Source organism: Spinacia oleracea, chromosome 6, assembly GCF_020520425.1.
Source record: "Spinacia oleracea cultivar Varoflay chromosome 6, BTI_SOV_V1, whole genome shotgun sequence".
In the NCBI taxonomy this organism is placed as follows: domain Eukaryota; kingdom Viridiplantae; phylum Streptophyta; class Magnoliopsida; order Caryophyllales; family Amaranthaceae; genus Spinacia; species Spinacia oleracea.
Window position 1 is genome coordinate 53,343,356 of NC_079492.1, and position 72,089 is coordinate 53,415,444.

The 72,089-nt window shown below is 36.0% G+C and overlaps 2 protein-coding genes and 1 long non-coding RNA gene across 4 annotated transcripts; 2 read left to right on the plus strand and 1 right to left on the minus strand.

Moving 5' to 3' along the window:
* Positions 1-11,115: 11,115 nt before the first annotated feature.
* LOC110792314 (uncharacterized) lies at positions 11,116-15,675 on the minus strand. The gene is made up of 4 exons (XR_002534354.2): positions 15,391-15,675; positions 13,075-13,498; positions 12,551-12,905; positions 11,116-11,322 (listed from the first exon to the last, which is right to left on the minus strand). It is a non-coding gene; the product is annotated as an uncharacterized lncRNA (long non-coding RNA).
* Positions 15,676-17,169: 1,494 nt separating this feature from the next.
* On the plus strand, positions 17,170-35,142 carry LOC130462798 (uncharacterized). 2 transcript variants are annotated; one of them, XM_056831714.1, is made up of 15 exons: positions 17,170-17,401; positions 17,671-17,787; positions 20,673-20,718; positions 28,072-28,399; positions 28,503-28,721; positions 28,874-29,116; positions 29,235-29,678; positions 29,868-30,131; positions 30,214-30,324; positions 32,302-32,591; positions 32,699-32,884; positions 34,302-34,406; positions 34,500-34,569; positions 34,663-34,761; positions 34,844-35,142. In XM_056831714.1, the coding sequence occupies exons 4-15, from the start codon at positions 28,082-28,084 to the stop codon at positions 34,934-34,936; spliced, it is 2,442 nt and encodes an 813-aa protein (XP_056687692.1). In that variant the 5' UTR covers positions 17,170-17,401; positions 17,671-17,787; positions 20,673-20,718; positions 28,072-28,081; the 3' UTR covers positions 34,937-35,142. The 2 variants fall into 2 exon arrangements, with proteins under 2 accessions (XP_056687692.1, XP_056687693.1); XM_056831715.1 differs by having other exon boundaries at positions 30,214-30,318.
* On the plus strand, positions 21,593-24,868 carry LOC130463150 (uncharacterized). Its single transcript, XM_056832197.1, has one exon. The coding sequence runs from the start codon at positions 21,593-21,595 to the stop codon at positions 24,866-24,868; it is 3,276 nt and encodes a 1,091-aa protein (XP_056688175.1).
* Positions 35,143-72,089: the final 36,947 nt, after the last annotated feature.

Consider the following 72,089-nt stretch of genomic DNA (forward strand, 5'->3'; position numbering starts at 1 on the left):
ATCCCAACACCTGGAGGAATGTTCTAAGACACGCCGTTAGGCCACACAAGCCCACGTCGCACCATAAGTTCAACCATCCCACGGTACAAGTTTAAAAAAAAAGAGTAAGGCATATTGCACTAATACGGGTACGACCAAGAGCATGTGTAAAAGAGGCAAAGACTACTTATCGCCCAAATTCGAAATGCAAGCCACACGACTTCTACATTAAGGATTAAAGGTAGCAAAACATTACCTACCATGGAAGGGATAGCTCGCACCTACACGAGCAGAACCCCAAGGCATCTTTCTCGAAGGAACCTACAAAAATCGTACGCCAAAAGGAAGCATCCCAACATGCATACTTGGGGCTCCAAGCTACGAAACGACCGTAGCAAAATAAAAAAATCTCAAAGCAAATGTTTGGACGATCGAAAGGGCACGATGCTTGATCCCACTTCATGAATAGGCCTGAACCCTATCAAGCTTCTAAGCAAACTATTCAACATCAGTCGTTGCTCAAAAAGAATGATTCAAGCAAACTGATTAATAGACCGCACGCAACGGCCATTCTATGAGCGCTCGTTCGCACATACATTCTAAGTATCGAACATTCACGAACACATTCAAAAGAAAAAATATACGTTCAAAATAACAACAAGAGCGATCAAAGTCTTACGCCTCAAGGTATGTTCCTCGGGCCATATAGACTCGCCCGACTATTGCAATAACAGTACGACTTAAGAGCAACAGTTCCTTTAAATAATCGCCCCAAAGAGACAAACACCGTAGTCCACCAATCGGCTACGGCTTCTCGAGAAATCATCACGAGAAAGTCCTGCCTGGGACGCACTTTCAACGCCCAGGACCAGGCGCCAGATATTCCGACGCCCAGCCCTGGGCGCTGAAAATCAGCTCAACTCATTGTGATCTCTAAAATTCTACGTTCCAAAAAAAAAACAAAAAGAGAAGAGAATACGTAGAATTTCCAAGTGAAATAAACGAACGAACAAGAGGCCAACTGTGTCATCAAAAGACCAGCCCAAACAACATTTTAAACGCCCAACCTAGGGCGTGAATTATTTCAACGCCCAGGCCTGGGCGCCGAAAATGAACCCAGGCTCAAAAAAGGCCCTGACTTCTATACGGCCCTGCCGTATCCATTCGACTCGAAAATTACTGATTTCTTTACTGAAAGTCGCACCTCACGGCTTTGTTAAGAGTAGCACACCACTTCAAAGATCGCTCGCACTTACGAGCACGATCCCAAACACAATCAAGGACATTACAAAAAGGAACCTCTTTAACAAGAAATGACCGTCAAGCACGAGTTCCTGGGGGCTCGAAAGAAAGTATATATTTCAAAAGAGAGTATGCAAAGTTAAAACAATATTCCCAGACTATGCTGTACGAAGTCCCGTGTTTGGATAATCTCAAAAGATAAAACCGGATTACGACCTCAAGACAAAGGTCGCCGTTGATACTTATACATAGTCCCCTAATCAAGGACCCAGGTAGTGGCGAAATTGAGCTGTAAAGACTAGCTCAAAACCATGAAAGATGATGACGAGACAATGGTCCGTCTAAACACGTTGTCAACCCACATTCAGGTTGCAACTAAATCCGAGCATCCCTCGAAAGAAAATAAATTCTTCAAAAAACAAAAACAGGCTCGCCATCTTCAGCCGGCGGGGTCTGCGTCACTAATCGCGTCGGTCCTCAATTTTCGAAAATGAAATCTTCAAAAACACAAAACAGGCTCGCCATCTTCAGCCGGCGGGGTCTACGTCACAAACCGTGTATATCCTTATTTTCAAAACATCAAAACAGATTCGTCCACTTCTATTGGACGGGGCGTCCACCCTCAGCGAACAGGCTTGCCCACCTTCAGCGGGCGGGGTCTGCGTCACTAACCGCCCAGGTCCTTAGTCGCTGCAGCGATAACTTTTCCTGGTTTCCCTTTTCCAAAAATTAAAGGATGGTTTCCCTTTTCCAAAAATCAAAGGATGCTTTCCCTTTTCCAAAAATCAAATGATGGTTTTCCTTTTCCAAAAATCAAAGGACCGTTTCTCTTTTCAAGAATCAAAAAATTGGTTTTCCGCTTTTCCAAAAAAGAGTGATGTGCTGGATTTTCCTTCGTTTTACGTCCTATAAAAACAAGGGGGTTTTCTCGTTTAGCTAACCCTGAAAATGAGAATCTTTGAAAACATTTTTGCCTCGTGATTGGGCTTGGCCAGGCCTAGTTACACTTTATAGCTTTGATTTAAAAAACATGTGTAGATACTTTTAATGACAAAGTGAGGGAGTTTCTATACTTAACAAATTCCAATGTCACGTGAGGAATGTGTTAAACACTTCAGGTGATGACCCTTAAGTCAAATGTTATCACTCGGGGGCTCGTGAGACCCTCGCAAAACAGGTCACATACACCATGGCTTCACTACAAAGAAACGCGACACATTGTGACGCTTTTTGGGACAAATTGCGACGGTAAAGAGTGTCGCAATTTCACATAGTGACGCTTTGGGAGAGGGTCGCTATTTTCATTGCCTCTATTTACCGACGCTTTAGAGCGTCACAATTTGCAAAATATCGATGTATTTCGCCACCGCTATTTGGGATATAGGGACTCTATAGATAGTCGCAATATTTAGACTGTAAAAAGCGTCACTATTTGCGCCCTTATAGACACATTTCTCCGCCACTATAAACCATATAGAGACGCTTTAGACACCCGAAATATATAGACTCTTATTAGAGTCCCTATACGTTTACTTTCGTGCGAGTTCTCCTCATTCCCTCCAAAATAATTTAGACCCTTTGAAGCGTCACAATTTGCATCTTATAATTTTTCATATATACATAATACTTTAGACACTTTGGAGCGTCACAATTTGCATCATATTTTTTTCATATATATGTATATATATATATATATATATATATATATATATATATATATATATATATATATATATATATATATATATATATATATATATATATATATATATATATATATATACATCAATTAAACTAAAATCATAAATTATCTATAAAAATATATATCGACCATAGATAATCATAATCAAATACAAGTATTAACTTACTACGTACATTATCTTAAAGCAATATATATAAACGTAATGCTATGATTCATATACTACCTCCGTTCCTTAATGTTCTTTACGGTTACTATTTGCACGAACTCCAATGCAATATTTAACCGCTTATATATCTATTTTCGTATGTGAAAAAAATATAAAAATTTTATATTTTGAAAATACATAACAAGACCAATCTAATAAGATCTTACATGAAATATTTTGATGTATATAACAATGAGAATTCACGCTACAAGTTTTCATACTTTGGACACATATTTCAAAGCGTAAAGAACATTAAGGAACGGAGGTAGTATATCTTAGCGATAACGTAGTAAATTTAGAAAAAGTTATAAAAATCATCCATACATTAAATTAATTCGCAGAGTCTAGTCAAACTGAAATAAAAGCGATATTTTAAAATAAAAATAACATTCTAACTATCATTATCATTTTTTCTACGAGATAATCCAAAACTAAATAAAAACAAGCTACGAACAAACTAATTACCAAGTAAACCTATCTTTATGCTAGCTTAGCTTCAAGATAACTTGTTCATCTCTTGATCTACATTTTACTGTTACCACTTGAATCATCAATAATCTGCAAAGAAAATTTAATTTCAAATATATATGAAGTATGATGAACATTCCATAAATCAAGGGGAAAATGCATGACTATTAGAAATATAGACATGAACAACGAATATATATATATATATATATATATATATATATATATATATATATATATATATATATATATATATATATATATATATATATATATATAGATAATAAGGTAGAAACCCAAACAACAACCAACACAAAATAACAAGAGAAACAAAAGCTAAGGGAGCACAGCCCGCACCCAAGCAAAAAAAAAACACTAAAACATTCTACAAAGACACCAGCCAAACTGATGTCCATTAACTTGCTGTGTAAACGCTTAAACTGTGACTTTCTTTAATTAGCAGGCTTGCCCATTTGAAAACCAAAAAAAAAAAAAGACACCAGCCAAACAAGCTACACAGCAGAACCAAACTGAACAGCACAAGGCTTGCACAAAAGAACTGCACAACAACAAGCTGAAAAAGAAACTGCACAACATGCAGCAAGCCAGCCTGAGCAGAACAGTATGCTTGTTAAATTATCACTAGTTACTACAGCTCACTAGGCTATTCAATACTTAGTAGTCAACATATAACTGAACCATGGAGATAACAACAGAAGCAAATGGGAATTGACTATTTTAAACTTTAGATAAATTGAAATCAAATGAAGTGGAGGGCGAGTGAAATCTGCGACATGAATATGCAAAGGTGGCTATAGAAGTGACTGTAAACAGCACTAGCAATACGTCTTTTCTAATGTAAAAGTCCTGTTACAATTCTTTTCAGTGGTGTTCTTAATCAGCCATGTAACATATATGCCTGGATTTTGAATTGGTCTGTTAACATTTAACAACAATACTAACTTTTTTAAGAACGTTGAAAACTCTAGATATTCAATATATGGACTTTTAGCTACTCCGTTTTTCAGGTCTTTATATCATTATAATTTAGGGTCATTTCCTGAGTTTTCTTCATCTAAATTGGCATCTTACAGTTCGAAAAGGTATCTGCAGGCTGGCTCAATTGTTATATGTTTTCTTTATTAGTTCACGACATTGTTTTATTCTGAATATTCTGTTTTGCTGCATGCAATATGATTGTTTACAACTCTGTTCTCTTTCTTAATTATTATCCCTTCGACTAATCTTTTTAACTCATTTGTTTCTGTTTACTGAATTTAGTTGAAAATGGCGAAGAACTGAAACAAAAAGCTCAAATAAGCCCATATGAGAAAGTAAAGTCCATGCCCATAGAAAGGAATGCCTAAATATGAAGACCTCATGTCAAATGACATTGTTCAACTACTTTGGATAAGAATAAGATTCGTGGAAAAGGAAAAGAGAATTCCAATGCTAAACAAGATTATTAAGACTAAGTACCTAAAGAAGACCATGACTGGGATGATGATGATGATGATGAGTTAGAGATATCTCGAGTGAGAGAGGTGGAAACTGAAACTGTAGCTAATTACTCAGCATCAAAATCTTTACCAAAAAAGGTTTTACCTACCAATTATTAAGCTTCTTTTGACTGACTCCTCTAATTTCTGAGTTTTGTGTTCTAAATGCCAGGTTTACATTATCTTTTGGTTTATAGAATATGCTTAATGAGTACTCTATTATCTGTGCTATATTCTAGTATAGGATATGATTATTAATTTGATATTATTTATTTTTAAATGGTTGATGCCTAGATTAGTTTTCATTAGTTTAACAACTTTGGGATCTTTCAGTATGCATTGTCATCGTTGTGGAATTTTCAAATGTCAGCTGATTCAATAACCAAAGACGATATAACACAATAGTAAAAGTAGAATCGGTAGTAATGGCAATTTTACGGGAGAAGGCAAACCTCCGCAGGTGTCAGATCCCTTCCTGATGAACATGGCATGGAATCTGAAATATAAAAATAAAGAAGTAAAGATGACCGTTTGTGACACAAACATAAAGAAAATCATCTCAAATAGAACTCTCATCATGTGTCTGTCAGCTTTAGGTTGTTTACATGCTTAAGCTTCGCATTTGTCAAGTGATTAATAAAATGGAATAAAAATATAGCACAAAAATTTGCAGGCATATGCTGATAGTTTGATACTAAATTTATCAGACTCCATATGCATTGAGAATATCTCTCAGAATTCAGTTGATCACGAAATCTACAACATCAAGTCTTTATCTAAACCCCTGCGTTCGTGAAACTATAGCAGAAAGACTAAAGAAAATCTTGCTATTACTAAAATCACCATGTCCAACTGTAGATGCCAAAGACATGAGACCTCAAAAAGGTCGAAAGACCTTTAGCCTTATCTAAGTAACATAAGCAATGATATATAGAATATCGTGAAGTAACAAAAGGGTGGCCCAATTTATGACTCTCTGACTCCAATGTTCACACCCTTGCCTGAAAATCCTTAATAATCTTACAATAACGTTCCAATCTGGAATAGGGTGCCAATGCTGACACCAGCATGTATCTGGAGATCCAATTCAGTAAAGAATCGGCATACATTATGCCCTTGTTCGATAATCATGATAATTTGTGAAAAATGTATCTTCAGTCTGAGTTAGGCACCAGTGTCCAACACAGACATAGTGTATTAGAGGTCCAACTCCGCCAATTTCCTCATACTTAAACAGTTCTGCATGCCTAAGATAACACCACACATTACCATGTCTGATAAGTGATAATCCTAGCCAGCTGACAAAATGATTCTTCAATTTAGACAAGAGCACCAACGTCTAATACAGGGATCTAACCTCTGCCATTCTCCATAAATTTTACCTATATTCATGATGCTCATACACATGTCCTAATTACCCGACTAACTTAGCTACCAAGGCACAAGAGCACAACATAGGCATGTTTCTAGGAAAATAACACTGGCAATGTTCTCAAATTTGGTAACTTCAACACTTTGAGCAGTCATATCCATACCACCCATAATCATGTTCCAATACCCTGACTGTTAGTCAAATAAAGAAAAACTTGGATTCGACATGTTCTCACTTGACATCATAAAATTCGCCAAGCAAACATCTTTTTGAACATAAGAGTAACTTATTTAACTAGCTAAAAACAGATCCAATTACAAAACTATCACCCTTTAGAAGCACTACTGGAAGCCAGTTTCTGTATACAACATAAACTCGATTCTCCCAAAAAAGATCGAAACTTTGATCAAACATATCCCTTCAAAAAGAAATAAACAAACTCACAGGGAAAAACTACCCATCAAAATGATCAGATTAAGCTGAATAAAGGTACACAATCACACTGAATCATTCCCTTCTCCACTAAAATTCAAGAAATTGACAAAACTACCCATCACAACAGTAAACAAGACAGATAGAAAGATCCAAGAAACTTCTGTATTGAGCAACAAGAAATCAGATAGCCTGTTCATATAGCTAGTATGGAGTTGCTATATAAAGATAAGTGAACAGACCAAAAACGAAACAGACTATAGAAGTCAATCAAACAGAAAACAAGCTATTACTATGAGCAATTTCTATGCGCAACTAAAACTCTTTATAGTAGTTGATTTCAGACTTATCTCTCACTCATGGTCAGAGTTCGAATGAGCTTTTATCAGGAGAGTAAGTCGGAGTCGCTGCTGTCTTGGATTGGCATTTAACATTGTGTTTTCTTTACGAGTTACAGAAGGAGCATCATAAATTAACTGACAGAAGCAATAGTTTGTTAACAACCCAGACCTAACACCAAACTCGTGTTTCAACTAATATCAACATAATACCTTATTATGATAATACTAAATCTATTGTGATAATACTAAATCAGAATACTGAAAAGTTAGATAGAATACGTACGTTGTTGTATGCTAATATCAACATAATACCTTATTATGATAATACTAAACCAGAATACTGAAAAGTTAGATAGACTACGTACTGTAGTATGCTAAAACTTCAAAGTAAATGTACCCCTGCAGCTTTTGTCAAATTAAGATCCAGCTCCGTACTGCAAGAAATGGAAACTAATATCAATGCCTATCACTGTTATTATTAAACAAAGGGGGAAGGAAGATGGCCGAGACAAAAACCAACTCGACATTTAAACTGTCCCAGGTATCTATAAACATTTTACAGTTCTTTGAAGAATCTCCAAGATCATCCTCCAGTAAGGAGCGGCATATAAAACAGTAATTCTCCAAACCAGTCAAGATATCAGGTAAATCAAATTAGTGTTTAGTTTAGTTACTGTGAACTGGGGTTTCCCTATTAGGTTTGAGTAACTTTTCTTTGCATGTTGAATCTGTGATTTTTACTGGTTTTGATGATAATGTGGTGTTATGGGGATCCTCACTGTGTGTGAATGTATTGTTAGAATATGCCTGTTCAAAATAGTGGTAAGCGTAGGCGTGACAACAACCAAAGAGAAGCAGATGCAAGTCTGTACAAGAAGCAGAAGCAAGCTGAGGCAGTACTCTATGTGAAGAAGAAAGAGTCTAAGGGAATTGTGGCCCTTGCTCATGCACAATGATATCACCTTAGTACCCTTCTTAAGGGCCTAAACTATGCTGCATTAATGGACTACATGATGATTAACTCTGGAATGTCCCAAGAAATGGGGAGGGTTAATGCTCAAGCTGTACAAGGTTTGCAGCCAAAGATAAGTATTTGGTCATCAGCGTCTGCAGGTGGGGCCAACTTGGAAGGCGGAAGTGGGTCTGGTGGTTCCATGAAAACTATTGCAGTGGTCTATAGCATGCTGCCCCACTTGTGAAGACAGTCTGTTCTACCCTTCTGAAGGTCCTTGATCGAAACTATGTTGTACTAAGGGACTACATGATGAACAATTCTGGAATGTTCCAAAATGCTCAAGCTGAGACAGGAGCAAAGCTAAGGCAAGGACAAATAGCACAAAATGCAGCAACAATTGATGCAGAAACCAAGATCATATAAGGCAAAAAGGAAGAGGTCAAAATAAGGAGTGAGGTTAAGATATTTGAGAACCAAAAAGAGGTTGATGTTGCAAAAGCAAGTGCTGAATTGTCTGCTCAAAAGGCCGGGTGGTCCAGAGCGGCTCAACTGGTAGAGGTTGAGGCTAAGCAGGCTGTTTCCATTCTAGAGGGCAAGCTTCAGGTCGAGGTGGAGAAGAAGAATGCACTTACAACTTAGGGCTGACCTCCTTAGTAAATACACTATTGAATATGACATCAAGGTAACTAATCTCTAAAGTTTTTGCTAATTCAGTTGGTTTTGTATGATTGAACCTTAGTTCAACTTGATTCACTGTCAGATTATATGTTATTAACAATGTAAATTGTTCAAATTGGTATCCTTAAACTGATCTTGTTTATCAAGTTGATGTTTATGCTAAAGCTTTTTTGTAGTTATAAACTTATAATAAGTATTGATCTTGCTGTATCTCAAAGATGCTCACCATTATTTATCAATTGTTTCGAAATGCAGTATACGTAGGTCATAGAATCCTTCTTAGGAAGGTCGAAAGCTACCATTCCTTGTAACCATTCAGTTCCCTTCTTCAAATTATTATGTTCTTGGTTATGTTGTTTGGCCTTGTTATTTGGGTGTTGCTGCTGTGTTTATTGTATCTACAGGTGAGAGGAAAGCTAGGGCTTTACAGTAATACAACTCCTACTTCCGCTCAACTACTTCTAAGAACAATTCTCTACCTAATTATAAGTTTCAAGTAGGACAAAACAAACAATGAACCGAATCAAATAACAAATTTCCAATAAAAAACCTAAAACGGAGTTTATGGTATACATACCTCTAGTATCAAAGAGCAGATGCAACACACGAACCGATGCACGAACCTACAAACAACGCTAAAGACTCGCAGGAAACCTTTGAACCGGTGTAGCAATGCACGAACCGATGCACGAACCTACGAACAACGCTAAAGAATCACAGGAAACCTTGAACCGGTGTGGTCGGCGAAACCTGATAATGTTGATAAATTACGGTCAAAATATAAGGACAACAACATTATCAGGAATTTAAAATCTAAAAAATATAGTAGATGAAGTAATCAACTTAAATAGAAAACACTATAAACATATCAATTCATGACCATGAATGCGCCCATGAAAATGAACAAATGTAGGGAAGAAATGTGCTAAGCGCAGGTCAAAGAAGGGAGTTTTTTCTACATGGAAAGTTCAACATAACTGTAGCTAACCAAATATTATCTGCAATCTACTCCGCGATAAGGCGATCAAGCAATTGAATTTATGAAAGTCGTTATTGTGGGGCGACAAAAATACCAGAGGAGAGAGAAAGGAGATAGTGGTGAACGTTGAGGGACAGGAGAAGAAGTGAACTGATCAGAAGTGAACTGATCAGAAGTGAACTGATCAGGACTGTTCAGAACTGATCTGAGCTGATCAGGATTGAGCTGAGCAGGACTGATCTGGACTGATCTGAGCAGGATTGATCTGAGCAGGACTGATCAGAGCAGGACTGATCTGATCAGGACTGAGCTGATCAGGACTGAGCTGGTCAGGACTGATCTGGTATCCTTTTAACTTAAACTCAGGTGCCGTCTTTCTTGTTTGCTGCAATAAATTGGCCCTAGGACTCTTTGATTACTTCCAAGCATGTCTACTAACTTATTACTCCGTAATAAGTTAGTAGACATGCTTGGTTAATTTAAACTAACAGATCACATGTGCCACGACCACGAGATCACTTGTGCCTCCGTAATAAGTTAGTAGACATGCTTGGTTAATTTAAACTAACAGATCACATGTGCCACGACCACGAGATCACTTGTGCCACAATATTCGTGTTTTAATGTTCTTATCTACTTATCTACTTATCACCTGTAGCAACTGAAATGCAACAAACCAAATAAGGTTGAAAAACAATCAAAATCAGCTCTCTGATTAGCAAGCTTGTAGCACCACCGTTGTGAATATGACCTTGTACTTTTCTACGGGATAATTAAGGGGCAAGCAAGAAAATATAATTCACTAGAAGAAAAAAGCTCAAGTGCGGGCTCATTTTAAGGGGTTAAGTGCGGGCTTTTACATGTGCAGCACATGGCTTGCCCGCACTTGATGTTTCTCAAGTGCTGCCAAAATATTGGCAGCACTTGATATTTCAAGTGCTGCCAATTTACAAAATAAGCCCGCGCTTGACAAACTTGGTGCTGCCAATTTTGCAATATGAGCCCGCACTTGACAAAGTTTGTGCTACCAATTTTGAAAATAAGCCCGCACTTGACAAATTTTGTGCTGTCAATTTTGAAAATTAGCCCGCACTTGACATAAAAATGGGCAGCGCAAGCATATAAAAGAGCCGCACTTGATATATAAATGAGCCGCAATTGATCTAGATATTTGTTATATAACTGATATCCCTGCTACATATATTATACAATTAGACCACGCCCACTAGTTAACCTCCCTACATCACATAAAAAAGTATCCACTTATATAGGTAAATAAATTGAATAGTATATAATGATAAATATAAAAATTGATTACATTACATTCCTATGAAAAACTAGCATCCATAATCTAAGATTCACTACAAGAAAATATCAAAGACAATAAATGGTAATGAACTTTTCCAACTTTTTTCGAACTTCATTTATCTACTCAATGGTAAAAGGTTGCTCCCTCGGATTGTTGAATACCTAAAGAAGATCGATCATCGAGAAAAAAAAACATGTTAGTTATATTATAAATATTGTATGGTACATTAAAGTAAGACATAATTTGCTCACAACAATGAAATAATGAACCTTATAATAATAAAAATGGCTTATTTCTCTCCTAACTTTCAACCAATGAACCTAAATAAGTATTTTAAACCTTTTGGATGTTTAATATACCTATTTTTATGTTTCAAACACTCATTCTCACCTACATTGGTCATGTTATGCACATTTAAGGCTCGTTTGTTCATTATAGTTCAAATTTTGACTAAAATGGCTTATTTCGCTCCTAACTTTCAACTAATGAACTTAAATAAGTATTTTAAACCCTTTACATGTTGAATACACTTAGCTTTACCTTCATTAGACTCATTATCACCCACTTTGGTCAAATTATGCACATTTAAGGCTCGTTTGATAATTATAGTTCACATGTGGACTAAAATTGCTTATTTCGGTCCCAACTATCAACTAATGAACCTAAATAAGTATTTTAAACCCTTTTACATTTTTATTAGACATATTTTAATGTTTCTAAGACTCATACTCACCTACTTTTGTCAAGTTATGCACATTTAAGGCTCGTTTTATCATTATAGGTCACATTTTGAATAAAATGGCTTATTTTGATCCCAACTATTAACTAATGAACTTAAATAAGTATTTTGAACCCTTTACATGTTTAATATACTTAACTTTATGTTTAAAAGACTCATTCTCACCTACTTTGGTCAAGCTATGCTTATTTAAGGCTCTTTTGGTCATTAAGGTCACTATTGACTAAAATGGCTTATTTCGGTCCTAACTTTCAATTAATAAACTTAAATAAGTATTTTAAACCCTTTACATTTTTATTAGACTCATTTTAATTTTTTTATGACTCGTTCTCACCTACTTTGGTCAAGTTACGCACAGTTAAGGCTCCTTTGATCATTATAGGTCATATTTTGACTGAAATGACTTTGATTCACTCCCAACTTTCAACTAATGAACTTAAATAAGTATCAAAGATCAAAGAAAAAACATTAAAATTTAACAACAACCAAAACGTAAACTAACAAATTTCATGTAAAGGTTACTTATTCGGTCCTCAAGTACTTTGAACACTTTTTTGTACATTCTCACTGTTCACATCTAGTTATATATTCCTTAATAATTGTTTTCATTTGTTTAGAAGTTAGAAATATCATATGAAGTTCAAATATACCTGTTGTCAGGGTCAATTTCCAGTGTCTTCTTAATGTTAAACTCTACTAAGTCAAGATTTGTTGAGTTCATATACGCTTGTGCCCTTCTATAGAGCGCTTTGACATTCATGACATCCATTTCCAACACCTACAATTTCCACAATAAATTAATCAAAGGTGAAGAGCATATAAGATTTATAGTTAATTATGGTGTAGGAAATGTCTTTATTTTGGTGCAAAGTTTCCCTGCTTGTTTATATTCTTTCAACTTCAGCTTATAGGCTGCATTGTTCAAATTGCAAGATCAAGACCTTTGCCTACTTCTTCTCCTCATCATTGAATGATGTACGTGTCACACTCTACATATTTAACAGCCTGGTACAAAATAAAATGCAGAACATAATGCAAGTTAAGTTTGACGAAACTAATGTCATTAATTACTTGCATTAACCTTTGCATATGAGCACAATTAAACCAAAACACAATAAATATTGGCAGATCAAAGTAGGATAGTTGTAAATTAAGACAAACTTCTAAGACTTACATTTTAACCCCGTGGATGAGCCATTTTTCGCATGGCTAGTCTTAGGTTTTTGTTCGAGGATGCAGGCATGGTGGTGGGTTTACAGGCTGCTTGTTTCTGTTACGCTTGTTACAATGTTGCCTCAGTTCACACATTGGACATTGCTGGTTCTGTTGGATTGGGGTTTCAATTAGAACTCTAGGTTGGTTCCTGGTCAAACCAGGTCAACTTCATTTGGCGAAGTTGATTACTGCAGTCTCACTCAGGTCTGCCCCGGACTGATAGCGGTTGCCATGCAGTGGTGGTTCTGTTACTTCTATTTGGTTTAGCAGCTGTACAGATTGTTGGCGATTCTGTTGCCGGTTCTGAATACATAACATGTTCTTGCCTTGTCTCTCAAGTGAACGAATGCTCTCATAGTTTCCACACCGAAGCCTCCTGTGAACTGATCATACAAGGAGGAAAAAGTTCTTTAAAACATCATTACGTAACTTTGTAACAGATTTAAGAGCTTTATTTTTCTGTAAAAACAACCATAATAGCTAGTAAACCATAATGAGCTTTCTTTTTTGTAAAAACAACCATGCCAACCTACATGAAACTATAGTTACATTCGTCATTTCAACCTTGTATGATTTCAGGACAAAACCAGAAACAATACTCCAGAAATTTCATCTCAGGACATAAGAGGTAAGGTTGTGTATAAGTCTCTAGTCCAATCATAAAGCACTTTATAAATATTAAGGGCATAGAATGACATGGCATCAGAATATGAATTGAAGCAAGCAAAAGAGAGAACAGAAAAGTGAGAAAAATAACAATTGGATTTTTTTGGATCATTTTCTACTTTTAACCTCTCGATAGATGAATATTGTGTGATTTCAAAATGAAAAACCTAATCACCATATCATGCTTAATATTTTTCTTACAAAAATAAATAAAGGCCATAACATGGCTGTTCACCAATCAAAGGTTGGACATTTTTTATAGATCAGCGAAATGTCATTGAACGCTAGTATAGCGCTTACAAGTGGTGGATGTAAATAAAATAGCGCATATGAACACTAGTAGAATAATGGTGAATTACCGCACCTCATTTGCCTCACTATTACACTTATGCTGAAAATTACATTTTATTTGCCGCATTGTGGTTCAAAAATGCAGCAAACGTATCTGATTAACTCCCTAAAGTTCAGTTTATTTATCCGTATTATAGATCAACTATTAGAAAGGAAATTTGATGGATATGATTCTTATTGTTTCAGTAATCAATATACAATTAGGACTGAAATTTATTTAGTTTCACAAAACAATTATAATTAGGACTCGAGTCTTAAGTACAAGGCTAAAAGAGATCCTTCAATTCTATCATTCATACCGGCCTTATTATTAGGACTTAAGGACAAGGCTAAAGAGATCTAAAATGGATTAGCTTCCTTTTAATCTTTTCCTGTTTTCTAAGCTTTAGTAGAATTGGTTGCAGCCTTATTATTTACCTCACTTCATCGACATGCTAATGAGTGCACAGGAATGGACATAGCTTTCAATTTCTCTTTAAGACTGTACTATGTGATAATTTGTTTGCTTGTAGTTTTCTGAATTTTATTTTCCCTTAAATTTTGGTATAATTGTCTTATGATGTTTAGATGATCTAAAATACGATGATGCGGTCCTAAATCCTTGATTAGCATAGTTGATTAAGCATATAATGTTGGTATTTTATTTTGGCTCAACTGAGTTTATACTACTTTTTCCTGGGAAATTCTAATGAGAATTTAATATTGAATCAAGAAATTTATGATTCGGCAGTGTCCAAGCCTATGAATGTGTTAGACAGACTGATTTAGTAGTCTTATCTTTCACCCAAACAAAACTCATAGGTAGACTTATTTTCCAATGCTTTTAGTGATTTCAAAAACTTATCAAAGCTTACAGGTGGATTACCAATAACTATAAGGCATACCTTAACTTCTGATTATCCTTAACAAATTTCAAGTTCATCTCGTATAATCTGATTTTGACCTTTATTTTGACAGTCACTTTTTTGTGCATCACCTTAGGCCCCCAAAAATCATCCACAACAAGTAATTCAATCACATAGATAAACGAAGTTGTACCCAAATTGCCAACAAATCAAAGAAATTAATAATATTTTCCATTGATTCCCAACTACCCACCACAAAACAAATCAAAATTGATCAAAAGACAAAATTATCTAAAAACAATCAATCAATTGCTGAAATTACCAATTCAACAGGTAAGTATTATGATGTAATCGGTTGCATAGAAGTGGAATTCATCCAAAAATTTGACTTGAGTAAGAAGAGTTAACCATACCTGAAGAACAAAAAGGGGAAGCACGAAATCCTAATACGGCGCACAGAGGAGAGTGGCAGACGACGTGTAGCCACCCACCGGAATTGTGGGTCCTCGGTGGAGAGAGACGCGACAGACAGGTGGTCCTCGGTGGTATTTCGGTGAATTTTCTGAGTAATGTGAGTAAAATTGAAGAAGTGACCTAAAAACGAAAAGTAGAGAAGAAGGGAGGAAGGAGAGAGTGAAATAGAGGTTCAGACTTCTGAGCGCAATTTTTTTTTTCGAAAGAAATATTTTGTGCGGGTCGTTTGGGAAATGAGCCCGCACTTGAGTTTAAAGCCCACACTTGAACTCAAGTGCTGCCAATTTTTTATAATGGCCCGCACTTGTAAAAATGTATTTTTTTCTTTTTTTTAGTGCTCTCAAGTGCTGCCAATTTACTAAATGAGCCGCACTTGAAGAGAAGCACATGACGATTTTTCTACTAGTGATTTGTGATTTCTTATCTGTGATTCTATTCATCAGGTAAATGTAAGAACAGTCTGTTCCTGGTCACCTACTCTGATCTTGAATTTCTAATCACTAAGAAAATTACAAACTAAGCTCACTGAATTCTTTTCTTTAAATGAAACCAAACTAAGAACAATAACACCACATAACAGCAGCCACTGGATCAAATAGAGCGGGAAGGCAAACCAGATAGTCATTATAGTAAAAAAGTTCACTTAGTGCATGAGCAAAGTAGAATCACCACTGCTAAGCAAGTGCAAGTATAATCGCATGGCATAGCAACTAAGAAGTGAAATATAACAGAATAGTACCCCCATCCTGTTTAAATTAAGATATAAATGTAACCAGAAAACTGCAAAATCAAGACATAGAACTATCGAAAAAATAGACTCGATTTAAGAACATGAGACTGCACACTCATAGGGTGTTGGCTAAAGGGCGTACTGATCTAATTATAGTCATCTATCCAAAGACATTTCAATTCCTTATTTCTGCGTGAAAGAACAATTTGTAAGTGTAACCTTGCTGACAGACAATATACCATATAAATGCTCAGGAAAAACAAAAATTACTCGAGTTTGATCGAGGAACCTAACAGAAAGCAAACCAGCCAGGAAAGGCGCTAGAGAAAACAAAGCAGAAGAGCTAAAACTAAACCAAAGCACTTGAAATCTTTAGTATACACCCTGATCAATAGTCAAACAACAAAACAACCAAGCAAAAGTAGATGACATGCGAAGAACAACTCTTCATAGTTCAGCATATTCCCATCCTAGTCATGGCAGAAACATTAAAGTCACTAGTACAAAAAATGCATGTTGCTTCACCTTAAATGCATTGAACCTAAACATGCTCGAAGCATTAAGTTACATTTGCTTCGGTACTATTTTTGGGATTGAAGCATTTGATAGATTTTGAGATTCTGTCAAGTATATTGCATCGGACTTAATAGAGTTCGAAGCATTTAAGCATGAAATAAATCCGCCAAAATATTTAATATTTCCGCCAAAAAGAAAACGCTTCGGGCCTATTTATAAACGGTGCAATAAAATTCTTGGATGCATTGTTGCTGCGCAGGCCCAATTGAATCGGCCACGCGAAAGTTCAATTCATTTGATGGCCCATTCCAAGCTGTAATTACTAATTACTATACCAGTATACCTTAACCCACGACTGACCTCTACCCCTCCTTCCCCAAAAATAAAGAACCACGAGCAACCTCCATTACTAACTCCCACTTCTCTCCACTTCTCCGGTCTCCACGGCGCACTTCTCCGGTCTCTACGGCGCACTTCTCCGGTCTCTACGGCGCACTTCTCCGGTCACAGGGCGACGTGATTCACTATGGAACATCATACATATGCGCAAGAAAATTCAATCATAAAAAGTAAATTAGAAAAAACAACCAAAATATACCACCCACCATTGTTGCTGCTAGTAAGCTGTTACTTTCATCGATCGGTTCTGCACTCGAGTTCATTGGAATTGGAAGATTCATTCGAAGATTCATCGGAATTGAAAGGTTAGTTGCACTACCGGTTTAATTTCCTATTATTTATGATGTAATTAGTCGGAGTTGAGGGGGGGTTTTCGCGTTTCTTGCCCACCAAATGTCTGTTTCAATGGCGTTGGTGGTGTTGTGAGGTATTCATTGCAAATGACTACTGCTTTTCTTTACCATAACTGATTATACTTGTATAAAATAATTAGAATTTTAATTTGGTTTAATTGTTTTAGATTGATTGCTTAAAGAGGATGGAAACTAATAATTTGTTGAAACTCATATCGCAGATAAAGAAGGGCGCTCCTGCTATCCTTTGAAGTTGGTTCAGAAGTTGAAGTTTTAGCTGAGAAGTTCCTGTCCTGGACAAAGTGAACAAGTCAGACATAGCGAAGGAGATTCTAGAGGTTAGCACGCATAACAGTTTCCCCCTTTTGTCCATTGAAATTGGAACATTATTCTGTTCTCAAAGGACTTGGTGATTTGATGTACCTTGAATGCTCTAAGTAACTTCATGTCTCTCAATTCCTAACTAGAAATTATTGCGATTTAATTTGGAATTATTTGTTATACTCCGTTTTGAGTGTTTGGTTGTTGGTGGTTTCTGGTTGCTGGATTCTTTCTGATGGTGTGTTGGTTCTGTTTGGTTGTCGCTGGTATGGTCTGTTGGAGTAGTAGGGTAGTTGATAAATGTAGTTTAATATCCTTCTTGTAGTTCATGGTGAAGAGTATGAATGATTGCTTGTATTAAATCAAGCTTAGCCTTAGAAAGTTAGAATAGATGTGTGAAAGCAACAACATATATTTGTTAGTTGGATTATCAAAGGAGCATGTTGTTATAGGTTAAAGAGAATTGTGGCACTCAACTATAGTTATATTTTTTGTCAAAAAAAAAACTTTAGCTATATTTTGTATTATTTAGACTTTATTGTAGAGTTTGGAGTGTCAATATAATTATCAGTTAGTTAATGGTTGGTCGCTAGGCCGGAGTATCCAAAATAAGATAGGTCAGAGTATCCAAAATAAGTCAAGTTTAGTGAAAATAAGTCGTGTAAAAAGTACGAAACAAATGTGTTATGATATTATCCAGTCTGTTTGTATTCCTGAATATAAAAATGGTAAATTGTCAAACTACTTAAACTCTTGGCAATTAGCTAAGTCTAAGGTGAAAGTATAATCTTGAATGAGAATTGGCAATTGTTAAGAGTTGGTATTTCACATGTTTCTGCAAAAGAAGATGCATGTGAATCCAAGAAAAGGCGGTTTGCATATATTGGGGTGTTGGAGTTTGTGATTGTGGCAAAACACATATGCGAAGATGAATTTTCAGCAATAAAAACATGAATCCTTTAATTTTCTGCAAAAGATATTATAGAAGTGTCTGAATTTTCAGCAATAGAAACATGAATCCTTTAATTTTCTGAAAAATCCAATCTTTCTCCTCCTAAAACTTTCTCCTTCAGCACTGAAAATCCAAAAATTTCTCCTTTAATTTTCCATTACAGAGTCCTTTTCCATCCCTTACCCCAAAACTATCTTTCTCCTTTAAAACTCTGCGCTTCGATCAGAACTGTGCACTGATTTGCACAGCTCAGATCAGTTCTGTGCAGATCAGTGCACAGTTCTGATCAGAACTGATCAATTCTGTGCACTGATCTGCACAGCTCAGATCAGAACATTGCAAATCAGTGCACAGAACTGATCAGTTCTGATCAGAACTGTGCACTGATCTGCACAGCTCAGATCAGTTCTGTGCAGATCAGTGCACAGTTTTGATCAGAACTGATCAGTTCCGTGCACTGATCTGCACAGTTCTGATCAACAATAGATTAATATTCAACTCTTGCATTCATGGTACGTAGTTACAGACTTACAGAAACTACTAATTTCATTCTCTTATTGAAGGAACATAAATGATACAGTACATATCAAACAAAGGGGTGTAGATGTCGGTATAAACAATTTTTGGGTTTGGAAGCTTTTGAGTGAAAAGAATCAAGTTCATCAGATAGCTTAGAATTAAACAGTTGAGCATCTTGGTTGTAATTCTCAGCACATTCTCTAAGAATTCCCCCTCTAAGGCTAAAATGGCGTTTTCGACCCAACTTTGTACTAAAGAACCTAAGGAATGTTTTCAAACTTATTACACTTTTAATATGCATAATTATAACTTTCTAAGACTCGTAATAATCTATTATTCCACATTTAAGGCTAATTGGGTCGTTCTAGTACATATTTAGGCTAAAATGGCGTTTTCGACCCAACTTTGAAATAAAGAACCTAAGGAATGTTTTCAAACTTATTACACGTTTAATATGCATAGTTATAACTTTCTAAGGCTCTTTCCAATCTATTATTCCACATTTAAGGCTAATAGGGTCGTTCTAGGTCATATTTAGGCAAAATTGACATTTTCGAACCCAACTTTTAACTAAACAACCTAAGGAATGTTTTCAAACTTATTATACGTTTAATATGCATATTTATAACTTTATAGGACTCTTTCCAATCTATTATTCCACATTTAAGGCTAATTGAGTCGTTCTAGTACATATTTAGGCAAAAATGACATTTTCGAACCTAACTTTGAACTAAAGAACCTTAGGAATGTTTTCAAACTTATTACACGTTTAACATGCATAGTTATAACTTTCTAAGACTCTTTCCAATCTATTATTCTACATTTAAGGGTAATAGGGTCGTTCTAGGTCATATTTAGGCAAATTTCGAACCCAACTTTGAAATAAAGAACCTAAGAAATGTTTTCAAACTTATTACACGTTTAATATGCATAGTTATAACTTTCTAAGACTCGTACTAATCTATTATTCCCCATTTAAGGCCAATTGGATCATTCTTGGTCATATTTAGGCTAAAATGGCGTTTTCGAACCCAAATTTGAACTAAACAACCTAAGGATTGTTTTCAAACTTATTACATGTCTCATATGCATAGTTATAACTTTCTAAGACTCGTTCTAATCAATTATTCCATATTTAAGGCTAATTGGGTCATTCTATGTCATATTTAGGGTAAAATTCCACATTTTCGAACCAAATTTTGAACTTAACTACAAATTAACTTGGTGAAAAAAAGGTGGTAAAAATAATTTGTCCTTATCTTAACCACTTGCCCAAACCATTTAATTAATGTTTCAACAAAAAATTAACTTCGTCCCGTGTATGGGCACCCTTTAAAGATTTTAATTTCATGTCGTTTTTGTTTATTTTTTCAAATTTTGAATATTAATTAATGGGTTCTTTTTGTTGTTTTTTTCTTCTTCTTGTTTTAGGTGTTGGTGACTAGTAGTAGCAGATAGATATTCTTTGTTGATTAAGGTAACATTTTTATTTTCTTTGATCTCTTTCTTTAATGCCATTTTTTTTTTGCATGGGTATATATTTGTATGTAATTTTTTTGGATTATCATCGAGTTTCAGACCTATAGTTTTGATTTCTTGTTGTTAGTGAACTTGAATATATTTCAATGATTGGCTTGTCGAAATTGAAAAATGGTTAATTTCTATATTTAATCACTTTCAACACTATAAATTGGTGTTCCATTGGTCAATTAATTCAAATTCTTCATTTTATGTCCATTTTCAATTATTTCAAATTCCCCCCCCCTGTGTTTTGTTGCAAAGTAAGGCTTATTTAGCTCCTATGTTGAATTTGATTAAGTACGAGTGCACAAGGAGGTTTTTTGGACCACCTACTATAAGATGTCAAAAATTTCAAACTAATACTAGTAGTTGTCTAATTGTCTTTGTCTATATATGTAACTTGTTTGAACAAATTCCCTTTTATTCCTTGTTGCATCAACTATGAAACTATAAATAGTCCTACATGATTAGAATCAGTTTTGAGTTTGTATTTGTGAAGCTAGTTTAGCAAATGCAAGTTTTAGTCAAATTATGAACATAATTGATGGACTAGAGGATTTTTATGGAAGAGATAACTAAGCAATTAATCGGTGAGAAACTGAGAACTTGAAATTTTTGGTAATGGGGTAGTCTTTTCACAAGGGACGAGTAATTACTCAGGAAATAGAATCGTTTCCTTTGTATTAAACTGCAACAAATTTTTTTAGGGCCCAATTAGGGCCCAAATAATTGGGCCCTGTGATGTAGGTCCGGATAGGCCTCTCCGGATAGGCCTCTTAATAGTCGGGCCTGTTTAATATGGTTGTTGTGTTTGCCTCTAGTTGTTAGAAATGGATCGCAATTGGATGTACGGTTCAAGAACTACGAATCAATACATTCTAGGGGTTGAGGAGTTCATCGCATGTGCAGTTGCGTATCAGTTGAAGAATGGTGACGAGTCAATACTTTGCCCTTGTTCTAATTGTGATTGTTCTAGGAGGTTTCGTAATGTTGATCAGATTAGGGAACATTTAGTTCGTCGTGGCTTTAGGTTGAACTATACAAGGTGGATATGGCATGGTGAGAGTGTTAACCATGGGGAGTGCAATATTAACTATGGGCACTCAGGAAGCAACTTCGGAGGTGATAATGATATCCATGATGACGATAATGGTAGCGATGATATGGATAATGATGAGCTGGACTACGTTGAGGATGATGAGATAAATGAGATGATGCAGGATGTAGAAGACTATCTCAATGATCAACCTAGTATGTATGAGAATTTATCGAGTGCCGCGAGTAAGCCATTGTATCCTGGTTGCTCTAAGTACAGCATCTTATCTGCTATGTTGAAGCTGTATAATAAGAAAGCAAAATACAACTGGTGTGATCAGAGTTTCACTTCTCTATTGGAAGATTTGAAAGATATGTTTCCGGAAGGGAATGAAATTCCGATATCTAACTATCGAGCAAAAAAGATGCTTTGTCCTATGGGTATTGAGTACCAAAAGATACATGCATGTCCGAATGATTGTATATTGTATCGGAAAGAGTATCAAGATCTCCACAAGTGTCCAAGATGTGGGTTATCGCGCTACAAGCGGAAGAAAGTGGATGGTACACCAGATGAGAAAGGACCTCCGGCAAAGGTGTTGTGGTATCTTCCGATAATACCAAGATTTAAACGTTTGTTTGCGAATAAGAAGGAAGCAAAGAATTTAAGGTGGCACGAAGAAGGGAGAAAGAAAGATGAATATCTTAGACATCCCGCCGATTCTCCACAATGGAAGAATTTTGATGAGAAGTTCGATGATTTCGGTAAGGAAATGAGAAATTTAAGGCTCGGTCTTTGCACGGATGGAATGAACCCTTTTGGCACACTTAGTACTCAACACAGCACTTGGCCGGTTCTTTTATCCATATATAACCTCCCTCCTTGGCTTTGTATGAAGCGAAAATACATCATGTTGTCCCTTTTGATATCAGGGCCAAAACAGCCGGGAAATGATATTGATGTTTACTTAGCACCACTTATTGATGATTTGAAAGTGCTATGGAATGAAGGTGTTCCCGTGTTTGACTCTTACACTGAAACAAACTTTACTTTGCGTGCTATGATATTTTGTACTGTGAATGACTTTCCGGCATACGGAAACTTATCGGGTTATATTAACAAGGGAGCAAAAGCATGTCCGATTTGTGAAGATGATATGGTGGGAGAGTACTTAGAACATTGTAAGAAGAACATATACTGGCATACTCGTAGGTTGTTACCTCTTGATCACCCTTATCGAAAGAAGAAAAAACCGTTCAATGGGAAAACAGAGGTTCGAGTTGCCCGTCCTCCTCTTACTGGAAGCGAGGTGTACGAGCGGGTCAAAGATATCAACACAGTCTATGGAAAGCCTTACAAGGCTGTAAAAGGAGCCCTTTATAAGAAGAAGTCCCCGTTTTGGGATCTCCCGTATTGGAGGCATTTAGAGGTCAGGCACTGTCTCGATTTTATGCACGTTGAAAAAAATGTTTTTGAAAGTATTATTGGGACATTGCTTAATATAACGGGAAAGACAAAGGATGGTGAAAATGTTAGGAAAGACATGCAAAAATTGAAGATCCGTCCAGAGCTGGCGCCTGAAGATAAGGAAAAAGGAAAATATCTTCCTCCAGCATGCTACACTATGTCTAAGAATGAGAAAATAAGTTTTTTTGAGTGTTTGCGTGGCATAAAGGTTCCATCTGGATACTCGTCCAACATAAAAAGACTCGTGTCCAAGAACGAATTGAAAATGGTGGGTATGAAGTCTCATGATTGCCACGTTATGATGCAACAATTTCTTCCAATTGCGATCCGAGGGATATTGCCAAAGCACGTGAGGAATGCCATTACGAGGCTTTGTTTCTTTTTCAATGCTATATGTAGTAAGGAGATTGATCCTTCGACTTTGGATGATCTGCAATCAGAAGTTATCGTCACATTGTGTCAGTTTGAAATGTATTTTCCACCTTCATTCTTTGATATCATGGTACATGTGGTCGTGCATCTCGTTCAAGAAATCAAGATTTGTGGTCCAGTGTGGGCGAGGAACATGTATCCGTTTGAGAGACATTTGGGCACTTTACAAGATAAAGTCCGGAATCGATACTATCCCGAAGGTAGTATTATTGAAGGCACAATTGCTGAAGAGATTATGGGGTTTGTTGCTCAATACCTAGCAGGGCTAGAACCGGTTGGACTTTCGAAGTCTCGCCACGAAGAGAGGCTAGAAGGTCATGGTATAATTGGCCATAAAAGGATCGTGGTGGATCGTAAGATGAAGGCTAAGGCTCATTTGTACGTACTACAACATCTTTCTAAGGTTCAACCCTATATAGATGATCACATGGCTTATTTGAAGGAGAAGAATCCTTTGAAAGATGATCAGTGGTTAGCTAAGGAGCACAATGACACTTTTATAGCATGGTTCCAAGTCAAGGTTATGTCTCAACGCACTAAAACTCCAAAAGTAGTTTGTGAAATGATTAAGTGGCTTGCATATGGTCCTGAGCTTCTAGTTGACTCATATGAAGGTTATGATATCAATGGGTATACATTCTATACGGAGCGCCAAGATGCCAAGTCTGTTAATCAAAATAGTGGTGTAAGTGTGGTTGCATCATCAATAGAGTACGCTAATGCTAAAGATACTAGCCCTCTAGAAGTAACTATGCCATACTACGGGGTAATTGAAGATATTTGGGAGCTTGACTACACCAAATTTAGAATCCCTCTATTTCGATGCAAGTGGGTTGACAATGGGCGTGGTGTGCGAAGAGTTGAGGATGGATATACACAAGTTGATTTTAAGCGTTTGGGTCATCAAAATGAGCCTTTCATCATGGCATCACAAGTTAAGCAAGTATTTTACATTGTTGACCCCAAAGATAAAAAAAAGTCTATTGTTGTTCAAGGAAAGAGAAGAATTCTTGGTATTGGTGATGTGGAGGACGAAGAAGAGTATGATCAATTTGATGAGGACCCGCCGTTATCAAATGGCTTACCTAAGTCAAACGGGGAAGATGCATTTGATGCAAATTATATGCGTTCTGATCATTGTGAAGGCTTATGGGTTGAAAAATCCAAATGATTTTGAATTACATGTTTACTATTATGTATGGTCTTTGATTTTTTAGTACTAGTCTTATATGCACGCGATGCGTGCGAGATAATATAAGAACTTTAAATTGTGTAATTGCAACTAATCACCAAAAATAATATGCCACAAATATTGTTCACAAAGTTCATCTAAAGAAAAATTATACATCATCCTTGTATTTTTGGGTAAAACAGCGAACTTTATTACCAAAACGTAGAAAATAATCAAAATCCAACCATAGAAGCAACAAACACCAGTTAAGGGAGCACAACCGCACCCTCAACAAAACAAAATACAAAGCAGCAAATTAGCATCCAACCTGCACAGAGGCAAGCGGCATAACCAAACCAGCCTAACGGAAACTCAAAGCAAAGGCACAACAAACAGGAAGCACGCAGAGCGAGCCTGCACACCAGAAACACGGAGAAGGTGCCTGCAAACCACACTGCAAGAGCAATAGAACCATCCTGCATAAGTAACAGGATCCATAGCAGCAGCCTGTAGAGAAAGTAACAGCTACAATTACAACCAGAAGCAGAGGTGTCCAAACCCCCTGCATACACCAGAACAAACAAACAGCAGCCTAGTCCATAAAAGACCAAAAGAAAAGCTGAATGCAATCTGAAAACAGCAAGGCAGATGCAGAAGCTACCAGCCTGTACTCAATTAATTGTGCCTTTAGAGAAGTGAAATCTAAACTATAATGTCAAAGTAAAGAAATTAAGCATATAAAATGGTGTACAATAATTAAATTTGAGGATGGATATCAAGGTAAGCAACCAACTATAACATCTGCATAAACAGACACAATTTAATCTTTTGATTTTATTTAAGACTGCACGCATTATATGTTCAAAATTTTAAGTGAATCAGTTCACTTTACTGATTTGACTGGATTTATGGAGGTACTTCATGAATTGACTAAGTTGTTGAATAAGCATCAGAAATTGAGTCCTTTTACTTCATATGTATCAACATCTATGATAGATGTTTTGGCTCTGTATCATTGTATGAGTAGAAAAGGAGATAGTCATCAATTGTACAACCTTTTGGATATATTTCGAATTTTTCATTGTAGGAAGGGAGTGTTTCATCTCTGCAAGCCCGTTTACATTTCCGACTTACTGGAAAGATATATGTACTAAGTTATACTTCAAGCAGATCTTTCCCTCTGTTTATCTTTCCTTCTGTTTATCATTGACTCATTTTAAATTCCACAGCAGCCCATCTAATTGCAACACTTAACTATTTTTCAAAAGTCATACTAAAAACAAATCAATGACTAAGAAATCTAAAATCTCGTTGAGATCATCGACATTAAACAAAATAAAGAAACAAAATCAGACAGATTCGTATAATTTCAAAACAATATACAAACGTGAATAAGTGATCCTACTCGAATTCTACAACAAAAATACTCCAGACACACAACCTTCAACAATTTTCCAAACACTAAATATAATTAACCAAATCATCCAGACAGACTATATTCAAATTCCCAACACAAAATTCATAAACATGATCAAAGAATCATTCAAAAGTTAAAAGAAGCGGGGAAGGGAAAGACTGACATACCAAAAACAGTGATCGTAGGATTCATGTCAAACTATAACATCTTCATAAACAGACACAATTTAATCTATTAGTATTTCAATTAAAATTCTATTAATTTCTCTTAATATGAGAATAATAATACAAAGTTGGACTATGATAACTGCAATATGCTTGCAAACTACTCCATCCAATGTTTAACCAATCAGCCTTAACATGAATATCTTGCATTTAAAGCTTAAAGATACACCATAAATAAATAAAAATATAACCAAGCAAGCAAAACATAGCAGTCTTTAAAATGATAGTAAAGCAAAGAAGAAAAGGACAATATGTAAAACCTGTTTTTGTGCTCAGAACCTTGCAGCAGATTCTCTATTTTTTATCATTCTCCTCGGCCTCCTTTCAACAACTTTGTCAACAACATGAATTCCTTTTCTCCCTCTAAGACCACCTTCAAACTTATATGGAACTGGTGAAACATAAGATCAATCCCCATTGCTCCTTCCACGACCATCAGATGACAAAGCTGCAGGAGATACATCAGGAACACCAAGTGCCCCACCTCCTCCCAACCCAACCATACTCATTCCTGCACCACCTTGTGGAGCTCCATTTTGGACCAAATTGTTGTTCATCCCTGGATAATCAAAAGATCAAGCAGAAAGTAGTCAAGGGCAAGCCAAAGGGCAACGTAATGAAGAGCAAGAAGCCATGGAACATTGACAGGCACTAAGCTTAACTAAACAATGTAAAATCATAACTAAATGTAACAATGCATTAGCTGAAGAAAGTACACAATTGTGCATAGTGTCTGATTATTGATTTAATCAGACTATTTGTTTGTGTTTCTAGCCGTGCAGCGGTGATGGTTATGAATTACATGGACAAAAGTATAATAGCTGAAAGGGATGAAACTAAAGAAATCAACCCTAAAACTGAATAAAAAAAATTGGAATTGGAAATAAAACCCTAAAACTGAAATAAAACCCAGAAAATTAAAAATAAGAGATAATTACTAATTGGAATTAAAACCCTAAAACTGAAATAAAACCACCAATTCCAATTACTAAAAGGAATTGGATATTTCCTATAATTAATAAATCAGGCAAACGTTGAGGGAAATTTCTTCAAATTTAAACTAAAACTGCAAAATTAAATAAAAAATCTACCCAGAAGAAAGTAATTTAAACAAAAAAAATACGAACTTTGATTCACCACAGACGGTATATACACGAACATCAAGAGGTTCATCCTTATATCGCGGCATAATTTTATTTCCTTCCTCCCTGAAAAAACCCAGAAAAATCCCATCAAATTAACAAAGAATTAGAACAATTAAGCGTTTTTCTGAAGCTGGATATTGCTGGCATTCTATCAAGTATAACATCAGCAACAAAATCAGCATAGTTGAATTAAAATTATTGAAAATTAGAAGGATGCGAACAAAGGAAACTAATTACATCAATTAACAACCAATGAACACATATAATCAGCATAGTTCACGAAACTTGCACACAATATTTAAAAACCCTCAAATGAGCAAGTTGAATAGCTAGAATCACGAAACTTTATGCATGGAGGATAACTCCTAAAAAGTCGGGTATTGTTCTAATGATTTATTTTTTCTTTTAATAATGCAGGTCTTTATGCATGGAGGATATAGAAGACTTGTATAATGATGGGATGTCTAGGGACAATGATCCCTTGTGTTATGAGCATCCAACTGAGACGGAGCATGATATTTCTCAAAAAGGCACTAAAAGGTATCGAGGTGAAGTAAAAGGGTTAAAGTCCCCTAATGTGCCAAAATTCCTAGAATGGGATTCATTTAATCGACCAACTGGTCATTGGTTGAAGGACTATAGGCAACAAATTGGGAAGACAGTGCATACTAAGGTCAGTATTTTGACAAACAAATGGGAAGAGGTACCTCAAGGTCTTCAAGACACCCTTTGGGATTACATTAAGGTAAGAATAGATCAACTGTTACATTATATGCATCATCCAATTACATGACTAGTGGAAAGTTTTCTACTAATGATTGTCTAATTATTATTGTTTTACCATGTAGACTATGTATCATATTGACAACAATCCACTGAAGAAAAAGTATGTAATGGCACACTTGAGTGACCGGTTTAGGGATTGGAAAGCTAAGTTGGTAAGTGGACATATCACAAAGACAAGAAAAATCTCGCCTAATGCCAAACCACCTTACCTTGTATATGAAGCCATCACTGAAGAAATATGGCAGCAATTTGTTGCAGCTAAGACCACCGATACATTTAAGGTAAAACACAATTCAATGCATGATATATTATGATTACACTGTTATGCATTCGGTAATTAGATGCACCAACAACCTTGCCCACTAATCTTCATCATGTTCAATCATCTACACTTATATACAATCTGCCATACTAATTTCTTCTTTTCTAATAGGAAATAAGCGAGAAGGCACGGAAGAGTCAGTCGCACAATCTGCATCCTCATTTTATGGGGCAAAAAAGCTATTCACAGAAGGAAACTGAATGGGAGGTTGAAGGAAGATACCCTTCAGTCGGAAGTACAGATTCAACCATGAGAAAACGACATCTAAATTGGATTTTTGGCCGGCAAAAGAAAAACGAAAAAGGAGAATATGTTTTCCCTAAAGATGAAGCACGCCTGGTTGGTGAAAAAATAGTAAGTTGCGGTAGTTTTTCCTTTGTACATACACTTTTGTTCGTCGATTAATATATTTATTTCTTGCTAAAAAATGTGTTTTTGTAATTCTTTAATAAATGCATGTGTTTGTCAATAGGACAAGGAGGTTCAGGAAGTCGAGCAAGGAATTTGGACTCCACATAGGCAAGATGATGTCTTATCCCGTTCCCTTGGAAAGAAAGACCGTCGTGGACGTGTGGTTGCAGTTGGAGGAACAATCGGCCATCAAGCATATTGGGGGAAACCGGTTCGAAATAATGGAGAATATGATCATTTCTCACAAGCCGAACTAAAAAAGATTGAAGGCGATTTTGAGGCTAGAATAGAGCAAGTGCGAAAGGAAACTATAGCTATGATGGAAAAGAAAATGGAGGCCGTAGTTGAGGAAAAATTCATTAACTTGGTGACAAAATTAGGTCTAAAATTGCCGGTTGGGATGGAGATTGGAAAGACCACAACCACTACAACCACTACGCGGAGTCGTAGCAACTCACCTTCTGTGGAGCTAGAGCCTAATTCTGACCCATTTGCGGAGTTGAAGGTATGATCTAAGTTGCACTTCTCCTTTTCTGTTGTCATTGCTGTAAATGATATTTTTCTAATTGGTTAAAGTGACATTAGTCAAGGACAAAGTATATATTATATGTATATTAAATTATTCGTAAATTCACTATAGTATTTTACTGTACTTTAGTACTTTACTAATGCTGGGTGTCGAATAATGTTTTAGAGTCCTTTAGCATGTCGTCTGTGCCAACTTGATGATTCCCAACAATTAGTAGTCGTGGCTAGGGGTGTAGCATATCCGTTCAATGCTGAAGATGTAGTACACCATTCTGCAATGAAGCCTGGTTATTTGAAAGTTAGTGTGAACTCATGTGTTCCTGGCTATGAAACTGCACCTCTACCTGTACCCAACTTAGAGATGAAGGATGTTGGGGGAGCCGTAAAAAGTTTCGTCCAATGGCCTAGAAAATTGATTATAGGGGACAAGGTAATTTGTTTAATATTCTAATTTCATGTAATTTTAATATTAATCTCGAAGCATAAATGATGACAATTTGACCTCTTATTAGGAGTTTGTTCCGCGACGCAAGATGAGTAGCGACCAACCGTTAGCGATTAATGTTGCTGTTAGTAGTGATATCGTTGTGGAGCCTGATTCGTCTATGAAGTTGAAGGTACAGGTATAGAGTATGATTTATTTATTTAAACTCTACCATCATTATCCATTCTGCAAAAAAAAAAAAAAAATTGAAAATCATGTATCAGTATAGCAAACAAAAAGATAATTGCCACTGTTTCTAGTTTCTTAGGCAACCCCAAATTATTTTATGGAGCATGAGCAGTTTTTGCATATAATTTCATATGTTTGCTTCCATTAAGAGATGGGTGCTAATCAAATAAATCACACCATCCTGTAAGATTGAAGAATTATCTGGGGTTATGAATGTGAGAATTCTGTGAAGTATTGGCAGAATATATACATGTATCAGGTGTCTAAATTTATTTTTCTACCAACCTGGAAAGAGAAGTTAATGACCTTGGTGGTGTAGTATACTTGTATATGTATATGTTTTGTTGGCTCATTCAAGGTCAACTCTAAATTAGAATTCCAATTTCTTTGTTTACTATATGGCAAAGTAATTGAGAGTTTGTATTGGTGGGATAGTTCAGATAAGGGGTTTGCATCCTATCTTTCCTGAAATAGGTACTGTCACACATATAGTCAAACACCAGATTTTTTTTCCTGAATTTGGGACTTTATCTCAAGCATAAATTCACTTACCTAAGAGATACTGTTGCAGAATTATGGTATAATTATAATTCCAATGCAACTGAACAAGTTTTAGAGTTAGAGGTTAACTAATATTACTATTCCTAAGTCTTAGTGGTTTAGTTAGCCTAGATTAAAGTTACGTAGGCAGTAGTATTATTATATAGGATTCATTAGAGTTCAATACCTAATTGTTTTAGGATTGTCTTGCGTCAACTCTTGTACTATAAATATGAGCATTGCTCAATCAATACAACTCAAGCTTTTATACACATACCGGAAACAATGTCCTGACAATCTTATAGTTTCATGGTTTTATAACACAATTCAAAACCGATTGGCATACCCATGTTAACCCAGAGTAGCTAATACAAGAGCAAACAATAAACTGAATGAAAATATGGAGCTGGCAAGAGAAAATCAGATGGATGTTGGCTACTGTTAAGATAAGAGTTAGACTAGTCTTAAACTACAAATGTTAGTATAATCCTAATATTCTACTATTACGTTATTAGTATGGTATTAGAATGTGGCCTTTGCAAAAATTGTTACTGATTATTAATGGTTTATTATATGCGTTTACATTATTGTTACATCAGTCATTCATCATTCGAGTATCTATTTTGCTAATTCCATGATTTAAAATCCTTTTCTTGATGTGTTCCTTTTATAAGGAGCTTTAGTAATAATCAAAAGTGTCGTAAATGGAATTAGCAAAATTACCTTCAAGCAACATCAGTAGTATCTTGCTTGAGACATGATTCATATATCATAAGGAGTATTTGTTATCAACGCTTAAACAGAGTGAAATTGCAAAACCTAATTAACAACCGGGAATCAAGTTACAAATTGAAATTGATCACATAGAAGGTGCAAAGTTACAGATAATAACCAAATTTAAAGAATTTTTGAATTAAAGTGAGTAATTAACACACCTCCTTGTTCCACCGTCAATGATCGCTTCAATTATATACTCGATCAAAGTGGCAACAAAATTGCCCCAAAAACTGATTCACCAATTGAGGTCAAGTTGAATAATTTCCCAACAATTTTGCTGTTAAAGATTACAATTCCAAAGAGAAGTGTAGACCTTGTAGAATTTTTCTAGGTTTTTAGATGACAGGGGAAGAAGAGAGGAGTACAGGGAGGAAGAAAACGTGTCTAGGTTTCTCGTTCATCAACTTTTTAGGTTTTTATTTGTTTTTTTATTTTCTAATAATTAACTATAGTTAAGCTACTTAATGAAAATAGTAAGGATAATAAGAAACTAAATAGTTTAAGTGTACCATTGGCAATATAATTAGAAGTGAGTGTACTATTGGTAAAAGTCAATAGTAGGAGTGTACTAATGGAAATTTCCCTAATTAAATTATGCGTTTCTTAACAGGACAAGCGGGATAAGGAAAAAATTGTTGATACTCAAAACACTGTTGAGTTCACTATGGAAAGGACGCCGCTTGTTTCACATAGTGTAATGAAGCATTTGAGTGAGTCATGCAAACGACTCGCTAATATTCTTACTGATCTGCCCCCTGGTGTGGAATCCATATCTTTTCAATTAGATGCTGAGGTATTCGGATACAAGGAAAATTTTTCTAGCTATATCTCAAAGGAGGATGTTGTCCAACTTCTCAGTGGGGCTTGGTTAAATATATCAACCATACAAATATTCATCAGGTCAGATATCTTAAACTTCTTTATTAAATTTTAATAGCTTTATGTTATAGTTATAAAAACTGGACTTTAATATCTAATGGTTATTTTTTCTTGTGCAATATGTTTAGGGCCTTACACGAAAAATGCAAGAACTTGAGTGTTGACTCAATCACATTCATGTGTCCGCAATTGATTTCAGCAACTACATTGTTGGCAAGTTCGGAGAACATAGATGAAGCATGTGAATACATGGCAAGGGTAATGAAAGCAGCTTCCGAAAACAATCAAAAGATCCTAGCCCCATATCATCAGAAGTAAGATAATCTTAACACCTACTCTTGATAGATATAGATTTGTTGGAGTATTATTTTTACATCAAAAGAAATATATTTGTTGTTGGAGTAATATTTTTGACATCAAAATAAATACGAAGTATATTCTTTTCAAATAAACTAAGTTGTCAAAAATAGAAACTCTAATAAAAGGCAGAACAAGTGTAATCACTAATCAGGCCTCATGTTTGGCCTAGGCTTCTTAGGTAGTACATCTCGAGCCAAGCTTTGATAAAGTTAACACCAAAAGCTCACCACCATTGATCTCAGTTTAGTTGAAGCCCTTCCTGCAGCTTGAAATTTTATGTACACTTGAGTAATATCATACATTTGGTAGTTAACTACTGTAATTACCAATGATTGTCCAAAATAAATATTAAAAAAAAGCCGCAAAATTGCCACAGAATTGTAAATTTTAGCTCCCCTGTGGCAATCTGTTAAAAGTGCTATTCTATATCTGTTTAATTAGCATTGCTTGATAACTGCCTCTTCTGTAGTTCTGTGCTATTCTCAACACTATGGTATATACATTGAATGTTTTGTGATATTCTCAACACTATGGTATATACATTGAATGAACACCTGGAACTGAATGTCAGACACCAACACCTCCAGTCACCCGATTGGTTACAAAGAAAAATTAAAGAAAGTAAAAACAAGAGAGAAATTTGGCAGCACTATCTTGTCATGCCTAGAATAATCTATGTTTCTCCCTTCCTTTATATCACTGAACCATGTGTTCTACAAATACCTAGAGCGGCTCAAACACAGTTCGTCTTTCTAGGAGCTCAGATAAAACACTTCTCATTTTATCAACAGATATAGGTTTCAATACGCAACCATCCATACCAACCCTGACATAATTTTCTCGGGTCAACCTGTCCGCACTCCCATTGAGTGCTACAATTAACGCCTTTCATGACGCTTTGAGAACCCTTTTCTTATTTGAACAGCAACTTCAAAGCCATCAAATCGGCATAGACAAATCAAGTAATACCACCCTGTATTCTCGGGAGATAGCTAACAAACATTCCTCACTAGACGCTACAGCCAAGACATCACATCCAACGTGCATCAGAAGTTTTTTTGTCACTATTCTGCTAACCCTGCACATAAGTCCCCGTAGTATGCTTTAGAAAGTAAATTAGAGCTAAAACATTTGCAAAGGGAACTCGCAGAACCAGTAATAGCCCTATTCCACTGATGAAGCCCACTATAAATGTAAAGAAAAGGAAATATTCACAATAGAGGTTGGATTAAGACTAGAATGATTCTACTCGCAGAACCAGTACGAGTGGTAAATATTATTTCACACGCTATTGACATTCTTATTATTATAGGATTTCCTTTATCATATAAACAATAGCTAATTTTGTTCATTGGTTCTTTAAACATGTAGCAATCATTGGGTGCTTCTTGTGATTTACCCTACCATAAATACGGTTCACGTATTTGATTCAATTAAGAAGAAACGCAGCCTAGCAATAAGAGTGGTATTGGATAGGTAAGTTCATATTTATTTTTTCAACATTTATCTATAAATTGATTAATTTGTACAATTATCTCATAATATTTGTGAATAATGATAATTGAACAGTGCCTTCGAAACTTACAAGGCATATGGTGGGAAAAGTAAAGGTCCACAATTACAATGGGGTGCTGCTGTGGTAAATATCTACAGTTTTTATCATTTCTTTTTTGGAAATTTAATTTAAGTGATGACTTGTTGACCTATGAAATATTAAATTGGTTTTCTCTAGTGTGCTCAACAGGATGGGGGTACTGAGTGCGGGTATTTTACTTCAAGGTTCATGTATGACATAGTCCACTCATATAGTGGAAGTGAAAATCTATTCAAGGTACGAATTTTTTTAAATAAATTTAAGTTAATGATCTCTATAGATATTATATATGTTAACATTGTTTTTTTTCTCTTTCCAGGATTTTAAGGTGACTAAACCTTATACTAATGGGCAAATTCGTGAAGTTTTAACTTGTTGGGCTCTATACTTTTTGGACTTTGTATTCTCCTGAAGTATAGTATTTTGTTAGAATTAAAAGCTACTATTATTAGAAGATATTTACTTGTAACTGTTAAAGCTTATCTTCCATTGCAGTTTTATTTGTTTTGAAATATTTTGATGTTTTGGACAACTTGTAACAGATGTCGTTTTAGGATGATTTTATGGATTTTGAATGGTTAATGATTTTGTATTGGTCATGGGCAATATTTTATGATAGTTGATTTTTTTTTTTGATTTTAATTGCTTATTATTGGTACAAAATGAAGCGCTTTGGAGATAGATGATGGGATGTGTGGTATACTAGATTGCCTCGTTGTAAATGGAGGTGTTATTCCCTCTTTGTGGAATATTTTTTAAAAATAGAAAAGTTGCATATATTGCTTCGGGCTTACGATTGAGACCAAAGCAATTACTTAAATCAATTGATTTGAATAATTCATAAGTTCGAAGCAATTAGAACTTTTAATGCTTCGAACAATTGATAGGCGCGAAGCAATTGCTAGTACGTTTTAATAGTTGCTACGATCAAATGCTTCGAAATATTGGTAAGTGCAATGCAATAGGAGTCTTAAATGCTTCGCACTTGTGCGAAGCAATTGAATGCCTTCAATTGCATCGAGTCTATATGCTTCGCACATAATACGAATCAATAACCCCTTTTAGGCTCGAAGCAATATCCCTTTTTTGTACTAGTGAGTGTTCCTCACTCCACCAACTCATTTCGTATCCAAAGGTATTATTATCTGCCAATTTTAATGTTATTCAATAATTAAGGCAAGCTTAGAATAGACAAGACGGCAGAGTAGCCCTAGCACGTGAATAATTTGGCAAAAGATGTGATGGGGACTCTAATGGAAACTGGATTCAGATGTTCTAAAAGGTAAATTTCTAATAGCAGAAACGGATAAGGTAAATTACTAATAGCAGAAATGGATAGGGTGGAACCAAATAAACAACTAGAAGTAAGAACCAACCCCCTTCTTAGAGAAGAACAATGATTTGACTTAAGTAATGAGGCATTCACATAATGACACAAAAGGCCAATTGAAACTATTATATCAGAAAATTAGAAATTAAAGCAACATAAAAACAACAGATCTGTTGTAATATGAGAATAGCAACATCAAGGAAGGAGACGTTCGCCAGTTGCTCGAACAAACGTGCCAACAACGGACTATCGGTCTCAGAAAGTACAAAGGTAATCAAGAGAAATGCAACATAAAAATCCAAATTGTTTTGAAAAGAACTGATAATACCTGGAGTAGCAACAGGGAAGGAGAAGTTCGTCAGTTGCTCCAACTACCGTCCCAAGAATAGACTATCGGCAACCAAAACTATAAAAAGAGATAACAAATAAGCAGTATACCATTTTTTCCACTAGCAAAATAGAGAAACTAAGAAGACGCTCTCCTTCCCAAAACTGTACAGCCGACCAGATTTCAGAAGCCTCTGCTCATGGTAAGAAAACAAGGGTAGTATAACAACTTTATCTCACAAAAACTGAAGCTATGAAAAGGACATCACTCCCTCACTAACATTCTTTGCTGTAAACACAAAAAACCTAACCACCAAAAACAAAATGCAACAAAAAAACTACAGTCAACCTAAGTCAACAAAGGAAAAAACAACATAAAACACGCAGAACAACGTACTGGCAGCTGATTAGGCAGAATAGAACCAAACATAAAATCAGATCAAAGAAACAGAAGATTAGAAGATCAATATACAGAGCAACAAGCATTAGCAATTCAACATCACCAGCATAAAAGGCATCAAACAACCCAGCAGTTTCAACAAATTAACAAAAAAAATTAGACGCTCTCCTTCCAAAACTGTACAGCCGGCCAGATCGATTTTCCGGCCACCACTGAATGTTATGAATGACCAGGGCATCATAATAAGTGAAGGGGGAAACACACTCAATCTCCGGTCAAAGTACTCAAATTGATGAAGTCATTTTATGGCTTAAAGAAAGCACCAAGGCAATGGTTTACTAAATTGTCCTATCTGCATTAAATATTTTTGGATTTGAACAATCGAAGACTGATTATTCATTTTTTGTAAGAAAGAAAGATGGAAAGCTTGTAGCTGTTCTAATGCTAAATCTCTTCTCTCAGCTCAGCTTTATATGAAAGACACGAGAGACCTTAGCTACTTTCTCGGAATTGAAGTGGTCAAATGGGTAGGTCAAATCAAGGCATTTTTCTGTCTCATAAAAACACACACATAACAAGACACAACCACACGCTTGCAAAATCTGAGCTATCCAAACTCATCAACAAATCCAACCCAATCTCATATGTTGGATTAAATATCCTTTCCAAGATATTCGCGAAAATTAGCAAAACATCAAGAATAATTGCTTTCATAATTTTAAACCTCAAATATCTACTGAAATTAGGGTTCCTCACAATAACAAAATAAAGGGAGAACCATTGATCTTATTCTTAAAACGAGACCAAAAAATTATAATAAGACATGTTTATTATATGAGATGGAATCAAAAGTAACCTCCCACCCTAGGATTAACTTAAATCATTCTGCAATCAAGAAAAAACATAAAATTTACTATGCAAAGCCTCCTTTTCCTGGGAGTTGAAAACTCACGCAAAGGACAAGCAATGGGGAAATATAAACTTCATCTAATCATGGAGCTAGTATAATTTAGACAATCAAGAACCTCTCAAATTAACAACAAAGCATACAATTTCTGCAACAGAAGTTATAAAAAAACTAACCTAGAAGATCGAGTTACTAGAGCGAATTTGTCCGATGCACCAAGGAAGACAAATAAAAAATCACAGGATGCTCTCCAAAAAAAACAGTGGAAGCAGCAAAATAACTTAAATTTGTTGGGCGAATTGTGAATTCAATTGGGATTCTCCGTGAATACATAGAATGAGGAGTGAGATGAAAGTGGGTTGAACTGAGAGAATTGAGAGATTTGATTGTGTTAACGTACAGGTTGAAGACGAAATCCAAGGAATTCGTTAATGGTGTTGAAGGTGAGGAGGAGTGAAGACAGATTCATCGGGAAATCTGATGAGGGAGGTTAGGTTTTGAGGTAGGTCGGTGAGGAGGTTGAGGGAAACGTGGGAGATGAGTGAGGGTAAAGCGCGATTCAATGAAAATTTTAGGAGAATTAGGCGGGATTTTTTTAGCCTGAATGTGTAATTGGTTTTGTGGGATTACAAACACGTGGTTCCACGTGTTTTTTTGCTAATAACGACGCTTTAGAACGTCGAAATATATTTCGACTATTTAAAGCGTCGCAATTTGCAAATTAATACGCGCGCCGCCAAAACTCCTGCGACCCTTTGTCACACCGTCACAATTATTCCGTCTAAATATGTACCCTTTTTTTGTAGTGCTTGTATGACGCACTCCGTCTAATACTTTGACCATCGTCTTACTCCAAGACTCAGTCAAAGTGGGGGCTAACTGTAGACACCTACTTTTGTCCCCATTCCCGAAAGGGAAGGCTCGATGATGAGAACATAAATCTCCACTTGGCAACGCATCTCCTATAAAATAACGAATCTCAATAACCCTTTCATTTCAGCCAAAACTGCTATTTATAGAAACCTGCTAAGAATAGTAACTGTCGTAAGAAGTAGTTGTTAAAAGTGGCAAAGTCATAAAATAGAAATCTGTCAGAATTAGGTGTTGCACTCCAACATAAGTCCTAAAAGAGATAGAATTGGCAAAAGGAATTCTATTCCTGCTATAATTCAAAAATAAGAGTTACGTATTAATTAAATTCCTAACGAACTTAGAGTTCGTAACGGTCCCAGACGCATTCCGTCATAAAGTTAATACGCACTAAGAGACTCGGATAAATCTCAAAAGCTACGTATTCTAAGAGTCTAAATCTGACAAGAACTCGGCCCAGATCACATTTTCAACGCCCAGCCCTGGGCGCTGAAAATGCCTACTGCCGTTTTATTTCCGGATTCTTTTTGGATTCGTATTCTAAAAATCTATCTTTCCACAAACTCTTTCCCGATAAATACAGCCTCAAAACCGACGTGAACAGGACACACAATTCCATAACCTGAGTATTGACTCTAGCCTTAAGCCTAGCCTCACACTGCGAAATTAATCCGGCGTTCTGTCGCAATCGACCCAAAAGTCGAACAGAACGCATCATGTCCCTTGTAGCTGATGAATTAAGCCTAAATACTGGAACATTGCTTGGAAACCCGAGATTCGTTAAATAAAAGGAGAAATAGCAAAGCCAAGTGGTTAGTTTTCTGAGAACCGTAACGCACCTCTCAAGGGTGCGTTGCAATGTGTCCCTCATATGATTTAATCGCTTTCATCACCCTTTTATAAAATTGTCAAACTATTAACTTGATTGATCTATCACGCCTAATAAGATAATACCTTGGACAATTGAATTATCATGCTAGGTACCTTAAATCAATCTAAATAAGATAATCACGATCGATTTAGTATTATGTGTTGCATTTTGCTAAAATCAATTCAGAATAGTTTAATAGTTTAAACGCATGTCCCTTCAATTATTTATGCTGAGCTAGTAAGGATAACCTGCCTCTGGAGTTATTGATGAGCACTCCTCTCGGTAGTTACAGTCCCCTAAACTCTCAATCTCTGCCCTGCGAGTGTACGTTGAGCGATCCCCACACTAAGGATCACAAGGGAACCTATGGCCGTCGTGGTCGAACATAATTGCACTCCCTTTATGTCACGATAACCGGATTTTGTCAGTTTTTCTCATTGTCGTTAAAAACTGAATGGCGACTCCTGTATTACTAGTCGATTGGGTGTAAACTCACAGGAAATCTAACTACACTTGATCTGACGACGTCACGCCCACGAGGGACGAGGTCATGCATTAGCCTTGTGCTTTTTCGACCCCCTCACAGTGGCGACTCCGCTGGGGAACGTTAATGAAATACTCGTGCTCGTAGGTAATCAAAATAGCCGAAGGGTGAAACGATCCTACCCCGCGTTTATTTCCCTATCAAGTTGGGACGACCTGAAAATCAGCATATTAATGTGAACGGACAGAACCGCATAACGAATCTCGGCTCCCTTGGCATGTTTCATCTCGGGAGTTGGGACTAAGGATACCCATCGCCAACCGGGGGGTGCATACGCTTCGAATGTTGTCCACTCGGCACTTCTCGCTAGTAGTACACCCGTCCCAAACCCAATCGCTCGCCCACTAAGGTCCCTCTCATTGGTGCATGCCCCCTTGGCTTACATCATGATAGGCCTCTTGGGACAAAATTCGTCTGTTGAATGCACTACCTCGACCGGGGTATGTGTTGGATCTACGATAGAAGCGGTACCAAGCCGACGCAAATATTACCCATAGAAGCCTATCATAAACTACGTGACATATTATTTTTGCTTCATGTTGTAATGTTAGTTATGTGTAGCGAATTACGTGATTGTGTTGTGATTGTGTGTGACAAATAATGCTAGAAAACCAACGACCCTAAAAATTTCCCAAACACTCATAAACACCAATTGGCCAAAGAGTTATACCTAAATATGTGTCCCGCAATCCCGGGCGATCGCTACAAAAATAAGCGACGCCCAGGACGGCCTGTAACGGATCCCACGACGCTGCACAACGCGTAAATGACGTTATTAGGCGAGCACGCAAAATTAAGTCGTATATACGAAAAAAGGATACGCGAACAGAATACGAGTACCAGTCAGGGACGCATTTTCAGCGCCCCTGGCTGGGCGCCAAACATTTTCCACGCCCAGTCTGGGCGCCGAAGTTGTTGCCTGGCCTTTTGGTCAGGCACGGCAGCCTCGGTGCCCGCGCATAAAGTATACGTAGCAATAAAAAAATTCGTAACAAATTTGCTACGAGGACGTATGAAAAAGGCACTCGATTCTAAGAACGACTTATAAAATAAACAACTCCTTGTGTCGTTATTAGGCCTCCTATGACGACAATGTTCGGCACCAAAACCGAGCACGCTAATTAAAATGACCTTGAATGTCACATGGGCAAAGTATTCAAAAAAAGATGTTCAAATAAAGTTTTCAAAGAAAAATAATGTTCGAATAAAAAAATAAAAAAAATCCGAGTCTAGACTAGGCTATGCCAAAGTACAATCTAAATCCTAAGTCTTAGTTGTCTTATACATAGAATCGGTCCTAATGCTTGGTGTCGTTCTGCAAGTTAAAAGGTTAAACCATATTGAGTCTCCCTTCCTAACATTTAAAAGAAATCAATAACCACCCATATGTAATTGTCTTCCCTTGCTAAAAATCTACGGCCTCAATACTCTCTCTCACCAATAAAAAGAATATATTATGTAATTCAAGTATTTGCAAAATGGAAACAGTCACATTCTGAAAATCATTCCTCCATAGTCGCACAACCCCCAAAAGTGAACCTAAGGTGTCAATACCATTGGCAAAAAAAAAAAAAAAATTAATGGCCTCAAGGCTTATGATCACATTGGGTCACGACTATCATAGTCCTCTCGAGCCACTCGCTCCTTGAAATACTCCTAAGTACGGACTAAAAGATTTTCCATGAATGCAACATGACGAACCATGAAAATACCCAAATCGGCATGCCATAAGGCTACCATTGGGGTAAAGCGATACACACTAAGAGGGAAGCCGCACTAATGATTCTAGCCTCGCAAAAATGAAAATTCGATCTCCCCAACTAACTACCTTGCCAACTTTAAGCAAAATGGCGCATGACAAATGAACATCCAAGGGTTAAAATCTAAAGTGTCAACCAACGAAAGTTATGGTCCAATTAGCCTAAGTCTGAGAGTCGCTTGGTCAAGTATTATAGGCTTACGCCACGTCATTATTTTGAGTCTAGGCCACCTCCTTGTATTCATACACGGGTTATAACCAGAAAAATTAATGAAAGTTCGAGTCTAAATCACAACTTCCAATTAAATCCCGGAAACTGGAATCTGAAAAGAAGCAAAAAAATTATTTTCGATGTAATTCTTTCGTTAAATTTCAATAAAGTAAAAACAATATTTTGAATCTACGCTATTTGCACATTTTAAGAAACGACTAAATACGCTTGCAAAGTAAGACAATTTAAAGGTCCACCCTAGGCCTACTAAAATTAAAGGTCCACTATAGGCCTAACAAACGAGGCTCACTCAGTCTCGCCTCGTGACTCAAAGACCACAACCATCTACCTTTTAGCCCAAGTAAAAAGGGGGAGAAATCCCAAGCAAAAAAGAAAAAAGAGAAAGAGAAAAGGGAGAGCGAAAAGAGCGAGCCATGAAATAATTAAAGAAAAAGAGAAAAGGGAGAGCGAAAAGAGCGAGCCATGAAATACTTAGCCCGTACCTCCCAAAGTGCGAAATTTGCCCAAGTAAACGAAGGAAAAGAATTGAGTCAACCAATCCAAATCATACCACAAAAACTACACAAAGTTCTAAGATCTTCTACCCTTTCCAATCCTCATGCTTGACTAATATCTATACAAATTATCCTATCTCATTCAACCCATCTTTCAAGCCGTCTTGAGTCACGAACAAAAAAAAAAGGCAAATGAAAAGTACATTCTACGCTTAACGTAAAAAAAAAAAAAAAAAAAAAAAAAAAAAAAAAAAAAAAAAAGAAAGAAACTTTGCAAAGCGCCTTTAAAGCTCGTCTAAAAAGAAAAAGAAGCATTTAGCGCACGAAAAAGATTCGGAAATATTTGGCACAAAACAAAAAGGCAGCCCAAAACACGTTTTCAACGCCCAGGCCTGGGCGCCTAAAATAATAATGCCAATCCCTGGGCGCCGTTCTTGTTTATCACTTTTCAACTCCCAATTCCTAAAAGTGTTCGTATATTTTCCTATATACATGCGGAAGAATAACGAACACTTGGGGGTAGAAGATCGTATAAAATACGCAAAATACGCACGCTCCAAAATTTTTGTGTACTTATTTCAAACATTACGATTCCACTCGAACGTACTTGTTTAAAATCGGCATTCTAAGAAACCATTTTCTGGCTAAGAACTACGCAAGACCTGATTCCAAATTAAATCTATTTAAGGCGGATACGTAGGCAATCCATGATTCGGTCCAACCAATTTGCAAAAATGTTAAAGCCTATAGAATAACAAGAATAAAGAATAGAGTCCCTTATTGAAATTTAATTACTTGCAATCCAAATCGAAAGAAAAATTTAAGTCAAAGGAAGAATCCAAGTCATCAAGATGCCAAAATGAGCACACATCGAAAAATAATAAAGGGCACGTACCCTTGCCAGAAGGAGCACTCACACTCCTAGGCACTTAGCCAATACTCAAAAGATCGCTTTGCCTCAATTGAATGGGGGCTAGCGCGAGCGTCCATGACCTCTAAAGTACTCGACTTGACCCTCCCTAAAGCAAAGTAACTCACTTAAGACCTCCTTTCACCACTAGACACAGTCATAATCGCCAACAAGTAGTAAAGGCAGTAAGCTCGCAATAAAGAGGATTGTTCTACGGTATCGCCCCATCGTTCCTTCGAACTCAGGGCACCCGTTCATGGTAATTCAAATGCTTGAGAATCCCCTTTGAAAAAAATCAGACATTGTCAATAGGACTTGGCACTTAACCAAGGCTCACCCTACTCAGACATATGACACGGGCATCTAAAATCGAAATCTGAAAGCATCATTAATGAGAAGACATAATAGAAACTGGGGGCTAAAAATTGAAATGAAAGAACTAGGGAAAGAACTAAGTATACCTTGACCTTTTGTGCAGACATACACCAAGTAAATCTAGCTCAATTTAAAAGCGGTTTATATTCCCGCAATTCTGGAAAAAATGGCCCTAAAAGCCTAAAGCATGTGCCACACGGGCACAAGTAATATCTTGGCGCCTGCACCCTGGCTTCCAGCAAATCCTTAGACAGCATTCCGAAAATCGTAACAGTATTTTGATTCACTCATGTAATCCTGTACGAACCCTTCTATAAGTCAACTTACTTAGGACACCTCGGATTGTACACAGTAGGACTCGGATTTCAAATAATTTTCAAAGACTTCTTCGAACATAATAAAGTGTTGTTGGTTTAAGCTAAGTATGCGTTTATCTCAATGTTGCAAGTGAGTCAAAAAGATTTCTAAATATGATTATGGGTAAAGAAAGGCACCTAGCTTTTGGTCAAGGCACACTTCAACATGTGACTACCTTGACCATGGCAATGTCGCACAATACGACATTTACAAGAGAAGTAGCAAATCACTACTCGAACGTACCTCGCACTAAACGAGTCTGGTTCAAACTATTCATGATCCATGTCACCATGAATGCATAAAAACGTATGCCAAGCATTATAGCACCAAGCCAATCCTGTAGCTACAATTGGGGGGCTTGAGAAAAACACTCTAAAAATGCTCGAAATGACGATTTTATCTCAAATTCTCGACGCTAATGCTATACACATGTCATAGGGGCACAATCCTAAGGTTTGATCGTGTAAAACGAACCTTAGAATGGCTACAACCCCTCCCAAATTCTAAGCACTACTTAGAATATATAAAGTCACCCCACTAACAAGGGTAACTGAAAATCGCGAGTCACCAAAAACTCTGATCCAACTACTGCACATAACGCTCGCCCTACAAGCTCCCGTTACAAAGTCTACGTCGTTCCAAAGTATAAGCGAAAGAAAAAAATCAAGGATAAAAACAAGAAAGAAACATCTAGGAATCCTCGCATCGAACGAAGTAATAAGCTGTGCACACCCACGCAGAAGGTGCTACACTTGTTCGAACACCTGAACGAGGCGTGATGAAGTATTCCAATGCAAAAAATAATAATGATATCCCAACACCTGGTGGAATGTTCTAAGACACGCCGTTAGGCCACACAAGCCTACGTCGCACCATAAGTTCAACCATCCCACGGTACAAGTCTAAAAAAATAGAGTAAGGCATATGGCACTAATGCGGGTACGACCAAGAGCATGTGTAAAAGAGGCAAAGACTACTTATCGCCCAAATTCAAAATGCAAGCCACACGACTTCTACATTAAGGATTAAAGGTAGCAAAACATTACCTACCACGGAAGGGATAGCTCGCACCTACACGAGCGGAACCCCAAGGCATCTTTCTCGAAGGAACCTACAAAAATCGTACGCCAAAAGGAAGCATCCCAACATGCATACTTGGGGGCTCCAAGCTACGAAACGACCGTAGCAAAATAAAAAAATCTCAAAGCAAATGTTTGGACGATCGAAAGTGCACGATGCTTGAGCCCACTTCATTAATGGGCCTGAACCCTATCAAGCTTCTAAGCAAACTATTCAACATCAGTCGTTGCTCAAAAAGAATGATTCAAGCAAACTGATTAATGGACCGCACGCAACGGCCATTCTATGAACGCTCGTTCGCACATACATTCTATGTATCGAACATTCACGAACACGTTCAAAAGAAAAAATATACGTTCAAAATAACAACAAGAGCGATCAAAGTCTTACGCCTCAAGGTATGTTCCTCGGGCCATATAGACTCGCCCGACTATTGCAATAACTGTACGCCTTAAGAGCAACTGTTCTTTTAAATAATCGCCCCAAAGCGACAAACACCGTAGTCCACCAATCAGCTACGGCTTCTCGAGAAATCATTACGAGAAAGTCCTGCCTGGGACGCACTTTCAACGCCCAGGACCAAGCGCCAGATATTCCGACGCCCAGCCCTGGGCGCTAAAAATCAGCTCAACTCATTGTGATCTCTAAAATTCTACGTTCCAAAAAAAAACGAAAAGAGAAGAGAATACGTAGAATTTCCAAGTGAAATAAACGAACGAACAAGAGGCCAACTGTGTCATCAAAAGACCAGCCCAAACAACATTTTAAACGCCCAACCTAGGGCGTGAATTATTTCAACGCCCAGGCCTGGGCGCCGAAAATGAACCCAGGCTCAAAAAAGGCCCTGACTTCTATAGGGCCCTGCCGTATCCATTCTACTCGAAAATTGCCGATTTCTTTACTAAAAGTCGCACCTCACGGCTTTGTTAAGAGTAGCACACCACTTCAAAGATCGCTCGCACTTACGAGCACGATCCCAAACACAATCAAGGACATTACAAAAAGAAACCTCTTTAACAAGAAATGACCGTCAAGCACGAGTACTTGGGGGCTAGAAAGAAAATATATATTTCAAAAGAGAGTATGCAAAGTTAAAACAATATTCCCAGACTATGCTGTACGAAGTCCCGTGTTTGGATAATCTCAAAAGATAAAACCGGATTACGACCTCAAGAAAAAAGGTCGTCGTTGATACTTATACATAGTCCCCTAATCAAGGACCCAGGTAGTGGCGAAATTAAGCCGTAAAGACTAGCTCAAAACCATGAAAGATGATGACCACGAGACAATGGTCCGTCTAAACACGTTGTCAACCCACATTCAGGTTACAACTAAATCCGAGCATCCCTGGAAAGAAAATAAATTCTTCAAAACACAAAAACAGGCTCGCCATCTTCAGCCGGCGGGGTATGTGTCACTAACTGCGCCGGTCCTCAGTTTTCGAAAATGAAATCTTCAAAAACACAAAACAGGCTCGCCATCTTCAGCCGGCGGGGTCTACGTCACAAACCGCGTAGATCCTTATTTTGTAACATCAAAACAGATTCGTCCACTTCTATCGGACGGGGCGTCCACCCTCAGCGGACAGGCTCGCCCACCTTCCGGGGTCTGCGTCACTAACCGCGCAGGTCCTTAGTCGCTGCAGCGATAACTTTTCCTGGTTTCCCTTTTCCAAAAATCAAAGGATGGTTTCCCTTTTCCAAAAATCAAAGGATGGTTTCCCTTTTCCAAAAATCAAAGGATGGTTTCCCTTTTCCAAAAATCAAAGGACCGTTTCTCTTTTCAAGAATCAAAAAATTGGTTTTCCGCTTTTCCAAAAAAGAGTGGTGTGCTGGATTTTCATTCGTTTTACGTCCTATAAAAACAAGGGGGATTTCTCGTTTAACTAACCCTGAAAATGAGAATCTTTGAAAACATTTTTACCTCGTGATTGGGTTTGGCCAGGCCTAGTTACACTTTATAGCTTTGATTTCGAAAACATCTGTAGATACTTCCAATGACAAAGTGAGGGAGTTTCTATACTTAACAAATTCCAATGACACGTGAGGAATGTGTTAAACACTTCAGGTGATGACCCTTAAGTGAAATTTTATCACTCGGGGGCTCGTGACACCCTCGCAAAACAGGTCACATACACCATGGCTTGTATGACGCACTCCGTCTAATACTTTGACCATCGTCTTACTCCAAGACTCAGTCAAAGTGGGGGCTAACTGTAGACACCTACTTTTGTCCCCATTCCCGAAAGGGAAGGTTCGATGATGAGAACATAAATCTCTACTTGGCAACGCATCTCCTATAAAATAACGAATCTCAATCACCCTTTCATTTCAGCCAAAACTGCTATTTATAGAAACCTGCTAAGAATAGTAACTGCTGTAAGAAGTAGTTGTTAAAAGTGGCAAAGTCATAAAAGTTAGAAATCTGTCAAAATTAGGTGTTGCACTCCAACATAACTCCTAAAAGAGATAGAATTGGCAAAAGGAATTCTATTTCTGCTATAATTCGAAAATAAGAGTTACGTATTAATTAAATTCCTAACGAACCTAGAGTTCGTAACGGGCCCAGACGCATTCCGTCATAAAGTTAATACGCACTAAGAGACTCGGATAAATCTCAAAAGCTCCGTATTCTAAGAGTCCAAATCTGACAAGAACTCGGCCCAGATCACATTTTCAACGCCCAGCCCTGGGCGCCGAAATCTTTGGCGCCCAGTCCTGGGCGCTGAAAATGCCTACTGCCGTTTTATTTCCGGATTCTTTTTGGATTCGTATTCTAAAAATCTATCTTTCCACAAACTCTTTCCCTATAAATACAGCCTCAAAACCAACGTGAAGAGGACTCACAATTCCATAACCTGAGTATTGACTCTAGCCTTAAGCCTAGCCTCACGCTGCGAAATTGATCCGGCGTTCTGTCGCAATCGACCCAAAAGTCGAACAAAATGCATCCTGTCCCTTGTAGCTGATGAATTAAGCCTAAATACTGGAACATTTCTTGGAAACCCGAGATTCGTTAAATAAAAGGAGAAATAGCAAAGCCAAGTGGTTAGTTTTCTGAGAACCGCAACGCACCTCTCAAGGGTGCATTGCAATGTGTCCCTCATATGATTTAATCGCTTTCATCACCCTTTTATAAAATTGTCAAACTATTAACTTGATTTATCTATCACGCCTAATAAGATAATACCTTGGACAATTGAATTATCATGCTAGGTACCTTAAATCAATCTAAATAAGATAATCACGATCGATTTAGTATTATGTGCTGCATATTGCTAAAATCAATTCAGAATAGTTTAATAGTTTAAACGCATGTCCCTTCAATTATTTATGCTGAGCTAGTAAGGATAACCTGCCTCTGGAGTTATCGATGAGCACTCCTCTCGGTAGTTACAGTCCCCCGAACTCTCAATCTCTGCCCTGCGGGTGTACGTTGAGCGATCCCCACACCAAGGATCACAAGGGAACCTATGGCCGTCGTGGTCGAACATAATTGCACTCCCTTTATGTCACGATAACCGGGTTTTGTCAGTTTTTCTCATTGCCGTTAAAAACTTAATGGCGACTCCTATATTACTAGTCGATTGGGTGTAAACTCACAGGAAATCTAACTACACTTGATCTGACGACGTCACGCCCACGAGGGACGAAGTCATGCATTAGCCTCGTGCTTTTTCGACCCCCTCACAGACATTGATATCATCCTGTAGATGAAAAAAAAAAGATGAATATGTTTATTGAAATTGATATGTACAATAATTACAATGCATACTCCAGAAGAGTACAAGCTATCTTTCCATAAGTTTGTTGGATTGTCTTGCATTACAAACGAGGCACTAGTTTGTGTTGTTATATCACATCACAACATGTTCAATATAGTATTTTATAATTACAGTGATCACTTTGGGAAGAAAATCAGTAGTTATCAAATGAAATATTTTATATTATATTATATACATACGATGTCATAATTCAGGTCATCCGGGTTTAAGAACACTCCCTCATATGTTGTATATATTCAAAGGCAAGACATAATGATGAGGTTGAGTTGCATTTCAATGAAACAGTTATAATGAATCATTGAGAAAATAAATACAAGAGATATTAATTACTTTGAAAACTTGTATAATGATATGACAGGTGACTTGAAGTTCACCATGATAGTAAGTGACCCAAAGCTCACCAAAATGATAGTAAGTGACTTGAAGATCACCAAGAAGTTTACAAGTGTTTTGTGATTGATTTAAGTATCGTAAATCTCTTGATTGGGGTAATCGTATGTCAACACGAAAAGAGAAAATATGAAGAAAAACAACTGCATATTGCATCTACTCCCCATAGTCAATGTGAGCTCCAGAAGAGAACAAAAGTATAAAATATTTATCAAAATACATGTTGAAAAGTGTATTATCTAGTTGGTGAAGAATGTTATGCCCCATAATAAGTCAAAAATATTTTCCCAACTTAGGGGGAGACGAGCAAGAATAAGTTGGCAAAATTAAAAGATAATAAATTGATCCCCATATGAGTTAGTGTACATGCCAGCTTTATGTCCTCGAATTATATTTGGACATAAATATCTATGACTTAATTATGTTAAGTTTTACATGTTTTGAGACATAAAGGTATATGTTAGTGATCATAGTGCTCGATGTTACATATAGTAAGTGTTGAGAAATATATCTTGCCAATATTTATTCAAATCTCTACACCTGAAGTGTAGATTATATATACGGTTCCAACATAGTGACGAGTTACAGAAGTATTTATATGAACGGGCAATATAATGCAGTTGATAATATTTTTGAAAAGAAAGAAAACACTATTATATAGTGTATGAAATAACCTTGAAGTGGTATAGATATCTGAACTATAACAGATGGCCCATGAGAAAAGGTGAATGGTACCTACTGAATAAGTATTCAGATATCATTAATGAATAGAATGCACAATATATGTTGAAGAATTTTCATGATACCGGTAGATGATGGAACCGAAATATAATGCATATGCGAGAAATAATGGATTGAATAGGGGATTGTAAATCTATGTCTATTTCGATGTAGACATCATTATAATGATCAAATGAGCTCATGGACCTGAAGTCCAACAAGTTATGGATTTGAAATATCCACACTGTACAGTATTTTGCATTTTGAGTCTTTACATTCATGTGCATGTGTAATTACTGGTAAAGCATCATCCATCATACATTTAGTTCATTTTACATTTTACCGTTGTATGCTTTTGATTTATCCAGTTATGAATTTTATATTGTATGCAAAAGTCTCTAAACTATATTAGCATGACGTACATGAATATGCATCTAAATCATAATAAGATAAATTTGCAACTTTGGTAGACATTTATAAGAGGAGATTCTTACTTCGTTGGGCTACTAGTTACAACAGAAGTGTATGATGTTGATTTACTAGCATGTTATGATTCATGCAAATAAGAGTTCATGAAGAGCTTATACATGATATTCTTAAAAATCTAGCCATTTGAGTTTTGCATATAAACATCCCGACATTGATAAGATATTATCAAAACTCTAAAAGAGTGTTTTTAAAATGTCTTCTCAATCAGTAGTTTGAGTATTTGAGAGTTTTGAAATATACTTATTAATTTATTTATGAAATGAAATGAATTCTTGTACAAATATGAATCATCTTAAAAATATAAGATACAAGTATGTAATATCCTTCCAATGGATATTATGTTATGGTCCAGAAGAACCATAAATAACGTTATTAGCTATGTTATACCTCCAAGTAGGACGATGATATTGTTATTTATCATGTATTTCCATGAAATTATATGACCAAAGAAAGTTTGATCATTATTGATCAAAAACTACCATTTATGACCTCCATAAGAAGGTATATATATGTTCAATATGTATGGAAAAGTTTTGTAATATCATGTACAAGAAAATGTATTTATCTCAGGTGAAGCTAAAGTATTATTATATTATGCATCGGGAAATTTGAAAACAAATGTATCGAATGAGATAGAGAAAAGCACATGTTCTTACAGGTATTATTTTTAAAAACATTTGTGATATAAATATTTATCTCATTTGTTCAAGTGGAGAATTGAAGATTCTGGTTAAGCTTTGGAGAATCAATTTTCAAGGAACTCCATGCTGCTACATTTGAGAAACTAATCAACAATATTGGATAAATTGCACAAGAAGATCTCAATTGATGTATTCATCAGGGGGAGAAATACGTGTTGCGCTCTTTTTCCCTTAACCAAGGTTTTGTCCCACTGGATTTTCCTGGTAAGGTTTTTAATGAGGCAACATCTCAAGCGTATTATGAAGAACGATGTACTCTTTTTCCTTCACTAGATTTTTATCCCATATGGTTTTCCTAGTAAGGTTTTAACGAGGCATAATCTTCAATAATGGACATCCAAGGGGGAGTGTTATGAAATATTATGTGGATGCCCATTATACCCCTAGTATATTTCTGGAATATTCTAGATCTAGGGTTTATTGTTCTCCAAGCAAACCATATTCTATTGTATGTATATATACCCTACAGTTCATTGAATAAAATACACAGTTGTTCTCTCCCAAATTCTCCTCCTTTTACTATGTATTTCACAACAGTGGTGTCGATTTCTAATTTTTTTGTTTGTTTTTTAAGGTCTTTTAATATAATAAAAATTAAGTAAGGTGTTAAATTATAAAAACTGATTTTTTAAGAGTTAGATGAAAAAAAAATCCATAAACTCATTTACATGTAAAATTGTCTGGAAAAATAGTTATTCTTTTTAACTTATATTATCTGAACTTATCTGAACTTATATGAACTTATATGAACTTAACTGAACTTATATGAACTTAACTAAACTTATTTGTACTTAACTGAACTTATCCGAACTTATTCGAACTTATTTTGTCTGAAATAAGTCAAAATGAGTCGAACAGAACATAGCCTTAGTAGGGGCCGGTGTAAGTGGATTGAGAAAAATTCAAAGTCCAATCTAATCTAAACCAAACTTTTCGGAATGGATTGGAGCCTGACTTGAATTTCAAGTCTAATTACTTTTGGATTGGACTGGAGTCAACATTTTGGAGTCAAAAAAATTCAATTATATTTTTATATAAACATATGTAATTTTACTATTGTGAAATACTCCATTCGTATTTAAATGATTGGTGCACTTTGATCAACATGGAGATTAATGAAGATGAGTTAATTTTATTAAAATAAGATGTAAGTGGGATTAATCGAGAATAAACAATTATAGTAAAAGATATTAGTTATTGAAGTATTTAAAGGAAAGAAAAGACAAGGAATAAATGATAGAATATTACTATTGAGACCTTTGATGTAAGAAGGATATGATAAAATAAGGGGGGAAATTTCTAGAAATAGAAAATGCACCAGTCATGCATTAAAATATGACTGATTAAATAAAATGCTTCAATCATTTCTATACGAATGGAGTATGTGATTTTTGCGCCTTTATTTAATATGTGCATAAAAAACAACCAAATGTTATGTTAGGTTCTGATACATATGAATAAACATAAATCATGCGGAAAAACCATAAAGCCAGGAAACATATTATATACACATAATCATTTAGCATAATTCAGATGCATACACTTTGTAGCGTGCCCTCCCTAGCTGCGCCCGAACCGAACAAGAACAAGTCTTTTAGGACTCCAAGTGTCGTCCCTCCGTAGATAGTCCACAGTACGTCCGGATCCGCCTTAAGCTTGACCAACTAGAATCGCCCTTAAGGTTACTTAGATTTTCGGCTATTTGGGTTGCAAGTGTTTGGCTGATTTTTGCTTAAAAATCTTACGCTTGAATACTTCAATAATCTTCAATTAAATATGTGACCCTAGGCCTATATTTATAGAGTTTATGGAAAGGAATTATAATCCTAATAGGATATGGATTTATTAATTAGAATCCTATTAGAACTCTAAATAATAAATTTAATCTCTTAGGATTAGGATTAGGATTTAATCAATGCATGAATTCCAATAGGATTAGGATTCGTTACGAACACGAGTGTTGCACAACCACGAGGAACGCACGCACGCACCCGCGCAGGCCTTGCGGCCCACACGAGCAGGCGCTCCCTCGCAGCCCACGAGCATAAGCCCGCGCGCGCCTATGGCCTTGCTGGGCCTGGCCTTGCGCTGGGCCTGGCGAGGCTGTGGAAGCTTCGTGTTTGGGCGCTTGGCTTGCTGGGCGCGGGCATGGCTTCGTGCTGGGCCTTCGTCTAGCAAGCCTCGTCCGATGCTAATTCGTACGATGCGCTTCCGATTAAATTCCCAGTTCTGGAATTCATTTCCGATACGAACAATATTTAATATTTCCGATTCCGGAATTAATTTCCGTTTCGACCAAATATTTAATATTTCCGTTTCCGGAATTATTTTCCGATTCCGATAACATTTCCGATTCTGACAATATTTCCGTTTCCGGCAATATTTCCGATTCCGGCAATATTTCCATTTCCGATAATATTTTCCGATACGTACCATGTTTCCGTTTCCGGCAACATCTATGACTTGGATAATATTTATATTTCCGATACGATCCATATTTCCGTTTCCGGTAATATCATCATTTTCGGAGAATTCATTTGCTTGCCTTTGACGATCTTAGCTCCCACTGAAACCAAGATCCGTCGATTCCGAATATCCATAGATGGAGTATTTAATGCCATTAAATACTTGATCCGTTTACGTACTATTTGTGTGACCCTGCGGGTTAAGTCAAGAGTAAGCTGTGGATTAATATAATCAATTCCACTTGAACTGAAGCGGCCTCTAGCAATGCATTCAGCTCACTTGATCTCACTGAATTATTAACTTGTTAATTAATACTGAACCGCATTTATTAGACTTAACATTTAATGCATACTTGAACCAAGGGCATTATTTCCTTCAGTCTCCCACTTGTCCTTAGGGACAAGTGTGCATTTCCTAATTCCTTTGTCGCTCGATGCTTGCTCTTGAACATAAGGTAAGAGTTGTCATTCTTATTATGTCCAGAGGTGTTTCTCGATTTCAGAGTTCAACTGATCAAATAAACAGATAATCATAACCTATGATTCATCCGAGCACGGCCATGCATTTCACAGTTTCTAGCTCTCCTAGTGGCCTTGTACAACTTTTCAGCATCTCATCCCGATTTATGGGAGGACAATCCCAATCTTGCGATCTTGAGATTAGACTTCGTTTGATAGGTGATTACCTGAGCGTTGCCGTTATAGTCTCCTTTTACGGTGTGACGCTTGACAACGTCAAAGTAACCAGTTCTCAAACAAGTAATCTCAAATCACTCAGGTATTGAGGATTTAGTGTCTAATAATTTTAATGAAATTTACTTAGGACAGATTTTCATCTCTTACAGTAAAGTTTCATAGGTCTGTCCGATACTAGTCTTCCCAAAGTAAGTATCTATGCAAATGATTACGACATTGCCATGTCCACATAGTTCAAGAAACAGAACCACTAGTCATCTTGCATTCTAGTCGTCTAACATTTTCTATGCGTCCATCTTTATAGAAAACTCCGACCATGGACCATTTTCAACTTTTGACATTCAAGTTCACTTGATAGACATTTCTTAGTCACAGGACTGGTCCTGACAGTCTATCTTGAATCTATCGTCAAATTGAAGGGACTCATCATTTAATACTAAACCAAGATTAAATGGAATATGAAAATACATTTCATATATGATAAATGTTTAACCCCAATGTTTTACAACCATGGGCCTCAAACCCATCTTTAAAACAGTTCATGGAATTTAAAGCTATGCTTGATTTCCAGTGCTACAATGTGAGTGTTGCCTCTCACTTGTTGCGTAGGTTTAGTTTTTATGCTTTTCCAATCTTAATATCCTTTCATCGAATGCTCTTCGAGATAGGATGATAAGATCTTTTGAGTATGTTTATCTTGTGATCTAGACTTTCTTGCTACAATGGTGGTTCTACGCATTTTGCAATGAAGAACTATTAAGTTAGCAGACAAGCGATCCACCCAAGTTCAGAGAAGAACTCCTTTACATAAACAACCCTGTTTTATTGCTTCTTAGGCAATAAGTACTTTTACTTCAACTGTTTAGGTTGCTAGTGATGCTTTGTTTGGATTCACTTATCCAAGCAGTTCACAGATTTGTGGAAGACTTTCCAGCTATATCTTAGAACATAGAAATTAATATTTAATTTCCCATGCAACAACTCATGGTCTCCAATCCATGTTGCCATTTCAAAACACGATGCTCTATAGCTCGTCCTTGCCAATGGTTAACTCCAAAGGGATCTTTCTTGATCATTTGCCAGTGTTTATGCGTGTAGCATCAATATTTAGCATATCTTTATTTCCTTGAGTCAAGAACTGTTCCTATGTACCTTTTCAAGTACCATAAGATTTTCTTGATCTCAATCTAGTTGATCTTCACTTAGATCAATAGAGATTGGTATATGTTCGTCATGCCTAAAGTCATACGATATGTTTTTGGCGATCCTCATATTATATCATACATGATAAATTCTTTTGCAGAATAATTCCCAATTGAATTCTATTCATGTAACTTTAGCTCATATAGTTTCAGTAGATGCTAAATCCAGCTAAATTCTATGACATATAATATAGGTTAAGAATCTTACTTAGATCCTTTGATGTTTAACTTAGTAAATGCTTATACATAGTTCAAACATCTTTACTTAGATTTATTCATATGGGTCGAATGTCTCCAATGGAGTCTTTCGTGTTTGATTTAGTAAATGCCATTACTTAATCCAAAACAATATTATAAGATCTTTGTAAATAGATCTTAATACCCAGTATGTACTAAGTTTCGCCATGGTCCATCATTGATGAATAATTTCAAATCTAAGTCATTAGCATTTGAATGTTTTTTTCACAATACAGAGATATGTGTATGACACACATAGGACCAATTAAGTTTTATGTACTCCCACTAAACTTCTTATATATCTATAAGAATCATGTACATTTTATGAAACTAAAATACTTATTAGCTTCACTAAAATACAATTCCAATTCCCAATTGCTTGCTTAAATTTGTACTTAGATTTCATAAGCTAGCATTTATTTCAAGCATTATTTGGATCCACAAATCCTATGACATGCCATGTGCATAGTTTTCTTCCAACATTTGATTGAGGAATACGTTTTGTCATCCAATTGCCATATGTACCAATATGCAATCATCGCTTGAATTATAGACTTAAGCATTACGATTTTGCATGAGGTTTCAACACAATGCACACCGTGAATTTGCTTGTAACCTTTAGCAACTAATCTAGCTTTGTGTGTGAACACAATTTCATGTTTGATGGTTTTTATCCTTAAAACAAACTTGCAACCAATAGGTGTGAAACTATTCTTGCAAATCAACAAAATTTCAATTTTGTCATCAAAACATTGAGTATGTTTTATGGCCTCTAACCATTTAAAACATTTAAATCTATATATGGACTCTAACCATTTTAGGGAATCTGGGTTTCGTCATAGCTTTCTTACAAGTCACAAACTCATTAATCTACGGATAATAGTTTGACTGCAAGTTGTAGGTTTCTTCACTATCTAATAGAAGAATCGCATAGCTTCAGTGACCTGAACTCCATGTTTCTTCACTATCTAATAGAAGAGTCTCATAGTTTCAGTGACTTGAACTCTATGCCTACTTGGGTATAGAACATCAAACAAACAATAGAATATCAACAGCCACTTGAAAGTCCTTTGAATATTATGTTCTCCTTAAAGGGTAAAAGATTTTAGGTTGTTAACCATTGGTAAAGCTGAGCGTTTAAACTCAATGCTTTATGATCTCAAAACTACATTGTATTTTGAATTCACAAGCACCAATCGGTTCGCCAATCGACTTTGATACTCGAAAAAAACCATAAAAGTCGCTAAAAGAAACGTATATTTTAAATTGCTCATTTTCTCTCATTTTCGTGAATCGTTCTTGGATTTACTACCAATCGAGGAAATTTACTGTTACCTTTCTAAAAGGATTTACTGCAGTGCAAGATATTTAATTATAAACAATAATTAAAACATACATTGAAGCATGCAAAGTCTAAACATTTATCATGAGTAATAACTTGAAAAGTAAAGCAATCATGCAATTTAAACAAGTCATTGGCATTTTATTCGAATTTATTGTTCCGGCAGGTGTGAATAAAATGATTCCAAGATCCTTAAATCATTGAAGAATTAAGCACATTATGTATTTTGACTCAATTCTAAAATATTTTAGGTAAGCAAAAGCCTTTTGCTAATAGTCTAGAAACTACTCTTGGTTCATAGGTACGTCTAAGAACTTATTAGGTAAACCTATCGATTTTGCCAAGACATAAAAGGACTCCTTACTTATATCGTTGAGTTTCACCAAAACTAACATGTACTCACAATTATTTGTGTACCTTACCCCTTTAGGATCAATAAGTAACACCTCGCTGAGCGTAATCTATTACTAGATTGATGTAAAGGTTATCCAAATAAGTGTTATTTTGGCATGGCACCTTTTAACTCAATTTTTAAGTTTGGAACTTAAGGCTCTTACTATGTTGGTTAGATTTTAAGTGAACTAAAATCCTTAATCATGCAACTTAATCAAGCCACAATCTCATGCATATTTAAGACATATTTAAAAGCAATAAATCCTAACACTTTAAAACATACAAACTTCAAGTTACTATTGCAGCAATAGTGTGCTGCCAATTTTACCCCCACCTATAACTCTTTATTACTCATTTGCCATTCTTTCTTGATTGTGCCACGTGCACCCTTTCTACTGATCATCCCACGCTCCCTCCTCCCTGCTTCCCTTCTTCAGTTCTTCTTTCTTTCACCCTTGATTCTTGGATGATTTTTCGTCAAACCCTACCTCTCACTCCAATCTCCCCCGCCACCATTTCTCTCTCCTCTCCGTTCTTCTTCCTCTCTCCTTCATTGTTCTACCCTACTCCTCTCTGCTGCTGCTCTCTCTCTCTCTCTCCCGATCAAGGCTTCATCGCGACAAGAATGGTGAGATCTCTTAAATATTATCATCTCCATCAACCATTTATGTCAAGTTTTCTTAGTTTCATTATCGAAAGAATAGGTTTAATGGTCGGATTTAGGATTTATGTAGAGTTCTTGAAATTTAGGGTTTTGATTTTCGGGGTTTAGTAGAAGTACGAAAGGAATGGAACCTGAGAAGTACTTCCATGGCGAGCTCTTCACTCCGTGCGAGGTATCAAAGATAGGTATCTCTCTTATTCGCCCTTTTCTATATATATGGTAGTTAATTTTTTCGATATTAGTTTATTAGATTGTTTTATTTGTTGATTAATTCTGCTTTTTTTTGTTAATTTGGGGAAAATATATCCAGAAAGATAAATGAGACATCTGTTGTAGCATTAAATGGCGAGAATTTGCAGAAATCCTCAATTCATTGTCACGGCTTCCTTCTTGAATTCAAGTTATGGAGATTTATGCGAATTGAAGTCAGTAATGTTTCAAAGAATGGTGACATTAAGGTATGTTTTTATTCTCATCAAGGATTGCATTTTGTAATTTCTAAGGATCTTTACTCAAAAATCAAATTAGGGATTTCTAAACATCCTTAAATTTTTCAAAAGTCAGCCAAAGAGGATGAATAACACCAATTATCCCAATTTTCGTAAGTTTTTGATAAGCACCTGCCTCCAAATTTCCTATTTAACATATACAATTTATTTGCTAATTATTATAATTATTATTTGTTTATTGCACAGTTAATTCAAAATATCGTGACCGAATCATTCAACCGCTCCTCTAAAATTCTACTGGAGTACTGCATCAGGCGAGAGACAGAGAGATGAGGGGATTACACTTTTCTTTATCTGGGTTCTAACTTATTAGAAGAATTGTAAGTTTCCTTCTTTTGTTTATAATCTCATTTCATTTTTAATGTTGTTGACGATTTACTGTTTTAGTAATGTAATTTGAGCTTTGTAATTCATTTGTGTTTCAATGTTTGTGAAATTTGGTCGTACACCAAGCTATTGAGAGAAATATAGGACTACAATTTGCATTGTACTGTAAATTTTAATATGAATGAGGTCTTGATTTTTTAGATAAGGTGTCTGGGGTTTATGTAAGTAATGTCTTTCTGTTGAGGAATCAACTGAATTTGATTGCGGAATTTGAAACGGAGCATATATCACTGACAGTTGCTCAAATATTACGCCAGGGGAACTGAATTATGCTAAGATAGCAACATGTTTCCCACGTATACCTTGAGCATTAGATATGAACAGGTTGGGAAAGCCATATTCAAAAGTCCTAACCACAGAATAGTAATATAATACAGTGAGATAACCCACCTAAGAATGTCTACCACCATGAGAGATGGTAACACAAAGTGGTGATATTTACTTCTTTGATTAAAGTGAATTTAGGCTTGCTTTTTCAAATCACATTTTTGCCTGAATTAAAGTTTAGATAATTTGGTGGCCTTTTGAATGGCAGGAGAGAAGAATTAGCGAAGGTGGTAGCTCCAGAAAAGTAAAGCTGGCGCAAGCAACACCAATGAAAGAGGTGGCTACAAGATCAATGAGAATTTCCAACAAAAAAACAGGTTACTTTATTTTCTTTTTTATTTCGAATTTATTCTTGAATTGATTTTTATTATTAATAAAGTTGTATGTTCATGAATCAATGTATGTATTTGTTAAATTTTATTATATTTGAATTTGGTAAATCGGGGTATTATTGAATTGATCGAAATTGTTGTTGGGTTGGTAACAAGTTGAGCTAATAATCACTTATTTATATGGAACTTATTGGTTGTTGTTTTAAGATTTACTGAGAGAAAAATTAAGTGAGGCTTACGAGGGGGGTTTACTGTGTGCTTTATCCCCGAGTATTCTAAGCTTATTAGTCATATTATGCTGAGGGATTTTTCTATTGCCTATTTAATTTTATACTTACTCTCTACCCCCTTGTAATGAGTTGGGGAATATTATGTTTAAGAACTACTCGGTGTCAGGTTGTTACCATTAATGTATTAGATTGATTATTTTATCTTACAAACAACATCAAACTATCTAAGACTAAAAGCTACAATGTCGTCCTGATGTAGTTAAACAAGCTCCCTCCATTGTTGGGTTACTAGGGTATATTGGTTTGTTTGTAACAACCTCATCTGAGAATAAATACTCTTTTAGTTGAATATTTTTCAGAAGTTGAGAATTGTACATGATGATCTTTTATAAAAAAAATCCAACAAACACCTTAAGTCTCTTAACTCCTGCACTTGCCGGAGTAGTAAGGATGATTCCAAGAGAAATAGTGAAATAGAGCTCGACGCGAAGAAATTTTATGTACTCCGTATATACATTACTGGGTTTTCATCCATCGTGCATTTTGAAATGCTTTGCTTCCCATTTCCCCACTTGCTAATTTGGAATCACAGGGTGATTTATGGAGTGAGTGTTAGGCCTTTCTTTAGAAAATAAATAAATATAGCTGACATTTGATGCATTTCCTAAGTTAATGATTTGAAAGAGTAACATTGGTTGCCTCCTTGTTGATATATTTCCATTCTAAAAAAGCATTGTTTCTTTGTCCACCTACAACTGACTCCTGCAACTTCGTGTTAGTAAGTATAAGAACTTTGTCGTGGAGAAGAAAAATAATTTGCAATTGGATTTCCCTTCAACTGGCTCCTGCAACTGTTTGTTACAGACTATTAAGTATAGGAGCTTTGTTGAGGAGAAGCATAAGCAATTTTGCAAGAGGATTTCTTTGCTGACTGGGGATAAGGTCTTTGTGTCTTTTGAGGATGGTTTGTCCCCTTGTTTATAGTTGGAAGTGGACTTTCAAAATAAGTTCAGTGATTTTTTCTTGATTAATTATCTATTAGGCTATGAAAAACATAGGATTCATGAATTTTTTTTAGTAGGATTCTGCGTGTTTGAATTGCTGTGGAACCTATAGAGCTATGCAACTGTTCGTATATGACACAATTAACATTCTAAGTGGATTGTAAGTTCAACCATCTCTATTCCTTTTTCAAAAGTTTATTGCCGAAGTTTTCATCTTCTCTTAGTTCTTACTCCCCCGTCCCTATTTGTTTGCCCCATAGGTCATAGGTAAAATGTGCTTTATTAAGGGTTGAGCTAAATTTTGCAAGGATAGGGGGGTAATATTGTCTTTTTATCGTTTACAGTGTATACAAGTGAGTTAAATGGTGGGGACCTATTACTATATGAAGAAATAAGGTAATTTTTAAGGGACGGATTAAAATAGAATACGGGGTAAACAAATAGGGGACAAAGAGAGTATGTACTCTGTAAAGTTTATTGTCAAAGACTCAAAAGGTACTTTTATAACATTGTATAAAGGTAATTAGCCAAATTGAGTTTGGAATAAAATGAAAAAGGTGACAAACTGACAGTCATTTGTTGGATCTTTTTTAGTAACAACATTGAGTTCCGAAAGTTAAGTGATGAACGTGGGAAGACTACACATAATGTAAGTAATTGATAGTATAATCAAAGCAGAACCAAAATCTCGGACCTACCACATGATGTAATTAGTTGAGAGTCCTTGAGACTATTTAGTATATCTGCTTTATTTTACAAAATGTGTACAATGCCCTATGAGTGCTCTACTTACTTAGGCCATGTTATTGTAAACATGTGAATATTACGTATTTGGTACGAAAGCAAGTCGATCCAACAGAGTATAGAGTATCCAGTATTGGATGCTGATGGGTGTGTTAATTTTGTGCACTATAGCAGTTCTTTGGTGCACTGTCAAATCTCATTCTTTTATGATTTCTCAGGGATATTGATGGGGCTGCTTATCCTAGAATCTTGGTCCATTGATATGGGTTGCTGATGGTGTCCTCTATGATGCTTATGTATGAAAAATGGTAAACTGGTTTCGTGACTATTTCATGTTTCATCTTCCACTGCTTATCTCAACACAAATTCTAAGGCATTTGTCATTTAGTAAGAACCATACGACTTCATTATGGACGTTCTTTCCTGTCAGTTTAATATAACATCATTTATTCTTAGTTTAAACTGCATGTGCTGATTAGTACTATAGCACTTGCATTGACCTATATTTCCTTTTAAAGCCTGGTTGATAAGGTAAAATATGCTCATTTGATCCATAAGTCTATATGGAAGCCAGCTAACCCAGAAATATGATGTGTCCTTAAATGTGTCAGTACAATGAAGTCTTCCCACCTGTCAAAATTGTTCAATATGTCTGTAAAAGTATGAAGGCATAGCAAGGTGTCTTAAAATTGCAAATCACGGAAGAAAAAGCAACACTAAATAAGTCTTAATAACAATTCTTATCTCCTTTCTCATTGCTACGACTTTTTGTATAAATATAAACATAATACATTCACTTTGTTTTCTTTGTCAAGATCTATCAACTATGGTTCAAGGATTAATTTATCCATAACCATTTTTTTAAGGGTGTGTTATACGGATTCATCTTTTATGGGTACATCTAACCTATTTCGATTTATTCCTCACTTTTCCACCTATCTCTTTCCAAAGGGAACCAGAACACAAAGGATAAGCATTGGGAATGTTCTTGCACGATGTTTCCTTCTCCCTCCCTTATCTCTCCCACTTTTATATAGCTTAGAATTTCTATCATGGAACAAGGTATTTGGGCTCTGTTGTAAATGCCATTTTTTGGCATGGGTTGCATTTTATTGGACGCCACATCTACGTCATGTCATGCTTGCTCAGTTCAGCCAAAAAGTAAAGCCAAATCTAAGTGACAAATATGATAATTTAATTAAAATCATTCAACTGTCCATTGTAATATTAAACCTTACCAGTCTGGATATTTCTCAACTATTTCAGGTCTATTTCTTACTTCTGCAAATCTTATGGAGATATTTTTTAGATGGTTGTTTTTCCCGTTGAATCAAGATAATGTTTAGATAGTTGGTTTTCCCCATTGAATCAATACTATTTAATGTGGAGGACAATATTGTTGTTACACTCTATTAAACATGGTCATTTTCCTTTTATATTTACACGCCAAAGTCTGATAGTTAAGTTCTGAATAGTTGGCGATCCATACTATGAAAGAACTAATGCTACCATGAAATTGGCGAAATTGTTACCTCAACTTATTTGAGGTGTTCAATTGTGTGTCCAGGATGAAGATGTAAACTCAATTTTGAGCCAGAGCTTCCCTCTAACGATGCAAGCCTCCCAAGAATCGAGGCATTTGTTATTTTTCTCTATTCTTTTAATTTTTATTGGTGATGGAGCCATGGAGGGAGTCAATAGTCATGCAGGAAATCCTACATTTTCAAAGGAAAGGGGAAAGAATATACAGAATAATATTTGACAAAATTTTGTTTGGGAAATTCAATCACTTAAATCATATCAATAACTGTGTCTTTATAGTTGCACAATTATAGTCCATGTATTGTGCGGGGTTTTATGAATTTTTTGAACTTATTAGACTTGTTAGGAGGCGTTCTCATTACCATGCAAACTGCGTAAGGTAAATCCTTGGCAAAAATGTGTTTAATGGCTATGTATGTGTCCTTTTTTCAAACAAACTCTAGCTATATATGTTGCATTGCTTCCAAAATCATATTATTTTGGTACTATAGGTACTGTGGTTGTGTCTTTTTGAGGAGCATGGAGGAGTTTGAATCCTCATATTCAAATAAATACCGATACACCTTTTAGCTTGTTATTGTGCCTCCAAACTACCGATAACAACTAATTGTAAACGTATTTATGATTATAGTTTAGCGGTTATCTTTTATTAGCATTTTTACGAAATAATTTTTATAACTTGGGGGACCGTGCGCGCTAGCGCATGGTCCAACAACTAGTAACTTAAAGCATGCATAAGATAAATGTGATCTAGTATGGCCCGACTTCATCTTGAAGCTTCAACTTCAAAGTCCGTCTCGAAAATGGATTGGAAACTTCGTCTTGAATTTCACCGTGGGAAGCTCCATTTTCTTCAAACAGGATCAGCTATAATTAAACTAATTACAACTATTTGATGGTACGCAGACCATATTTGAATTGAAAAACAAATTTGGTGCATTAGACCAATTACATTCAAATTAATGGTACGCATACCATATTTTCTATCCTATTTGGGCCATACTAGTCACTTCATTACCTGCAAAACAGTACATATACAATATATACCATTTGCAGCACATAGCTGGTTAGTTAAAACACGTTATGCATCACATAAATATTTGCAGCAATTAATCAAGGGCACCAATAATCTACCAATTATTCAGTCCTTATTAATTCTAATCAAGTTGTTTAACCTTAAAGGATTTGTAGACCTAATCAAGAGTTTATGACTAAAATTTCTCCCACTTAAACCAATAAATTCATATGCTTTACTAATTTTAAACATAAAAATGTATTTCTAGTCTAACCGGAACATACAAATTTAATTAAAATTTAAAGCTCATATAAATTTATAATTGAATCCATTTTATTTATTTTTCAGTTGAATTTAAATTAATTCAAGGTTTTTAATTTTAGTAAAATAATTAGAATAAATTAAAATTTATAATAATTATAATATTCAAAATTAAAATCCAAGAAAACAATTTAAATTAATAATTTTAAAATTAATTAAAATTATTCGAACTGAAAATCTCAAATTAAAATTTTAAACGATTTAATCGTAACACAAGGTATGCACATCACCACGCAACGCACAGCCATAGCCCACACGCACACGCAGCCATCGCTGGCCACGATGCGCGCAACCTCTGTGCTGTGTCGCGTCTGCTGCTGCTCACCCTCGCAAGGCACCGCTCGCTGCACGCGAGCCAGCGCTCGCTGCGCGAGCCAGTGCGCGTTGTGGCGCAGCTCGCTTGCTGCCCAATCACGACTGCTCGCTTGCCTTGCCCCTCGCCCTCGCCCATCGCATAGCACACACGGCCAGCTCCTTTGCTTCGCGCGCGCGCTACGCTATGTTGCTCGCTGCATTCGTACCGCACGGGCGACGAGCTCCCTTGCTCGTCGTCGCGTGCCCGCACTATACAACACCCCTTAAGTGTAACACGTAGCTTCCTTTGCTTTGTGCGTGCAACATTTATGAGCGTTTTCATAAAAATTTAAATTTTTTAATTTAAAATTAACGACAAAATGATAAATCATATTAATTTCATAATTTTAGGGCGAAAAATCGAAAATTTATTAATTAATTAATTTCCGATTAACATGGATTCAAATCTAGGTCATAAAAATTCAAAATTTAACATAAATTAACAATTTTTATGGTGGATTTTAATCATGGATACCTAATTAAATTATTAATTAATTATGAAAAACAAATCAATTCTAAATTATTCGAATTTCAACAAATTAATCATAATTACAAATTAGGTTGTATAATTAACAAGTCTAGGCATTCATAATTGTTAAACATATACAGTAGGTCAATCAAAAACTCAAGATTTATCAACAAGAATCGCAAATACTTAATTTAACATCTTAAATTTACAAACTTTTGCGTTCGAAAAACTAAAACCTCCGAAAAGTCATAGTTAGGCTTCGAATTTGGGAATTCTGGGTTCGGCCGAAAAATAGAATTTTGTCAAAATTTTAGAATTCCTTTTACATGCGGAATTGACACAAAAATAACTCTATTTGGATGAGTAACGAAGAAACTACCGAAAAACTGCGTACATATAATTAAATAAACGCAATTTGCAATTAATTACGAAAATTAATCACCCCTTTAATTCTTTGCAAATTTGTAAAATTTAACCATGTTCGTGCAATTTAGATTATGAAAATAATAAGAGGCTCGTGATACCACTGTTAGGTTATGATACATATGAATAAACATAAATCATGCGGAAAAACCATAAAGCCAGGAAACATATTATTTACACATAATCATTTAGCATAATTCAGATGCATACACTTTGTAGCGTGCCCTCCCTAGCTGCGCCCGAACCGAACAAGAACAAGTCTTTTAGGACTCCAAGTGTCGTCCCTCCGTAGATAGTCCACAGTACGTCCGAATCCGCCTTAAGCTTGACCAACTAGAATCGCCCTTAAGGTTACTTAGATTTTCGGCTATTTGGGTTGCAAGTGTTTGGCTGATTTTTGCTTAAAAATCTTAGGCTTGAATACTTCAATAATCTTCTATTAAATATGTGACCCTAGGCCTATATTTATAGAGTTTATGGAAAGGAATTATAATCCTACTAGGATATGGATTTATTAATTAGAATCCTATTAGAACTCTAAATAATAAATTTAATCTCTTAGGATTAGGATTAGGATTTAATCAATGCATGAATTCCAATAGGATTAGAATTCGTTACGGACACGAGTGTTGCACGACCACGAGGAACGCAAGCACCCGCGCAGGCCTTGCGGCCCACACGAGCAGGCGCTCCCTCGCAGCCCACGAGCATAAGCCCGCGCGCGCCTATGGCCTTGCTGGGCCTGGCCTTGCGTTGGGCCTGGCGAGGCTGTGGCAGCTCCGTGTTTGGGCGCTTGGCTTGCTGGGCGCGGGCATGGCTTCGTGCTGGGCCTTCGTCTAGCAAGCCTCGTCCGATGCTAATTCGTACGAAGCGCTTCCGATTAAATTCCCAGTTCTGGAATTCATTTCCGATACGAACAATATTTAATATTTCCGATTCCGGAATTAATTTCCGTTTCGACCAAATATTTAATATTTCCGTTTCCAGAATTATTTTCCGATTCCGATAACATTTCCGATTCTGACAATATTTCCGTTTCCGGCAATATTTTCGATTCCGGCAATATTTCCATTTCCATTAATATTTTCCGATACGTACCATGTTTCCGTTTCCGGCAACATCTACGACTTGGATAATATTTATATTTCCGATACGATCCATATTTACGTTTCCGGTAATATCATCGTTTCCGGAGTATTCATTTGCTTGCCTTTGACGATCTTAGCTCCCACTGAAACCAAGATCCGTCGATTCCGAATATCCATAGATGGAGTATTTAATGCGTTTACGTACTATTTGTGTGACCCTACGGGTTCAGTCAAGAGTAAGTTGTGGATTAATATAATCAATTCCACTTGAACTGAAGCGGCCTCTAGCTAGGCATTCAGCTCACTTGATCTCACTGAATTATTAACTTGTTAATTAATACTGAACCGCATTTATTAGACTTAACATTTAATGCATACTTGGACCAAGGGCATTATTTCCTTCATGTTACACTCCATATAAAACCCATAGCCCAGATATATTCTCTCACTATAGTTCTCTTTCGCTTCGTCTCGCTGGCTGTGATGGTTGATTATTGAGTTTGAATCATTTTTAAATTTTAAGTTTTTTTAAGAATTGGAACCCTTTTCGGCTAAATATTTAGACATGTAAGACATATTGTTATTTGCAATTATATCTATTGCTTTAATTAAATTTGGCTTATTTTCCCGTTATGGAAAAGTGACTTGTAGTTAGGCACTGAGACCTTGTTCTCTTCAACTTATATGACCTTATTTTCAGGTCCTATAAGTTCAGATAAGTTCAGATAAGTTCTAATAAGTTTAGATAAGTTCAGATAAGTCTCAATAAGGTCATATAAGTTTCTATAAGTTCTAAAACAAATTATGTAATATTATGATTATTTGCGTTGTTATATTAAATACATCATATTTTAGGTTATTATTTTAAAATTCTTTGTGATCAATAATTGAAGTTAATAATTATCAATTGTTTGTAAGTATTAATTAATATGTTATTATTAATTATTATCAACATAATTTTAAGGGAAAAACTTACTTTTAAATATTACGTGTACATCACAAATCAATTGACGATCTTTTTGGTGAGACATACAACAAATAATATGTACGTAGTAGTAATCACAACGTTTTGCAACACCGCCTGTAAATATTTAGAGATAACATATTTTGTTTCTTATTAATAATGATACTTATCTATCTTATCAATTGATTGCTTCAATCATCAGAGTATAAATTTTGGATAATTATATTCAATATTCTAATGGTTAAAAGTTTAGTAATAATCTAATAAACTTTAAATAAAGTCTAATAATGTTTAATAAGATCTTATAAAGTCCTATAAGTTCCAATAAGGTCCTATAAATTCAGATAATTTCCTATAAGTTCAAATAAGTTCATATAACCTCACATATGTTCAAGCCTTATAAGTTGAAGAGAACACACCTTAAAGGATTTCATATCCAATATTTAACGCAATTTGGATTATACACCCGGGTGCACAGTGCTCATTGTGCACCCTGTTGAACATTTATTGAAACTCTAAAAAACATTGAGAATGATTAATGTACATATACTAGTGAAATATTCAAACTATATGTTCTATGGATTTGACTATATGTTCATTGGCTATATGTTCTTTGGGTATGAACAATATGTTCTTTGTATTTGAACTATATGTTCATTTAAAAACAGGGTGCACAGTGCCGGGTGCATAAACCATATTTTGAATATTTAATACTCGTATATTTTATTTTATATGTCAGAAAAGTTAGACGGCAAGAGTATTATTTGCATTATGTTTGAACCATTTTCCCTCCAAAAAAATGTTGACCCATTTTCCCTCCAAAAAAATTGTTTAAACCATTTGAGTTTAACTTTTATTTTTTAAAAATAAAAATAAAGGTTTTTTTTCCTAAAAAGTACCGGATCAGGTTGGACTGGTTTCCGACTCAAGAAAATTTATACGGATCACACTTTGTCGGACTCGAAAACAAATATCCAAGTCTTAAAAAAATTGGATTAGATTTGGACAGGACAAAGTCCAATTTAGTCCATCCAATTTACACCCTTACATCTAAGTAGAATTAAGCTATTATTGAAAAAATATACTTCCTCCTTTCCGGAAATATTACACCATTATTGACTTTTACTCCTCTAACCATTACTTTGACTCTTAATATTTCAAATCGTGTGCAAGTAAAAATTATAAAAAAAAAATATTTAGAAAATATATATCGATACGAATCTAATGTGACCTCATATGACTAAAATTTTCCCACATACGAATCACAAAAAATGGCCAAAGTCGTAGTATGAATAGGAAAAAATTAATGGGGCGATATTTTCGGAACGGAGGAAGTATATATATATATATATATATATATATATATATATATATATATATATATATAAGGGTTGAGATCCAGTGAGAAGTGTATTTAGGTGAGAAGCGTGAGAAGCTTTCCCAACCGTTGGATTAAAAGTATCCTACGGCTATAACTACTCACGTGGCTGTGTTAGACTAAAAAAGATTCTTCCGCTCTCTTCTCCTACAAGCCAAAACCCCGTGTCACAGTCACACCCATTTATGTTTCAACGTCGGGCTCCTTCTCCGGTGTTCCCGGCATAACAGTTAACCAAACACCCTGATCTTCCCAAATCTTCTGATATTCTTCTCAATTCAATTTTTTTTCTTTCCTAATTCATTTTAATTACTCCCATTAAATTTCTTTATCTTCTTCCTCCTCACCTTGCCTTGTCGTACTGTCGCCCTTCCTACTCCTCCATTCCTCTGCTTCAGGTACATTTCCCTCCTAAATTTAATGTTTTTAAGGCATATTTCTTCTTAATTGTAACCCCTTTCAAAATTATAGATTAAATCTTCTGAATTCAGACTGATTTTTTCATAGGCAAAAAACAAGCAAAAATCCAACTCCTCTTTCTCTCTCCAGCATCTTCATCCTCTTCATAAAAAAAACAAGATACAAGATGTAGATACATTAAAAGTACAATAGGGATACATAAAAAAAGTATTGAAGATACATCGATCGTAATGAGAAAGTGGGTTGTAGATTTAATCATTTCGCCTGGAAATTATGCATGAACGAAATCGATTCAATCACCAATTGTAAGTACATTAATTTTTAATTGGAGATACAACAAACAATATGTCAATAACCATCACAAATACATCAATTTGAATTTGCAGATTTGCAGATACATCAAAATGATACTGCAGATACATTCAATTGGCATTGCAGATACATCAGAATGATACTACAAATACATTAAGAAAACCAAAAGTAGAACAAGAGGTGATTGGATTTTATGGTGTAACTGGTGATTGGGTTTACATGAAAGAAATTTAGATTGTAGATGTAGAACATATTTACCTGGGAGTTACATAAATTGAGGAAACAAAACTAGCGAAGAAAGAAAATGACGCATACAACACGTGATCAACATCAGGTTTCCTTTTTCTTTATACTTCTTACTTCCATATGTTTACCATATTAGTGTCACGCGCCTAATTTAAGCCATCAGATTAATAAATCCAACGGTTCACAACGCTTCTCACGTTTCTCACCTAACTTGTACTTCTCACGTGAACCTTCCTCTCTCTCTCTCTCTCTCTCTCTCTCTCTCTCTCTCTCTCTACCCGACCAAATCAAAAAACTTAAGGGTAATTTTGTAATTTCCACCGGCTGAATTACCTCCCTTTTTTCATCCATTTTCATATTTTCTTTCTCTCTCTTCCTCCCGTTTTCTCTCTTCTTCCTCCTCCGTATTCTCTCTTCTTCCTCAAATCTTCTAGAACTACCCACACTCAGCTTCGATTCATCTTCTTCAACATCTCGTGTACAATTTCATCTCTCTAAATTCGCACAGGTATCCTTGTTTTTTTCGTGTTTTTTCAGTTTTGTTCTTTTAATTAGGTCAAGTTTTTGTTCGATTTTATTGATTTAGATTTTTCTTTTAACGAAATTTGGTTGGCTTTTTTAGTATTTTCAGTTGTGTTTCGGTCCTATTAATGATTTCTCTATCAAGTAATTAATGAAATTAAATTTGACTTGCTTTTATTGAATTTCGTTTCCTTGTTCTTATTAGTTTTTTTCAGTTTTCTTAGCTTGGTGATTTTTGTCAATATTATGGTTTTATGTTGCTCTAAGCCTATGTCGCTGGGGAGGCGAGCTTTACCTTGGCTGTTGATAGGTTGCATTAGTTTGTGATGGGTAGCATACAAATCTTTGATGAATTTGTTATGTAGATTGTCCTGGCTAGAGTGAGATTGAGAGATCTAATTGAGTGGCACTTATGAGAGTTCTCCAAAAATGATACACGATCAATGCCAAGAACACTAGCTGCTACTGGAAAAATCTTGTATTCCATCCAGTTTTCTTGTTTCACCTTCTCCCTGTTGGTTGTTGCCTTGTTCCTCAAGTTTTTTTTCATTCGCTTTGTTGTTGCTTTTTACATCTAAATCTGATGTAGTTGTTCACAACATCTAGGATTCTTGTCTAAAGAAGACGATAATCAGGGTAATCCAATGCGTAGACAAGGGAAAGATGGCCAGAAGGAAAAAGATAAATATGTTAAGATTGTAAGTGATGTTTTGTTTGTTCATGTTTTGATCCATTGACTTTGGTCTTGGTTTGTTGCTGCACTTGAGTATGGTGCAGTTTATTATGGTTATTCTGCTAATGTTAGTCGTGAACTATAGGTTGCTGGTTCAGCTTCTTTTTTGTAGTTTGTTTATATTTTTCTTTAAAATGTGGATCAGTAAAATTCTATGATCATGATGACGATGCATAGATAGCACACCCCTTGGTTAATTCTAGTCAGTAGTTGCTTGACTTGGTTCAAGCTGATCTTGCAGTGCGAACTTCAGCTAGCACTCGGTTTCTAATTGCAGTTGGTTTTATGAGCTGAAAAGTCGGGTTTGAGATGTTGTTTGTGTTAGGTTATGATACATATGACAATTCATAAATCATGCGGAAAAACCATAAACCCAGGAAAACATATTATTTACACATAATCATTTAGCATAGATTAGATGCATACTCTTTGTTGCGTGCCTTCCCTAGCTGCGCCCGAACCGAACAAGAACAAGTCTTTAGGACTCCAAGTGTCGTCCCTCCGTAGATAGTCCACAGCACGTCCGGATCCGCCTTAAGATTGACCAACTAGAATCGCCCTTAAGGTACTATTATTTTCGGCACTTTATAGGCAAATGTGTGACTGAATTTTTCTCTCAAAAACTCACTTTGAATACTTTGAAACTTGTGTTATAAATTGTGAGCCCTAGCCTCATATTTATAGCGGTATGGAAAGGGAATCGAAA

What these genes read in the sequence shown, in the direction of transcription:
- LOC130463150 (XM_056832197.1), top strand. Translation starts at nt 21,593, where the DNA reads ATGGATCGCAATTGGATGTACGGTTCAAGAACTACGAATCAATACATT.
- LOC130462798 (XM_056831714.1), top strand. Translation starts at nt 28,082, where the DNA reads ATGGAGGATATAGAAGACTTGTATAATGATGGGATGTCTAGGGACAAT. An exon ending in AATTGATTATAGGGGACAAG is followed by an intron (nt 30,132 to 30,213) that starts GTAATTTGTTTA and finishes ACCTCTTATTAG; the next exon opens with GAGTTTGTTCCGCGACGCAA. An exon ending in TACAATGGGGTGCTGCTGTG is followed by an intron (nt 34,570 to 34,662) that starts GTAAATATCTAC and finishes GGTTTTCTCTAG; the next exon opens with TGTGCTCAACAGGATGGGGG.